Below are 72,089 nucleotides of genomic sequence, written 5' to 3'. Positions count from 1 at the left end.
AGAGATTTGCAGTGGCTTTTTAAATATATTTTTACTCTTCCGTATCTGGAAAAAGAAAAGAAAAAAAAAGAAAAATAAATAGAAAAGTGTCAAACGCTGCCTTTCTCCACTTTGTCCAAGGGGTAGAAAATCTGGGAAAGTAAAACAAGGGTACCAGTTTAGACAGCCTTATTTTCTGCAAGCAGTGAAGTTTGCGCAACTGTTGAAAGTGTACAAGGTGAGGCATGCTAATGCATTCCTCTTACAGGTACAACTGGAAATATCATTCTGTCCTAAACGAATTGAAATCTATTATGATCAGACTAATCCAACTAGAATTCAAACTTAGGAATGAAGAAGATCACATAACAGAGTCCATCATGCATAGATTAAGAGATTTTATTAGGTTTCTTTGCTGTGGGGTTCCCTTATCATCTTTCATCAACAGCTTTTCCAGCACCTTTTTGCTTATGAAGGCAAGAACGTTGTACATGTGGTTTAAAATGAAGAAAATGCTCCAAACACAAAAGAATGCTACATTTTAAAAGCTGTTTGCTCCCACTGAGCTTTCAGTGAAAAACACAGCCTTAAGTATGGAGAGGCACCAAAGATATAACAAAAGACGTATATTTTACAATCTGCTTGACTCCTCTGTCAAATATTTATAATCCCTTGGCCTCATAATTAGGTTATGTTTGACTAATATTATCCTGAATGTACAAACATAACTGTTTTCTATGTAGTTATACTACAAGTGCATCTTCACAATAAACAGATCTCCTTGAGAAAGAAGTATAGACAAGAAAATTTTTTGTTATTTCTGGTGAAAATTGACAGTTTCTAATTAAAGAGGAGGGTCCATCCAATTTGTGTCATAACTATCACTAGAAATCCTCTGGAAAAGCTTCAAACAGGAACATGATTGTTTTACTCTATATTGGCTGTTCCAACTGGCTTTCTGAGTACACTTGGCACCTGCTGTAATTCTGACAATGCTTACACCAGAGGAGTTTTAAAGAACATTTCAAAGCGTCTCTCAACCAAGGACATTGAGCCCAAGGAGAGATGAATGTACCTGTAGGGCTGGGCATGCCTTGGAAGACATTATTGCATCAAAATATCTTTTGGTTCCTTTCAGGAAACCAATTTCTTTTGCACTCAATAATCTTTTTTTTTTTTTTTTAATGGCATTTGGGCAAAGGAGAAAAAGGACTGCCAAAACAAAGATTTTTACTGCTGGACTGCATTGTCTGTGTTGAATGTATACAGCAACTGCACAGATCTACTAGTGAGTTGGTATCTTCTACCACACAGATAGCAGGGGAACCTTTCCTTTCAGGATGGTCCCCCGTAAGTTGCTACTACCAAATCTTGCTCACTGATGCAATTCTAAGACATTAGAATTAGGGTTTCAGAAGAATTAGGGTTTCAGCATTTTATTTGATTTATTTAGACTGAGTTGTCACATTTCCAGCATAATCTACAACAGGCAGTAGTAACAGCCATAACAACAGTAGTACATTTCCATGATGTTTCCCAGCTGAAACATTCAGCCTGATTTACTGTCATTAACAGGATCATAACAATCCCATGACACTTATAATTAGCCACATTTTAAAGAGAAAAGACTGACCCAGAAGGAAGGGTAATTATTTGGGGCAGGTGGACTAAATTACATATTTGAGCAGTATGTATTTCTGAACTTCTTAACGGATTTGCTGAATCACACCAGGGATCTGAAACAGAGCTCGAAATACCACCTAACACATGCTTCTCTTCCTATGCCATCCACATTTACAATAATTTTAACCCCTCCCATCCCAGTTAATGAAGCAAGGCAAAATGCAGTTTTCTCCATTTTCTGGAAGTTCCCTGCCTGTGGAGAACTGAGTCAATGCAGAAAGGCTTTGGATGTCCCAACCGTGGCAGTGTTCAAAGCCAGACTGGCTAAGGCCTTGAGCAACCTGGTCTAGTGGTAAATGCCCCTGTCCACGGCAGGAGAGGTTAGGACTAGATGATCTTTAAGGTTCATTCTAACCCCTTAATTTCCTATGATTCTGTGATAGCTTTTTATTTTCTGTTAGCTACCTCATCAGCTCCAGCAAGAACATAGCAGCATAGATCTTGCTCTGAATTGTTTTTCTGCTTGGTGGAGCAGAAGTTTTGGTTTTCTTGCCAAATTTCCCATTGGATGTAATAGAACTACCTTCAACTACCCTAGCTTGGATAGATTCAGCCTCTTTCTCAATTAAATACAACAGCTCTAGTGTAAATACTAGCATGTATCAACAGAGGTAGTGGAAAGAGGAAAAAGAATGAATATGCAGTGCTCTGTAGATCTAAGACTTTAAGTAGTCCACTTAGCATATATTGATTACCATTATCTGAAATAGCCTTGCCTGGATACATATCTCAGTCCTTCAGTGTCTGTGGGGAACTTATATTGTCAAGGTTGAGTACTGGCCTTCACTTTGATTGCTAATGTGAATGCCAGTGACTTCTACAACTTTTCCATGTTGTGATACCAGCACCCACTGTGAGTCCATTTCTGCTATCAGTTTCTAGTTTATACTGAGGCATTTTTAACTTTTGCCTGCTGGACTATGAAGCTATATATCTATACAGGGTAATATACTGAACTGAAAACACACCGCAGTTCATATTTTTCTTCACACAGAATTAGTGTATGAGCATACCCATACAGCAAGAAAGCTGACTGTAAGATTTGCACAGTAATTATACTCTCTTAATGATGTTTTCGAGTCCAAAGTCTTAGAAGAGCTTTCCATTTTAACAGTTGGCATTTATTCTCTGCCTGTCTAATTCAAACTTTCAAAATCTGCTCCAGATCAAACTTTCAAAATCTGCTCTCTCAACACAGTTGGAGGACACACAGAAACATTTAGACTGTGGTGAGAGTTTAAACTAACTCAGAAGTATCTTTTATGTTTTGACTCCTTCTCCTCACCAAGTATAATTCACATACGTGGTACTGGTTCTATCACTGAAGGGGTATCAGGGGCAGCCAAAGGTGATACAGAGACTCCATTCTCAGAAGACATGAAAAGACACTTTATTATTAGAAATCTACAGTTCTTATAGAAACAATGGTGGACCTAAGACCTGACTGGCCTTTAGGAATCTTCTCTCACACTATTGGTGAACTTTGAATAGCACACTCTGAAGAACCATATTTATAAACAATGGTTACAGAAAGAGATAATAGTTGTTTGAATTCTTCTGTCTAAGTTTCCCACAGCTTCTAAAATTCTGGGAGAACCATGTCTGTCTCTGTTCAGAGGATACATAATTACTACATTGGTTCCACCAACTGGAAGCGGAGAGCTGACCTCTCCCAGCACTGCTTCTGGTAGTGGCCAGCTCTGCTGCTCGAGATAAATGCCCACCTTTTACCTCCTCCTCTTCCTCTCCAGCTGCCAAAACCATAGTACTGCTCAGAGAGGGCTTAGGACACTGTTGAACGCTAGGGTCTTCTACCATTTGTTGTCTAAGAGATGAGAATGACGGGTACTTAAGAGACAAAAGATGTGACCTGGATAGGGGAGGGCAGGGAAGGGATGCAGCTTGCTTCAGTCTTGCTGCAGCTGGGGGAGTGAGTGTGGTGGCAGGGAAGCTCAGCGTTCTTGGGAAGCGCAGAGATGCCAGGAGCCATGGCTGGGGGTGAGGGGCTGGCCTCTTTCTCTTTCTCTCTTTCTCTTTCTCTTTCTCTTTCTCTTTCTCTTTCTCTTTCTCTTTCTCTTTCTCTTTGGATCAGAGGGCTGACGGCTGTGGTTTTGGTGCCGGACTGCTGCTGTCTGAAGGATTTGCTGCCACTGCGGAGTTTTGTCCTTCACTGCTTCTCCTTGCCGTGGGTAAGCCTTTGCTAGCAAGAGTGATCACTGAAGTGAGACCTTTTCACCTGACCTCACTGGGAGGGACCCTCACCATCTGCTTGGGTGTCTCAGGCAAAGCTCGGAACCCGGACCCCCAGCCACCCTCTGGAGGGAGCACTTCTGGGCTGCCTGAGGGAGTCCGGCTGCCGCGGATATTCCCAGGATATCACGCAGGAGATGTGAGAGCTAAAGGAAAACCTGAAACAACACCTTCCCTCCACCTTCTCTCTCGTCCTCGGTTCGCCCTGTACCTGCTGTTTTCTGCCACTAATTCGGGGGGGTTTGCTACAGTTTAACTCGACACCCCTCATCCACCTGGATTCTTGCTGCTCCTGCCATGGCTTCGGCGCTTTTGCTACACTTTGTTTGCCACCTGGGGTGTGGTTGTCTCTCCTGTTACAGCCTGCTGCTCCGAGACTCCTCCTGCAGACCAGCTCACCACCCAAGAGGCACTGAGACCAGCGGCTCCCCGTAAGTTTCGCAAGGGGAGCCCCTTTCCCTTCTCTCTCATCGCCCAAGCCCCCATTGCCACGTGGGGAGGGGCTGAAGTTGCGCCACAGCGCCCCCTGCAGTCGCGGCGGAATTAGCACACCTGCCTTGTCTGGCACTGAGCCGACAGCGCCCCTGCTGGCTGTCACTATAACTACACTACAAAAGGGAAAGGGCCTGCAGCCGAGACAGGCCGCTCCTGGGCTCCTCATTTTCTGTGTGTTGTTGCTGCCGTTGTTGTTTGTTTGTTTGTCTTGTTTTATATACATACATGCACACACACACTCACACACACACACACACATATATATATATATATATAAAAGTAAAGAACTGTTGTTCCTTTTCCTAGATCTTTGCCTTAAAGCACCATAATTTCAAAGTTACAATAATTTGGAGGGAAGGGGTCATATTTTCCATCCCAGGAAGGTTCCTGCCTTCCTTGGCAGACAATAATTTAAAAAAAATATTTTAAACCAAGACAGACACTTCCCAGTGGCATCCAGTGTCAGGCCAGGCTATCAGGACCCCTATCAAGCCCTATGGTATTCAAATTGCTTTTAAAAGAAAAATCACTTTTCTCTCCTAAAAAAAATAAATGCTGAATGCAGACTGCAGGACAGTATGGTGTAGATTAAGGAGTCTTTGGGCAGGGGTTTCGGCACTTTTTTCACCATCTATTTAGCCTGCTTGAATCCCCATGAATGTAAGTGTGAGGTTCTTGCAGGGTCCTTGTTTTCTCTGCTCAAATTCTGAAGGATTATAACCATACTTAATTCTGAAGGAAGCACAGGAGGGCAGCACAATTATCCATGACTATACTATTGAAAATAAAAGGGGAAAAAAGAGAGGTTATCTCATTTTCATTAACCTGAGATTCTCTTGTCACATTGCAATAAACACGTGTAACACAGACTGTCAATGTTACATCCCAACATAGCGGTTAGCAAAAGGGTTGCAGTTGAATGAAAGTTCAATACACAAAGTTCATGTGCTATGACTCTAGCCTAGAAACAGAGTTGCAGAGAGAGGCTAACAAAAAGTAAATGAAATTATTAGTGGTACCAGGAATGTGAAAGGTAACAATTACTCACTGTTTCTCGCAATCCAAGGGAATTACCAAACAAACTTACAAACAGTAAATTTGAGAAGAATAAAAAGATATGATTTATCACATAATGCCTGTGTAAATTTTGAATTGTGTTGCCTCAGTGCCCAGTATACAAAAGTACCAGGGCTCCAAAGATAATTTGACAAAGTAATGAAGTAATAGATTCATCAGAGTGTATCCAAGTCAGAGATTTGACCTCTACCTGGGCCCTCTGGAACAGAAGGGGTAGTGGGAACACATCATTGTAGTGGGATACACCTATTGCTCTAATTTTGGTTTTTGTTCATTAAGGTCTCTTCTATGAAATGTTGTCACGCAGGTGATGGAGAGCTGAAGGGACATCTGGTCTATGAACGCTTGAACAACCAGTGAGGTTGTTCAAGCGTTCATAGCAAAGCTGACATGGTGTTTGAAAGTAGCTTCTATCCCAACTAATTAAAAGCATAGGTTTTTCAAAATGAGATTATTTATTGCAAACCCTGGTGTCTCCAGAACCCAGCTCCATCGAAGCGCTGAGTAAAATGACAAAAAAAATTGCAAATTCTTGTATGGCCTTTGATATCATAAAACAATTACTACTGATGCAGTGGACAATGAGGTGAAATAGTAGTCTGAGTAACTGCATCTCACATAATCTATAATCCAGTCTCTCCCACCACGAATGACAGAAGTATTTGCAGTTGCTGAGACAGATTACCAAATCTGCCACTTTTAATTCCTTTTTAATTCCTTTGTGGACTCACTCAGCATCTTATAGTTTGTGAAGCAGTGAATTTTTTTTTTTGTAAGCTTTTTCCCCCAAACCTGTTATTTTTTTCTTCCTGAGTACTAAAGTGAGTTTAGTCATAATCTGCAGTTTTTCCACCTGAAAAGGACCATTGAAGCTATTTCTAGTGCTCAAAATAAAACAAAGATGTTGAAATCTAAGAACTCAGTTCTCAGACTGGACAATCCTGTCTCCTACTGAAGCCATTTGAAAGCCTTTTCAAAGATAATTATGACCATGAATAAATAAATTCTGTATAGTATGGTATTTTCTTTCTTCAATTGCCTGAGAGATGTATGCGGCCTAAGAAGCAAAGTTCAGAAGATCAATGAAATAAAGAAAAATATGTATCATAAGTTAATTCATCTCTGTTATTGGTATGTCTAATGAATGAGAAATTTTGGAGTGATTATTTTTTCAAAGAAAATAAAATGCTATTTGAAGGTGCTTGCATTCTCTTTAAAGCAAGGGAAAACAAGAATAAATGCTCTTTGGAAAAAGTTTTGAATATTTGTTTAGTAAGTGTATTTAAATAACATCACTCCAATTTAGCACATGACTCAAGTGCATAATATCATTTTTTCTATGATGAGAAATAGCATTAGCATAGAGGGTATCCTGCTTTTGGAGCTTTGGCACATAATTGTGCCTAAATCATTCATGAAGCTAAAAATTTCTAGTTCTTTTCACACTGATGTTGAGTTTTATGTTGGCTTAACAGTTTGCATTCCACTTGACCTAGGATAACATCAGTGATGAAGGAGATCAGTTTTGGTTTAATATATGTTATTTGACTGCCAGCATATTACTGAAATATATCTAAGCAGATAAAAATATAATGAATACACTGGCAAAGGTTTGATTACGCAAAGTAATCACTGAGTTTCCTGAATAAAGCATGTATGAATGGAATTAGATACTTATTAGGTAAAGCCACCTAGAAAATTAGGTGCAAAATCTCATTCTATATTTGATAATCAAACATAATTCAAACTTCTGCATGTGTTTGGGGTAAAAGCTAGATAATTGTTTTCATAAAGACATATTCCATTGTGGATGCAAACAAGAACCCCAGTCCTTTTCAAGGAGCAAGGGGGATGAGTTGTGTGGTGGGTTGACCTTGGCTAGACCCAAGGTACTACTCTATCACTCCTCTCCTAAGCTTGACACGGGGAGAGAACATATAAGGATCATGTTTTGAGATAAGGGCAGAGGGAGATCATTAACCAATTACTGTCTCAGGTAAAACACACTTGACTTGGAAAAATGTATTTAATTTGTTATTAAAATCACAGTAGGCTAATGTGAAGTAAAACCAAATCTTAAAACATCTTTCTCCCACCTCTCCCTCCTTCCTGGGCTTAACTATATTCCTGATTCTCTACCTATTCCTCCATAGGGAACAGAAGGATGGAGAATGGAGGTTAGAATCAATTCTTCAAACATTGTCTCTGCTGCTCTTTCCTCTCATAACTACTGATGGGCTTGTCCTTGGTGGGTGGGTCCATCTTGGAGCTGGCTGGGAGTGGCTCTGTCAGACATGAGGGAAGCTTCTAGCAGAAAGAAGCTAGCAGAAAAGCCAGTCTTCCAACCATGCAAATCATAGAACCTTCCACAGGAATTAGGAGAATCAAAGCCAGCAAGGTTTCCAGCCACAAATGTGAATTAGAATTGTGTAATAAGCACTGGGCATCTTTGGCTGAGTGACAAAACAAAAAAAATTAGGATAATGCCTAGCTCTGGGTCAGACACAAGGAAATGGTGTATTTTTGCATGGCCAAATGTCTGTTGGAGATTGGGGTTTGGGTAGGGTAGTGGGGTGGATAGATAGAAAATAAAAGATCAACCTGAGATTTTCATCTAACTAAAACAATTTTTTTTTTATTTACCATTTACATAATGGTGAAAAAAAAATGTGAAACACCATTTCAAAGCAAAAATTCTCATTTGGATTTTTTCAATATGTCTTCAGTTTTTGTTTATCACTTGTTTTTAATTACACTTAAACTCCTAAAAACTTCAGCCTGACTCAAAAAACCCACTTTTCAACTGATAAAAGTTGTGGACTTTCTTCTATATTTGTTATTGCCTGCAAGTACCAGGTTTTGAAGTTAAGAAAAGGAAAGAAGTGGTTTAGAAGGAGAGAAAATAATGAATAGCCTAGTGATGGATCAATTAATGATTATAAGTAATAAAGGTTAGAATTTTCAGACATGAATATCTGGGTACGTGCATGTTGCTTTTTTGGGATGGGATGCCACACCTTATAAGAGTCATCCTGATTGGTTCCTGTAGCTGGTATGCTCAAATTGGAAGTTAGCTGTTTTGTGAGTTGTTGAAGATGCAATCTAAATGTCACCAATGTCTTTTAAAGAGCCATTTCATATTCTTCCTTCTTCTCATGAGAAGACATGATCTTGTTTCTCTTTCAGGACTAAGTGTTGCATCAGGAAAAAGAAGCCTGATTGTCACTCTACCAAACATAATTCTTGCAGCTGGCAGCAAGGAGGACTTTCCTCTTGCTGAAGTGGAAAATTTCTATGCATCATTGCACAGCCAAATTTTCCTAAATGGGATAAGGACTATAATAGAAGCAAAATCACAGCTGTATTTCCTGACTGGTGCAATAAATTAATTGATGGTACAAAATCAAGGAACAATTTCTGCAATGCACTGTATAAGTTACACATTGCTCCATGTCTCTAGGACCATGAATGTTATCCCTGAGGAACAATGCAACCATGTGTCACCTCTGAGCAGAAATATATCTAAAGGACCAGACTTAATGTGGAAAAATGTTCCCCATACAGGTAACTACTCAAAAAACCCTAGTTAAGTTGCCTCCAGTGACGATTTTTTTTCACCATGCACATAAAGTAGATTCAAAAAGCAATCCAGCATCTTAATGACCATGTATCTAGCCTCCTATGAGTAATAAAAAGCAGGCTAAACAAGAGACACATGAAAGTCTCAAAGGAAAACCAAGTGTCTTCTGTGAGACTTACAAACACACAAAACAAAAATGTTGCAAAATCATCTGCATAATTATAAAAGATACCTTTCTACATATTCTGTGTATTTTCTCACCGAGCAGGCATACCATGGTGATGTACTGTTTGCCCTGTCTAGATACTAACAATGCATTTGGCACTTAGCATCAAAGATCATGTTTATCTGCTATTAAAACAGCATAAAACCTTCTTCAGAATGCATTCTTCTATGCAAATTCCAGCTTGCTTCAGGTGCCACTTGCTAAATTAGGCAAACAGTTTCTTTCAAAAAAGCACAAAGAGGATTTTAAAAAGCACAGAAACTGTCCCACCCCCCCTCAGTTATCCTATACTGCAATACTATGGAACAATTGCTCAGCAGAGACAGATTACAGTGAAATATGTCTTTTGCGAAGGTAGAATTCCTTCATGTTTCAAACAAGTTTTTCCAGAACCTAACAAGTCTGTCTGATTTGTAACTTGGAGCCATAGCTGTTAATGTAATTCAGGTAACAGGCGATAAAAAAAGAAGTGAGAAAGGGAAGGAAATTGTCTTTAAGTAGACTTAGACTACAGTAATTCCAATTTTCCTGTGCTGCTGGATGATGATACATAATATGCAGAGTACTATCAAGCAGCAAGGAAAAATATAATGTCTTTGCCTTACAAACTGAAATGGATTTTTTACTTCTGAAAATAATGGAGAGATCAGTTTATCTTTCAAAGCAGAATTAGAAATGGCACCATTATTTATATGACCTGTAATTTACCTTTTTACCTCTCTCAAGGAGACATAGACATGCTCTTTATTTATATGTTTGAGTAACCTGTTTTAAAACAACATCAGAATCATGAATATTACATAAGCAGGATTTCATTAGACATCTGCTTAGTGCTCATTGCTATGGCGTGGTCTTGGCTAGATTGACACATACAAAAATTGCATCTTGCAGAAGGCTGCAAAGACAGTCAATATTCAATGGTTGAGAAGTTTTGATGAATGAAACTGGGAAGAATCCTGGTAATTCAACTCTCTCTGAATAATTGTAGAGACCTTATCATGGTGTCTTTTCACCACCATTTTCCTATACCAAAGGCATTGTCAGATAACATTCTGTGCCATCTACTCTGCCACTTTATTTTCGGGATAATTGGGACAGAAAGAAATGAAGGCTTTAGCTTAATAATCAGGGAAATTTTAACTTCCTGATCAAGAAATCATTATCAAGAAAAATTAAGACTGAAAGGTAGCTCTACATGTTGGCATGGGCAATGTAAAGAACTCAAAGGAAAAGCTTTTAACTACTTAAAAGCAACATTATATCTTTAAAAAAAATCAAAATAAAGAAAGCTAAAACCTCCATATCTGAAATATAGTCCATATATTAAAAAGTCTACATGTAGTATTATATTACATTATATTATAGTGACTATATTCTATTCTAGTGTGTTGCACTGCATAGAAGAATGCAGTACTGAAGCAGATCTGTCAAAACACCCGTTTTGATTTGACCATGAGGTGGCAGTACGGCTCATCACATGGCCAGAGCACATTAGGCTTTCACGGTATGTACCAGCTGTTGAAGATGCAAACATCCTGTATATTTCCATGCTAAAAATGCGCATTACCACTAGAGTAATAAGTTCCTAGGACAAACGCACAAAAAGGGAACTTTATATTTATGTACAGTTGGTACCTGAGACAGTAATATTTGATTGAATTGACTGTTTTCCCTAAAACAAGAAGTTATACTGAAAATTTTGCATTAACATTGCAGAATCTTTTCCCAGTGAGGAAAAAAAATGAGGATGTGGTAGAAATTACCTGTGAAAGTGTTAATCATAGGATCATACAATCAGAATAGTTTGGTTTGAAAGGGACATTTAAAGGCCATATAGCCCAATACCCCAGTGATGAGCAGGGACATCTACAACTAGATCAGGTTGCTAAGAGCCCTGTTCAACCTGACTCTGTATGTTTCCAGGAATGAGGTTTCTACCACCTCAATGGAGACAATGTTCCAGTAGTAGTAATGCCATGATTACTGTAAAAAATTTCTTGCTTACATCAAGTCTGTGATGGGGAAGAATATTTTTTTCATTTGCTGTTAGTTTTATTAGAAAATAATATTATTTTTAAAAAAGTTTGGAAAGTAAAGAAAAATTATGTCCATGGGCTGCTTATAATTTTCCATTCAAAGACTTGCCAAGCAATGATTTCACATGAGAAAATTCAGTTTTCCAAAATGATTTAACAATGTTCTATCCCACAGGAAACACTTGTGCTGATGATGTTTCTGACAGGTATGTATCTTTATTCGTGAAATGGCATCCCCATATTTATTTTCTTGAAACTGAGAAAAAAGGCAGTAGTGGATAACAAACAGTATCTCCTGCAGGAAAAAAAAAAAAACAAACAAAAAACAACCAACAACAATAATATGAGGGTCAGATTAACATGAGAAGAAGACTAGTCACTAGATTCCCCATGTAGTAGAAGGCCAAACATATTAGAATTATTGTGGCATGTATGTATGTCTATAAGTAGATGTTACAATATTTTCCTTTGTATATAATTTAAAAAGCAACTTGGATACATATCCTACAAAGATTTATACAAAATACTATCTGCAGCTTTCTTTTCTGGGTGCAGGATGCCTGTGCAGTAGGACAGAGTGTTGTCAGTTGGGTTCAGGTTGTCAGCTGAGGCAAAAGGGTAGTGGTGAGAAAACTAAAGCTTTTATTTTAAACATACACAAATGGGCCTCTTTAATACAAATATTCCCCAGCTACACACTGAACAGAGGTTGTAAAACCCAAGAACAGAACAGAGGTTTTGAAACTCAAGAACCCTAGACCCTGAAAATAGTCCAGGCTGAGTTTCACCCAGCAGCAAATTGCATGTGGTAAACACATTACAGCCATAATCTCAATCTTTCTAATTCTTTAATCTTTTTTCCAGCATGTGATGTGTGAAAGACCATGCACTGGCACAAGAGAAAGCATATGTTCAAGTAAACATTTTAGTAGTCTGCCAACAGCTATGTATTATCCATGGATAATGTTCTGTTCTCCATGTATTATCCATGGATAATGTTCCGTTCTCCACACCCCTCACATGGCTGGTAAGGAGATTCGCTCTGGAGTGGGTAATGGATAGAACAGGTTGTGCAGTATTTGGCAAAGTGCCATTCCAGTGTTTTTCTTTCTAAGGTGCATAATTCACAGTATTTTTTCTGATTTTCATCAATTAGATAATTAGCTATAATCTGCCTCTACACTGTCTAAATGACAGAAGCAGTCTGCCTACAAATTGTTTTTGCATGATTAGAATTGCTTATTCACTGTAATCAATTGGTCCCGTGGTACCAGTCTTTTCCCTAAAGAGATTAACTTAGCTATCTTGTACAGGACAATAGATAACGAATATAAATAACACCAAAGATAAGCAACTTGCAAAGACCAAATTCACATCCTCAATCTTCAATCTTAAGTTACTGTGACACATTCATGTCATAGTCCTCAAGCCCAAATAAATACGTGGCCCTAGTCTTTCTAAGACCTTGAGAGTGAAGGCCATCAAATGTAACCTTTTCCTCAAAGTTAGAGAGTCATGGGTCTGCTCTCTTGGCTGAGCTGGTGCTCTTGAGTCCTCCTAAAAAGCCCACGTTTCTGGACCAGCGTTTCTGCATTCACCTGGTCCTGCAAGGAAGCACAACTGCTGCTCAGCCACCACCCATCCGAGTAGGGAGAGCAGTCATTCTGCCCCGTAATCTTTCTGGAGTCTTGATAGTTACATGTGGAACTGCACATACACCTGAAAAGCTGAAGAGTCACGTGGTATTTCAGTATTTAGACTTGGTTTCTGCATGACTGCAGTAAGAGCTGTGATTTGTTGTCGCAGACATTTCTTCACAGAAATCCTTTCTTTCGGATTTCTGTGTCTTCGGGAGGCCAGAGGCCTCTGAAGACAAGGTAAACAATTATTATCAGCTGCTGGGGAATGCAACAGGGGCACCTATTTTGATTGGTGATTGGTTCATGTTTTATGTTTATAATTAAGGGCCAATCACCAGTGCAAGCCAGGGGACTGAGTCCTTGGCCACAGCTTTGTTGTGGATTCTTTTCTATCTCTTCCTAGCTAGCCTAGCTGCTCTGCAAACCTCTCTCTATATTCTATTTAGTATAGTCATAATGTATTATATATCATATATTAATAAATCAAGCCTTCTGATTCAAGAAACAAGATTCACCGTCTCTCTCTCACCAGCTGCGCCCACTCAGGCGCGGTAATAATTGGTACTTGTTCAAGACTTTTTCCTGACAGACATTTAACTCAAGTATATAAGTAACATGACCTCTTTAAAGAACCGATTTTTTAAATAATTATTAGTAAGGGGCCTCTTAAGAAAAAGTACATGATTATGTGTCTGAAATTAATACATGCTTCCGGATGAAATTTTCTATGTGTTTAGTTGAGTTACTATATTTTCTTCCTACTTACCACTTTGCTAGGGCAGTAGGAAATTAAATAATTTTGATTGTTTGACTAGCAACACAAAGCACTGTATTATACTTACTTAGGAAGAGTTACATTTCAGTGAATTTCACTGATACATGCACAAAGAAAATGCTAGAAAAAATTGTTTGCATTTCTTGTGCTACCTAATAATTCAGCAATAGTCTTTGAAGAAATGTGGGTTCAGATACCGTCTCATGGGCCTGTGGTACACAGGTGAGGAAGTGCAAAAGTATAAACACACTGCAGAATTTAGAGATGTTTTTCCAAACTGCTGAGGCTGTGGACTTCTACACTAGGCTCAGACTCCCTTGAAATTATTCCCAGATGCCCATGAAACTATCCTATGGCTTGGGATTGCTACAGTTTAAAAATATTTCAGTAGTCTCCCTTTTCAATAGCATCCTTAATAGAATCTCTTGTGCAGCATTTTTTTTTCGGCCTGCTTTCTTCGTGTCCAATGTTTCCTGTTATTACAGACAGAAGAATATGGCCAGAACAAAGTCAGAAGGATAGAATCTCAAAAATCTGCTTTTCCCATTAAGCAACTCTAATAATCCAGGATTTTTCTTTCAGGCTCGGCACAAAATTTGATGGATAAGGCTTACCAGCAGAAGTTAGTAGTACTAAGCATTATGTGAAAGGAATGATTTTCCCTCATAATGCTTCAATGGCATTTTTCAAATCTAATGACAGTTTCTGGTTTGTTTGTTTAAGTTTGTTTCTGGTTACCACACAATTTTTTTCATTTTAGAATAAACTGGAGATGTTTAGGAAACAACAGATTGCATATAAAAATAGATGTCAAAAATCCAATAAAATGTTGTCCTTACCATCTGTTTTCTTTGATTCATCCCCCACACTACACTTATATTTTCTGTCCAATTTGTTGTCTTCCTTTGATTCACCTAGAAAGAAGCAATAAGAAACATTTAATGCATTTTAATGCATGCAGAGTGCATTTTAATGCTTGTAACTCAATGAAATTGCAACACCAAAGGAGATGTTGTTCCTTAGGAGGAAAGGTCTGAGCTCAAAAAGAACTTAATTAACTCATTTCCATTGAACAAAGCACCGAAAACATGTATCTAACTCCTACAAATAAGCAAGATTTAAAATCCACTTATAAATTTCTTCTAATTATCAAAACCATTTAAAGTTATATGCAAACTCACAATGTCTCTGACTGCATTTTGGCCATTAAAAACTTGATCATAAGCTTCATTTCAGTGTCTGAAACATTCACGCTTTCCAAAGAAATGAGAACCTGCAAGGCTTCATCATAAGTGTCTGTTTTAAAGAACCATCTTAGATACCCTTAAGGTGCCTATGTAATTTTGCCTTATTTTCTCTTACCAGATTCCTTTTATCTATCGATTCATTTGTGTTGGTATCAGGAAACAATCATCCTAGCATTGATCATTGCCTTTAGAGTCTATGTAGCAAACAAAAAATCAAGGCCTTTGGCACAGCAATGGTTCATGCAGAATGAAAATAGCAGCTTAAGATGGGGTGCAATTTATGAAGCTAGGAATGTCAACCAAGAGTGACTCTTTTTTTGGTCCTCTATTAGCCATACAGCAAAGCACATCAGATCTTACCAGACCACCCCTTCACTGAATGAGAATGTTGAATGCTAGATCAAATAAAAACTTAAATGGAAAGCTGTAGGAGAACAGAGATATTTTAGCTGCAGTATCCAAACAGCAAGAATGGTCTTTTTCCTTTTGTGATGCACACCTCAACACAAAAAGCTGTAAAAGTCTCACTTCAGAATTTTTTCATGTGAAGCTGTATTACAGTGATGTTTATTCCATTTGTATTACTATTTTTGGTACTATAACGACTTCCTAGTCTTTAGATCAAGATTAAAGGTATTAAGTGTTAAAGAGGATATTATCTGCCTTCCAAATACTCCTGGGCAGTGGATATTTATTTTTGGAACAGCTCAAAAAAAAGAAAAATTGTAGAGAAATGAGGTCTCCCTCTTCCACAATGTGCCTTAACCATTAGCATATTCATTATTCTTGGATCGTAGTGGATCAATCTCTCTCTCCAATTACGTTTCATCATAGTATAAAAGAGGAATGATTTTCAAACCCTAAAATATTTAACAAGATGGAACTAAAGCATGTTCTGTTCAGTTTTTATTCAAAATTTTTCATGTTTATCTTCCTAAGCTCACTGTGTGGATGAAAAAAAAATGAATGTAAGATGATACAGGACAAGCAGCACCCTCCTCAGCTGCTTAGACTGCCACTGACCTGGGGTCTTCATACAAAGAGGGTATGAGCAGATCCAACCAAGTTTAGGTGTCTGTTTGATTAAGGTGGTCTTAAAAAATAATGGCATAGTATTCAACTGAAACTAATATGCACAAAAGTATTCTTGCATTTCTTCCACCATCATACAGCTGATGGTAATGATAAGCTAACAAACCTTTTTTAACCATTGCATTAAAAAGTTGCTTGACCCTAAGTGTGTGCAGGAAAAAATGCAGGAACATCTACACATGCACTGTTTCAGAGTTTGATCTCTCAGAGAAAGCACAAGGCAGTGTATGACAGAGAGCCTTTAAACTCACTGCATAACACAATTTCTGAACTTTCAGTGAATATTATGAAAAGGGGACTTTTAAGTAATGTAATATCTACCCTGCCAGCAGCAGAGCAGAATAATGATCATAATGATCTTTTTGAAAGAGATTAAAGAGGCAGACAAATAATCAGACAAATATATTAGATGAGATATTAACATGTAGGCATAAAGGAAGCTGTGGTAAATCTAGACATATGAATGTTAAGATTTCATCAGTCCCCAGAGACTCTGCAGTGATTGCTCCTCATAAAGGCCTTATCCCATAAATAAAGGAGAAGGATTTCTTTTCCTGAGGAAGACACTAATTTTCAGAAATCATTATAATTCCTTTCAGAGCACTTTTGACACCTGCAGCAGGGACAGACTGTCGAAAAAAGTACTAGCAAAATCACTAGAGCACACTTAGTTCCCACATTGCTAGAAGCAGGCAAAACGAAAGATTGCAGAAGTAAAGTCTGGTGTAGTCTAACTCGCATTTCATATGTCCCTGACCTTTTTGTCTTCCCAAGGGGCCCATTCATGTTCACACATGTAACACTGTCTGAAGAAACATCCCACACATTAGAGAGAATGACAGCTTTGATCCCACAACAGTTCCATTCCAAAAAAAACCCTAATTAAAAAGGAATTACTGGATCAGCAACCCTAAGAATAATATCAGGAATGTTTTAAACAGAATTTCTGCATCTCCTGCCATCTAAACTCACTGCTTGAGCCTGGACTTTCAAAGCCTAAATGCCCATTCAGTCTTTTTCTAAAAAGAGGCTTCTGAGTGGTTTTACTGCTGCTCTTGGACTGCATGATACTAGCCAAGTTTGTGACAAGACACATGTGGCTGTAATGCTATTTTTTGATTTTGGCTCCAGGGAGCAGGAGCTGTGCAGGAAAGGACAGTGTAATGGCCGAGAGACAAGGGATCTCTTCTGTTGGGTTTAATAAGTTTTTTTTATGTTTAATGGAATTTTCAAACTTTTTTTCCACCTTTTTTTGGGTCCAGAATGGGATTCTTATTTTAACTCAGTTCCACAGCAAGTTAAAAAAACTGGAATAAAATTTCTGTGAAAACAACCCTCAAAAAATAAAGGCTAGTGGTTGTCCTTATAAAAAATAAACTGAACAAAGGAAGGATAGATAAAATAAATCCTAAAAAAAGAGTGGAGAAAAATTCTCTGTTCCAAAACATATTTTGTTCTGAGGTTCAAATCAAAGATGCATTTAATTTGCTTTAAAATGAGTTTAGAAGCCAACTTTGGCTTCTCCTATTAGTTACTCAAGCAATGACAATGTTAATTAAAGCAGGTTATTTGTTTCAGCTTTTCATGCTCTGTATAATAAGAGGATACTTCAGTTCCATGAAAAAACTAATTTTTCCTTTTTCCAAGCAAGGATGGTGAACCCCATCTACAGAAGAACACTACTTGGAATTTAATTTAGTTTCTGATTCCCATATGTAGGTGACTATGCCTATGTTCAGGAAGAGACTCTGGGCCCAGGAGTGCTTTTTCAGGGCATCAGGTTCCCCTATCACTAAAGTGAGTTACTGGTTTTAGGGCTGGATTTAAGTTTTGAAGTAGAGAAATAGAAGAAGAGAACTCACCATTCTGGACATGCTGTTTCTCTTCTCCCACAGTATGATGAAGATCCATTTTCTTATCTGTCCTAGCTGCATTTTTCCCTTGATAGGCTTCGTGCTTGCTCATGCCACTTTGCCAAGTGCCATTTACAGGATTCTTACTGGAATCTGTCCTTTTGCTTTCCCCAGGATTTGGTTCTTTACTCTCTTCTGTCTTTGCTTCTGTGACATCTTCACCTGGCTTCCCATCATGTTCATCTCTTTCCTTTTCATGTGTTCCCTGATAAGCATTTTCCTCTGCTTCTCTCTTAGCCTTTTCTTCTGCATCTTCAGCAAAGAGAGCAGCCAAGCAAGGAAAGAAGTCACAGCTATCAGTCAATTTGACAAGCACAACTCACGTATCTAAATCTACTTCAGCTTTTCACATGCAAATAAATTTACTTAGATAAATACAGGAACTGATCTGACAATGGAAAAAGAACATAAGAGGACATTTAACAAAATATTCTAAAAACAACTGGTTTTCAGGGACAACCCTGGTTGTCCTAAATTTATTTTATGTGTATGTCTTTTTCTTCCCATTTAAAGTTCACCTTGAAAAGGTGAACCCAAAATTCTTGAATGGCAAAAAGAGATACTAGCTACTGAAGGCTGTAGGGATGTCTCACAGATTTCACAGAATATTATGAGTTCGAAGGGATCCATAGAATGCAACTCTTAAGTGAATGAGCCATTCAGAGGTCAAGCTCTGCTCTAAACAACTGAGCTAATCTCAGGGTCTCATGGCATACAGAAGCATTCCTCTCATTTGGAGATCTGAAAAAAAAGCTTTATTCTGCACCTGAACTACAGGACAGAACTTTGTCTCAGGAGAATTGGACCTGCTACAACACCATTGGGTAAGTGTCTCTTGTCAAAAGTAGTGTCAGAAAATACTTTATCTAAATGGTGCTTTGTACACTAGAGTGTTTGTTTTGTCAGTTCTTTTGTTTGATGCTCTTTCATGATGACCATTTAGGCAAAAAAACCCAATCAGTAATGATCTCAATTTTATCAAACAGTATGAGAAATTTTTATAAATATCATAGGTTAAAAACAGCTCACTGAGGCTTCTAGGGACAATGCCATTACCAAACGGAATACCGTATTTTACAAATAATTTATTATACTATTAGCTACAAAAATAGCCCTAATAGGTTCCTTCCTTTCTGACCCCAAATTACTATTTGCTGTCAACAAACAGTAAATATTTCTGTATTCTCTTAATAATAATTTTTTTTATTGGCAAGGCATCTTGACTGCAAGACACCAGTTTGTCAAGAGTCAGCAATTTAAGCCCCTGCTGTGTGGTAGGCCTTGCTGCAAGACAGGCAAGGAGGGTGATGCAGAAAACTTGCTGCAAGTCAATAGAAAATAGCAGCTGAGCAAAGATACTGAGGGCAAGTGGAGTGCAAAACCAGTTAATTAGTCCTTAGCCCATACAAAGATATTCTGGGCTATAACTCTTGTATAGATATACAAGAGTTGTATAACTCTTGTATAACTCTTTCAGGATACAAAAAATATGCATGCTTGTACTGCTAAATGTACCTAGAAACACAGAAATTATGTAAAAGTCCCTCACAAGTCTGTCTTGCACATAGCATCTTTATACTGTTTATGCTTAGTCAAGAAAATATATATGGTACATGGTGAAATTAAATTCTTAAAACTAGTTACCTGTATTGTAACTTCATTCACTCATCACTTTTATATCGCAAGACACTGAACATGTTTCATGCTTTGCTTTTTTGGTTAGCTTTAATTTGGTCCATAGGGAACTGCTAGATATTAAATAAAACAAAAAAAAAACCAAAACCAACCAAACAAAAAACCCACAAAAAACCAAAAACGAGCAAAAAAGTACCCCAAAACACACACCAGGGAAACAAACAAACAAACAAACAAACAAAAGTACCAAAACTAAACCACCAAAAAAAAAATTCCCTGGGAAATAGATTTTAAATTATGCTATTGTTTTCATCTTCATGGAAAGCCCATGAAGAGTTTTTCCTAAATGGCAAGTTTTAATCACAAAGGAAAACTTGTTTTGAATAATACATGATTTCCTGAATCTTAAGACAGGTCTTTCAATTGGAGAGAAAAAAATCTGCTCTGACACTTTGGAGAACTGTGCCAAATCCCTAAATCACAGTCACATATTACATTAAAATCAAACTCCTTCCATTTATATGAAATAGAACAACTCCATTAAATAAGGGATTGAGCAACAACCATTCAGATCAGAGAATAAATTGTATCACAGTTTCATGGAGAAAAGAAAAAACAGTGACCTATTCCTTCTTTTTTTTTGCTCCAAATCTGGTCTAAATCACCTAGGGGCACTAAGATACCTTGCACAATCATTCATACCCTTGAGCTGAGGGAAATTTATACCTAAATAATTCTCAAAAGATGGCTCTCAGTATTTCTGAAAGATCTCAAATAATAGAGATTTGGTAATGTCTAACTTATTAGACATGATAATAATGTCTATAATAACCTGCCACTTGTTTCTCCTCTTAATGGTCCAGGATATTTGAATAAAAAATAATTTCCTTATTTTGCAGCTGCAGTAGTCTTCAAAAAACTGCTTTCAGATATACACCTTCTTAGCAATAAACAAGTTATCATAATTATCATTGCTGTACTCTGCTTTGTCTACAACTGGTTCATATGTTTTTTCAACTGCAGTGGCCAAAACTGGAAACAGGATAACACTGAGGGCCTTCTCACTCCTGAAAAGGTGAGAAGAATGCCAAAGGGGTCCTAGAAGCAAAGTCTTTTGGGGGGAATTTTAGTGTGTGTATGTGGGGAGTGTTGCTTTGATTTGTTGTTTGGTTTTTTTCAGTGATGGTAGGATGTTGGTCAGGATGTTTTTTCAGTTTCATGACAGTATTGAACCCTAGTCAACCTTCAACCAACACAGCCCTCGTAGTCTTCTGAAATATTAGCAGTCCTTCCCAGACCGATGACACCACACACTGTTTCAGCTTGCTGCCTAATTAATTTACCAAATTATCACCAGAAATACGAAACCAGCTGTGAATAGAGAATATTCTGTCCTTCTCCTCTGAACTATCCCCCAACTACCATCCATCTCTAAAAGTACCACCCCTTTGCAACCTGAACAATAAATAAATAAATAAATAAATAAATAAAATTATATATTTTTATATATATATCTTTTAAATTTATCTATATCTATATTTATCTATAAATATAGATAAATCTAGATTTACAAATACCATTCCAACTATTTTTGCACCCACTGAGTCTGATCTGTGACTTTAGGGGAATTCCCTTTAAATTTTTTTCTCTTCCCATTGTTCACATTCTCTTTGTATGTACATTTACACAGCATAAGAAGAATATAAGGCACAGATGAATCCCAATGTTCCTATCTTTCTGGATTCAGAGTGGGTCATTGAACTCAATAGGTGGATTCTTTCCAACTAACAGTTTGAGAATGGTTGGACTGAAGATGAGTTTGAGAAAGAAGAGGTCAACAGAATTTTATTCTTTCACTAAGAACCCTGGCTGATACCTTTGGTGGCTTGTGCTTTCCATTTCTCCCTGTTCTGCTGCACCACCTCAGTCCAGGTGGCTTTAAAACATTTGAAGTCCTCAGTGAGTATGGAGCAGTTGAGTGAGGCACTTCCTTCGGACCCAGTGCTCTTGACACTTGATCTTTTTACTTCAGAGTGACTAATGCTATTCAAACTAGGACACAATATCACAAAACACAGAAGAAATTAGCATCCCATACACTCAAATACAGCTAAGAAAAAATAATGGTTGAAAGTCAGATAACAGAGCTACACTGGAAAAACTAAGCTTGAATCCCTTATCCTTCCTATCTCTCCCACCCCAGGACAACCAATGTTAAAGTACAGAGTACAACCTGAGCCAGTGTTAGAAATAAAGGGCTGCTTTTCCCCGTCTTATTTTTTGTCATTCATTCTCACTAAGTGCTGTAACTACTTTTTTTGTGTATCTCCACTCCCTAAATATTACTGGAGAGTTAGCCAGTTCTAGAAATCAAATATGTCCCAGAAGGAATCTCCTAATTTCACCAATGGCAGGTATTAGGCACAGGTAAATCTCATTTAAGGGCTTGGGGACCTCACCTGAGGCTTAGGCATTCATTTCTGTTACAGATTCTACAGTTGACTTTTGATGCTTTATTGTGAACATTTTAACAAAGACAGCAAGATTACTGACATAGAAAGATATTAGTGTTTGGTCTTTGTTTGCCCAAGAGCAAAGTCAGCTGGGAGAGCAAATCCTGAATTGATAGCCCTACTCTAGGGATCACTAGCCACGTGGCATTTGAATTCCAAGATATGCCTTGTCAATTAAACTACTAAAAGAGTAGTATCTCTAAAACAGCAGTACAGGTTGAATGGTCCAAGACTTCCTACACCTAAACTCCAGGTGAATTGTGGTGATTCTTTGCACATTTGCATAACCCTAAATACTGTCACAAAAGTGTGCTTATTCTTTCCAGCTATCATTTCTGTTTCAATCCCATTCATATTCCTAGGCATGGAGAAACAAGTTCCTCCCAATTACTCTCATTACATTCTCTCTGACAGTGACTGAGAGAGCACTGAGAGTGTATCTGAGTGCATGGCTACAACCATTTGTGCTTCTTGCCTTAGAAGATATGACTCAGGCTGATGCCACCCTCCTCCCTCTTGGACCTCCTCCAGGCTGCACTATCCCTGCATAAAGTTACCTCACGAGGTGAGCTGCAGTGTTGACAATGGGTCCTTAAGCCACAAGAAAGACATACACTGAAGAGGGGGGAAATCAGGGCAGTTGATTGCAATGGCAACTCATAGAGTGAAGGGACAGAGTGCGAGGTTATTCACCTGGAACGCCTAAATCCAGACAGGCCAGAGAGGGAAGATTCATCAATTAGCGGAGTCACAATTTTCTCTGTCATGTCGGTCAGCACAGTAAAGGTGGGTTCCACAATGAAATCAATGAAACCTGAGCAGAAACACAAGCAGAGTCAAGCAGGCAAGAGGAAGATTAATGTGGAATCTCTGCTTCAGTGAATACAGATGACCACACTGTAAATGACAGTAAAAAAATTAAACTTTGAAAGAAGTACGGGCCAATACTAGAAAGGGAAAACTGAATTATACATTAATCCCTGACCCAAGACTCTCAATATAGCATGCAATGAAAGGAATCTTTTTAAACATTGGAAAGAAATTCTGGCAAATCAGAACATAAACTCATCAAGACTTATTTTATAAGAGGAGTAGTGTGATATTGAAGTCAAATTCCTAGTATATTTCAATAAAACTTAAAATTCACCTTCAAAGAAGAACTCTCTCAAAGAAGAAACAGCAATAATACCAATAACCTTGAACCTCCCTTATTTACAGCATCAATATGTTGCTGTGAATTCCCTCTCCTCAGTGCTTGGCCGTTTTTTTCTTGCTGACAATAAAGAGATCTAGATGCTTTTCCCACATTTTTTAATATTAAAAAAAAAAGAGAGAGAAAATAGAGACAAAAAAAATTTCTACTTCAGTATATAGTTTGACAGAAATGAATATGGGCCTGATGTGAACATTGGGAAATGCAGACTGATGAGCTCTGTGGACATAAGGTTACGAGATGAAGGAAAATCTAAATTGTATGATGTCTTGGTTTGAAAGGCCAGGTGTCAGCTAATGAAAGCAGGAGGCTCGCTTGAAATAAAGAATGTAAACTCCCTCTCTCTGAATTATTGCAATTTTGAAACTGGGGGCTCTTAGGCAAAGATATGGGAGTAGGAATAACAGTTCTTTATTAGGCAAAAAATAAAAGTGAAGTAAAAATGCAGTAATACAAAACAACACTGACAGAGTCAGAATATGACCTGACTCACTGTCAGTCAGGGTGGTGGTAGTAGTCTGATTAAATGGTAGCTGCAGTCATCCTGAAGTGATAGATATGGTTCTTTTGAAAGCAGTGATCCTGTAGAAAGGTGTAGTTTTCTTCTGAAGATCCAGTGGTGGTGAAGATGGGCTTGGTCTTCCTCTGGGAATCCAGTGGAAAGGCTGACTCTGGTGTTTCAAATCTCAGATTATATTCAGGTAGGAATGCCTGGCTCCTCCCCCTGGGTGGAGCATTTCACAATGGGATGATGTAATTTTATCAGTCATGCAGTGAGACTCAATGGTCTATTAACAGAAGATATTTTCTGGAGGGAGGATTGGTTGTGGAAGAGATAAGGAAAACTGTCCCACCTGGTTTTAACAGGTGGCCAAATTAACAGAAGATAACTGCTCCACCTCTAACAGATGGCAATAGAATATACACCCCAAACCACATCTTCCATTTCCAACCCAAGATACATGAATAAAATGTGGAAGTGAGTAGCTTACATATTTCCCTAATTCTTTTAGTACTTCATTTATGAAATTACTTAGTGCTGCAGGTAGCCAAGAAAACAACAAAGTCCTTGATCCCTCCTAAGGCACGTTAAAATTCAGGTTACAATTACTACTGTTACAAACCCCCACTATTACAAATTTTAGGTATTTTTAAATTTTTAACAATTAATTTTTCATTAACAATATTTTAATTTTTCTGGGCAAGTAATGATATATTTATATGCTACTGGTGATTCTTGATGATAACATGAACAACAAAAGAAGTGATCATATGGTTCAGGCACCTGAATTCATGCTTCAATCCACATCTTGAGTGCAAAGAAGTTAAGTATCCTGCTAGTTCCATTTCCCTCCCCATCTTTTTGCTGAGTTTTGAAAAGGATGGATTATAAGGTGTATTTTCATGACAATCAAATAAAAAATGTTACTTTTACGTTATAGGCTGTAAATCTGGGGACACATGCAGTCTTATCTGTACATGTGAATCACATGCCTGCATAACACTGTATCAGTCTTATCTAGTAAAATTTAGAAAAAAAGAATTCCCAGGTAGTTAATCAGAAATGCATGCAGTATAAAACTTGAACAGAAAATTTTATGCTAGACCACAATGCTGATAGTCCCTGCAAAATTAATGTAATTTTTTTAAGCAACCAACTTAGAACAGTGTTAAATGTGCCACAGGAATCATAAGGATAATGAGAACTTGATTTACGCATCTGTGGCATTTGTGTGTCTGGCTGTCTATATGTCTCTTCCATTCTCCTTCACTCAAAAACTTATTTACCTCTTAATGACCAAAGAAACCCAAGTCATAGTACCTTGTCATTCTGCTCAGCAAGTAATACCACTGCCATTTGCTCCTCCACCACTAAAAACCCTGAGACATGCAAATCTCTGATACCAGACAGATGAATGCATCACTAACTCCAGCAGCAGGATGGTGGGATCTGTTTCCTGAGATACTGAACAGTTACACATAAACACATTAAACAGTTGTGTTTAAGAATCAAGTTTTCCCTGTGAGAGGTCTTGCATCTCATCAAAAAAGGTGAGCAGAGGTCCCAAAAGGGACCACAGGTAAACAAACTCAAATACATAGGATAACTTTTCTTTGGTAAGTGGCATATTTTTCCTCTATTACCTGTAACATTAATAAGTTATTCAACTATGTTACTTTAAAATAGGGATTATAACAAAATTGGAATCATAATCTGCTATTGTAGAAAAAGAAATTAGGACTTTATTAAGCATTATGTAACTTTTGCCATATTCGCACATGCCTTGCTCCCCTTGTTTCCTCTTCCTCTTTACCTGAAGACACTGAGATTTAAACACAGTAATTTAGTTTGCTATTTAAAACCCTGAATATCAAATCAGCCTGAGTTTTAAAACCTATTAGTGGTAATGACCAGTTTAACATTTTTCTCCTTCAACAGAATGAACATGATAAACACTTCTGTATGCTAGAGACTAAGATGATTTCACCAGTTAATACTGCACGTTAAGAGTGAATTCCAGGCATATGCCTAGTGTTCACTTGCTATACCTGTGAACATCAACATTGAAAAAAATGGATAGAGGACAGTTTCTCTAAAGTTCACCATAAAGCAAAAAATCAGCAGCATGCACTCATTAGCCTTCATCCACTGTTTTCTGAAAGTACATTTTTATTTCTTGATAGTAAAAGGACAAAAAAAATATACTCTTGCATATATCAGCTGCAAAAAGAGGACGGTGACAATAAAGGCTGATCTTCAATTACACTAGTTTCCTAGAGTTTGAGCCAGAGAGGTTTTAGCTCCTGATATGCTTGTTGGAAAATATTAAAGTCTTGGTCCGGTTTACTTTGCATTTTTTTTCTCTCCCCCACTTTGAACAAGCATCTTGACTTCCAAACATAACTCTCCCAGTTTTTGTACTTCACAATGGTACAGAAACATTTGCCATACTCATTCTATTGAATAAGAAAAGGGATGATAAATTGGTGATCATTGTTAACATTAATAGGTTTTCAAAATAAAGTTCAATAATTTATATTCATTGGGTTTTTATTTATCAGCTTAAACTGAACAATTTTTTTCATAACCTGACACAACAGGAGAAACACGTTCTTTCCTTTGAGGAGTTTTTTTTCTGTTGGATTGCTTAATTTTATCAACTGTACTGCTATAACCTGCCATTTGTGTGAGAATCTTTAATTAGTGAAAATGTGTGCCTACTGTTGTTGCATCTACAGTGACCTTACAGCAGCAAACCAGCAACTACAAACAAATTGAGCCACTAGAACACAATTTCTAGGCTGTGTCCTTGATAGAACCAAAAGCACAATTGTATTTCACTAAGAACGAAAGTTTTTAATTTGTGAGAATTGATGGCTTAGTCCTTAGTGCAGATGACAGTCATAGAATCACTAAGGTTGGAAAGAACCTTTAAGATCGTAAAGTCCAACCATATAATAGCACAATTTGGAATTCAGTAAGAACTTACTCCTGCAAAGAAATGTAATTACTATTCCAGGAAACATTTTTTTAAGACTATTAATTGGGTAAATAAATAAATGAAAGGAGATTATTTGTCTGAGAATCTACCCTACAACTTTGAAAGTCTTATCTCAGCAGATAGCCAGAAAATAGGTGGTTGCAATTTAACAAAAGGGACATAAAGAAAGACACTGTCAAAAAGTGCAGCAGACTGAGAAATTAATAATTTTACAATGGTAGAAGGCAAAAATAAAGAGTAGTCTATTAATGTCAATGGATTACTAAACTGCACAAATGAAATAATATATGACTAAATAAGCCTGCCTTTGCCTACTGACAAGTGCCTCTATGGTAAATTGTATTTCTGATGGTATAATATAACAATAATTTTTCAGTGGCTTCACACAAGGGGCATCAGAACAGAAGATTCTTTCCTCTTCTGGTCTTTCTGAGCAAAGGAGCCCGAAAGGAGAGGACCAGGAGAACGGGGTCCCAAGCATACACAACCCTATGTGGAGGGACCCTGGGGAAGGCAAAACTCCTCTTCCCTGTAAGGAGTGAGGAACATGTCTGAAAGTTGATAAAACAGATGTGTAAGAGAAGTATCTACCTGTAACTTCTCTCACAGCAATCAGAGAGGGAGAGTTTTTCTTCTCCCACAGCACAGAAATAAGCCTATGTCCAGGAGTCTTCAACATGAGTTTCATCTGAGACTGTAGCACTTCAAGTTTTGTTGCTGCTTTCCTCCACTGAGCTACTGGCAGAACACACAGTTTCTGGTAGGTTATTGTTCCAGAGGAGTAAATGCTACAAGCCTGGTAACCAGGCCAGGCTTGTATAGGGCTCTTCAGACTCAGATTCTTAGGTGAATTGTCTAAATTTCCAAAGCCAGAAAAATCTGAGATGCTGTCTCTGAGATAATGGCTTGCTTACCAGGAACAATGAGGTAATTTTAAACAGAAATAGCTCTTAGCCAAAGATATGAATTTACAGTTTCCTAGATTCAGGGAAATCTTTGTTTCATTATTTGAGAGAAATTTCTTGCTTTAAATTTTTGTTTGCTTTCTTTAATATGTTTTCTATCTTTCTGGTTTTTTCAGTTCTCTCAATTTTAGTGTCCATGTTATCTTTCCCTTTTCATTCCATTTAGCTACCTATTCTCCAGCTGAGGTTGGAACATATTCATCTATCTTCTTCACTTACTTCAAAGGTATAAAATCCACCCACAAATCCACCTTTTCCATGTTCCCTTCATTGTACGAAGCCCCCTGAATAGTTTTACTAGCGCCTCTTGTTCTTTCACTAAATGTGAGGCTTGTTGCCTCATGCTTCCCCTGCTTTTTCACTCAGTAACTGAAGAAGAGGTAGAGAAAGTGCTGTTAGTGAGTCTGTAAAAAGATCTCTTTTTCTGAATTGCGGGCACAGAAGAAGATTTGCTAGTTGCTTGGATTCAGTGAAAAGTAATGTTTGGTTTAAAGCATCGGGAGGGAAAGCGAGAAAGGAATAAAATATTTTGTCCAGGTCATCAAAGGAGCAGGCATTGCCTTTTCATGTACACCAACGACATTCATTCACATGATATTCTCATGTGTGCCCTGTCTTCACAAATCATGAAATCATGGAGTAAGTGTCATAACCAGGTACTGTAGTTATTTCTGCAAACACATCAGAGGCAATTTGATTACTGTATTGGAACCATCACCATAAATTTAATGGCTCTTCTTTGAATTGTTGATCTGGGGAAAATAATGCCATTGTGCCTTATTTCCTCTCTTTAACAGAAATCCAAATTATATCACTAGGATCTTAGTACTATTGAGAAGATGAAGTTTTTCTTTTAAGATGCTACTTTGCATGCACCAAAAGGGACATACCTATTTGAGACTGAGCAACCATAGTAGATGTCCGATCACATAGAGGAGAGAAGGGCAGCCCTAGTTCTGCTTCCTTGTCACCCTGGAGAAAAAAATTGAGAAGAAATTTTAAAAAGACAAAACACATTGCACTTTTCATATATTATGTCATGACTGTAAAAGCCTCTCATTTTACTTTCTTTAATTAAGTTTGGATTTTGTTTAGATTGGGGTTTTTAAACATAAATTGTGGAGAATTTGAGTCTCGATGGAAAAGTTATAGTCCAAGAAGAACTTAGTGAATTAATATCTTGATTCCAGTGACTTTTCATGAGACCTTTCCCTGCTTGTTTGGTACTTCTATGCACCAACTAAAAACCCCTTGAGCACAAGAATGCTTCTCACTGCAGTTCTCCAGAGATCTCGGTTCTCAGAGCAAATCTTTGATGAGCAAAGATCACTGTCAGGACTGATTTTTCAGGGCTTGCAGTTCTTTGCACATCTTTTAGATAAGACTGGCTGCAGATTAGTAATTTTTTCCAAAGAAAACACTAAGTTTTCTATGAGAAAGTAACGTGCTTGGTTGATGTTGGGACAAGCTGTGGACATTGTCTACCTGGATATCTCCAAGACTTTTTATATGATTTCCAATAGCCTCCTCCTCAAGGCACTGATGCATTATAGTATAGACAAGTGGTCCATGCAGCAGGTGGGGAACTGGCTGACAGGCCCCAGCCTGTCAGAAAGTGGTGGTAAATAGCATCTTTTCAAACTAGCAACCTGTCACAAGTGGGATACTGCAGTATTCAATACTGGACCCAATGCTGTTTAATATCCTTACAAATGATCTGGATGATGGGATCAAGTGTATCCTGGTGTGTCGAAGGAAGGAGACCCAGACATCCGTTGATCATCATAGGCCCAATTTTATTAATCAGTACGGCGGGTTAAATACAGTTAATAATAAGCTTCATACATATTGCAAAAGTTGAGCTCAGGATTGGTCAGCTTACATATCAGCATCTACGCCTACTTCTACATTCCTATGGTTCTACTTTTGATACTTTCTACATATTCTCAGGATATATTCAGGAATATCTCTACTCCCTTTCCTCATGTTGCAGCAAGGTCACTGCTGACCTTTCCTTTTAGCTTGCTGACTGCTGGCTTTTCTCTTTCAGCTTAACCAGCGGCATTATTTCAGCGTGGCCTTTCTCAGCTAACCAATTATTAATAAATCTCTCCACATTTCCCCCGTTTTCTTCTTGCGCAAGGAGATTAGTTTGCCATGTTTTTGCTATTGTACGGCTAACCATGTTTTGAATACAGTTAAAGATACAAGGCAAAATAAGCAAAAACAGTAAGATTACACCCAGCAGGCCTATAGCATAGATCACAAGGTTCCTCAGCCACGGTCCAAGTCCTAAGCCTTTAAGCCATTCGTCAATTCCTAAACCGTCTTCTTCCTTAAGTTTGTGAAGTCCCTGTTGCAATTCTTTTATCTTAGAGTGAATGGACACCGAATGATCAGACAGATTCATGCAACACATTCCCTCAAACTCTTCACATCCATGCCCTTGTGCTAAGAGCAAAAAATCTACAGCAGCTCTATTCTGCAAAACAGCATGGTTAACACTTTGCACATCTGCAGTTAACATGTCTAGAATTTGTGATGTCTTGTTCAACTCATCCCTTGCCCAGCATCCTAATTGTTTTGCTAAATTCATGGCTTTATTGGCAGATCCTCCTGGCAAGATAGTTGAAACCACCACCTGTTTGAATGTGCCCCAAAACCGTGGATCTCCTATCTTGCTGCAGTCTAAGTCATGTATGCTGCGTTTTTTCCTGTTTGAATTTTGACTCAGCTGCATTAGCAAGGACACATTAGGGTGAAACAGTGACAATTTTCCCAAATAACAGGGTCCACCCTGTGGTTTAGCTGGTATGCCATTCCATGCCCTGTCTCCACAAATCAAAAATATTCCTGTGGGTAATTTCATTGGTGCTGTGATATTTGTGCCGTTATATTGATTGTAATGCTGTGGAGAGAATTCACTCACATTCAGGGATGAATCTAGGGTGGCCCATGTTTCTTTAGGTTGGTTTAAATTCTGAGCACCCAAAAGTCTGAAGCTAAACCATCCACCAGCTGTAGTGTTAGATACGCTGGCATTTGTACTTCCAAAAAGATCCAATTCCTCAGGAGGAGAATGCAAAGAGGTGTTAAGTGATTGGATTAGTAAGCATTGACGATAGCCATCACTCTGACCTGCAGTATACCCTTGTTGCACTGGCAATGTGATGTTTGACATGTTAGACATACATAAGGTTTGGTTGTTTATCAAACTGCAAAATTCTCCAGGAGACCACACCGGAAGTCCCACCAGGCATGTTCGAAATGGGTTAGTGACTCCTCCAAGACTAAGACAAAGTGATGATTGGTTAGTTTGATTAGCAAGTGTCACCCATAAATTTTCCCTTGGTTGACTAAAGTGTGTTATTCCTACTGCTTCACTTGCTACAGCATTGAGCAGTATAACAAGAACAAACCTCATTTTTCTTTCTGCTTGCTTTGCTTCTCCCTTTCTTCCTTCTGCTTGCGTTGTTTTTCCTTTCTTCGCTGTCTTTTCCCTGGTTTGTTAGATTGTCTATTGTAAGGCTGAGTTAATTTTTGAATATACTGATCTAATTCTAAATCAGCATCCTTGCTCACAGGTATAGCATGAGATAAGTTTGAAGGCAAATCAGCTTGTCGAAGGAAGGAGACCCAGACATCCGTTGATCATCATAGGCCCAATTTTATTGATCAGTACGGCGGGTTAAATACAGTTAATAATAAGCTTCATACATATTGCAAAAGTTGAGCTCAGGATTGGTCAGCTTACATATCAGCATCTACGCCTACTTCTACATTCCTATGGTTCTACTTTTGATACTTTCTACATATTCTCAGGATATATTCAGGAATATCTCTACTCCCTTTCCTCATGTTGCAGCAAGGTCACTGCTGACCTTTCCTTTTAGCTTGCTGACTGCTGGCTTTTCTCTTTCAGCTTAACCAGCGGCATTATTTCAGCGTGGCCTTTCTCAGCTAACCAATTATTAATAAATCTCTCCACATTTCCCCCGTTTTCTTCTTGCGCAAGGAGATTAGTTTGCCATGTTTTTGCTATTGTACGGCTAACCATGTTTTGAATACAGTTAAAGATACAAGGCAAAATAAGCAAAAACAGTAAGATTACACCCAGCAGGCCTATAGCATAGATCACAAGGTTCCTCAGCCACGGTCCAAGTCCTAAGCCTTTAAGCCATTCGTCAATTCCTAAACCGTCTTCTTCCTTAAGTTTGTGAAGTCCCTGTTGCAATTCTTTTATCTTAGAGTGAATGGACACCGAATGATCAGACAGATTCATGCAACACATTCCCTCAAACTCTTCACATCCATGCCCTTGTGCTAAGAGCAAAAAATCTACAGCAGCTCTATTCTGCAAAACAGCATGGTTAACACTTTGCACATCTGCAGTTAACATGTCTAGAATTTGTGATGTCTTGTTCAACTCATCCCTTGCCCAGCATCCTAATTGTTTTGCTAAATTCATGGCTTTATTGGCAGATCCTCCTGGCAAGATAGTTGAAACCACCACCTGTTTGAATGTGCCCCAAAACCGTGGATCTCCTATCTTGCTGCAGTCTAAGTCATGTATGCTGCGTTTTTTCCTGTTTGAATTTTGACTCAGCTGCATTAGCAAGGACACATTAGGGTGAAACAGTGACAATTTTCCCAAATAACAGGGTCCACCCTGTGGTTTAGCTGGTATGCCATTCCATGCCCTGTCTCCACAAATCAAAAATATTCCTGTGGGTAATTTCATTGGTGCTGTGATATTTGTGCCGTTATATTGATTGTAATGCTGTGGAGAGAATTCACTCACATTCAGGGATGAATCTAGGGTGGCCCATGTTTCTTTAGGTTGGTTTAAATTCTGAGCACCCAAAAGTCTGAAGCTAAACCATCCACCAGCTGTAGTGTTAGATACGCTGGCATTTGTACTTCCAAAAAGATCCAATTCCTCAGGAGGAGAATGCAAAGAGGTGTTAAGTGATTGGATTAGTAAGCATTGACGATAGCCATCACTCTGACCTGCAGTATACCCTTGTTGCACCGGCAATGTGATGTTTGACATGTTAGACATACATAAGGTTTGGTTGTTTATCAAACTGCAAAATTCTCCAGGAGACCACACCGGAAGTCCCACCAGGCATGTTCGAAATGGGTTAGTGACTCCTCCAAGACTAAGACAAAGTGATGATTGGTTAGTTTGATTAGCAAGTGTCACCCATAAATTTTCCCTTGGTTGACTAAAGTGTGTTATTCCTACTGCTTCACTTGCTACAGCATTGAGCAGTATAACAAGAACAAACCTCATTTTTCTTTCTGCTTGCTTTGCTTCTCCCTTTCTTCCTTCTGCTTGCGTTGTTTTTCCTTTCTTCGCTGTCTTTTCCCTGGTTTGTTAGATTGTCTATTGTAAGGCTGAGTTAATTTTTGAATATACTGATCTAATTCTAAATCAGCATCCTTGCTCACAGGTATAGCATGAGATAAGTTTGAAGGCAAATCAGCTTGTCGAAGGAAGGAGACCCAGACATCCGTTGATCATCATAGGCCCAATTTTATTGATCAGTACGGCGGGTTAAATACAGTTAATAATAAGCTTCATACATATTGCAAAAGTTGAGCTCAGGATTGGTCAGCTTACATATCAGCATCTACGCCTACTTCTACATTCCTATGGTTCTACTTTTGATACTTTCTACATATTCTCAGGATATATTCAGGAATATCTCTACTCCCTTTCCTCATGTTGCAGCAAGGTCACTGCTGACCTTTCCTTTTAGCTTGCTGACTGCTGGCTTTTCTCTTTCAGCTTAACCAGCGGCATTATTTCAGCGTGGCCTTTCTCAGCTAACCAATTATTAATAAATCTCTCCACACTGGTGAAGTTTGCTGATTGTACAAACCAAGTGGGAAATGGAGCACTTCTAAAGGGAGAGCCATCCTGCTGCTAGAGCTAGATAGGCTGGAAGAGTGGGCTTACAAGAACCTTATGAAGTTCAACAGGGACAAATGTAAGGTGATACCACTGGGAAAAAATAATCCAGGACCACAACACAGGCTGGGAACAACCCAAATGAGGAGCAGCTCTGTGGAAAAGGACCTGGGGGTCCTGTTGGACTAAAAGCTAATACAAATGTGGTGCTCTGGTGAAGAAAACAACAGAATTTTGGGCTGCATCAACAAGGGCATCACCAGCAGAGATAATGAAATCATTATTCCACTCTACTCAGCACCTGCCAGGTCACAGCTGGAATACAGTGTTCAGTTTTGGTCCTCCCGTGCAAAAAAAAAATAAGTGGATAGGCTGGAGAGGGTCAAGAGAAGGGCTACAGAGATGATGAAGCATCTGTGAAGCCTGTCATGTAAGAAAGGGCTGAGAGAACTGCATCGTTAAGCCTTGAGAAAAGAAAATTTAAAAGAGACCTTATCACCAGGCTCCAGTATTTAAAGGGTGGCTACAGAGAAGATGGGGACCCCCACTTTACAAGGAGGCACATGGAAAGATATGGGGTAATGGATACAAGTTACTCCTGAAGAGATTCTGATTAGACATAGGACAAAAAATTTTCACAATGAGATCAGCCACTGAAATGATCCACCCAGGGGAGTGGTGGATTCCCTAGCATTGGACACTCTGAAGATTCAGCTGTAAAAGGTGCTGGATCATCTAGACTTTTGCTAAGAAAGACTTAGCAAAAGAAAAGCTAAGCTTAGCTTTTTTTTCTTAGCTAAGCTAGACTTTTGCTAAGAAAGGTTGGACCAGACGATCCAAGCTTCCTTCCAATCTGGTATTCTATGATGCTGTGAACATGACATTTCACATTACCTTTAGATTACATTTACATTTTAACTACATAAATCCAAACATGCCTACCAGCCCTCAGAAGTGCAAGTCCTTTTCTAGAATCACAAGATAGTAGAAGATCAAGTGTTATAACCCCATATTTCCCAGTTTTCCAGTTTTTCAAGTCACATGGTCCAAAAGGCCTGTTATTTTAATTCAGTCACTCTGTAACATTGCTTTGTGTTGGGAAGATATGTATAGGATGACACAGCTGCAGTACTCCCTACAGAGCATTCAAATTTAAATAGCCTGTTAAATATACTGTAAAACAATTTACTTAAATTAGCAGGTCGTTATAATTGTGCTGAATTTCTTGCCAGTGTTCTGACCAATGTCAAAGAGAAGCTAAAATATTCAGGAAACATAGGCAGAGAAAGTCTTCTGTGGATATAAGAGCTAAATTCCTATTTTTGTTAATATAACATACATAAAAGGGATGCATATTTTCTGTTAGGATTTTGTGTGGAACAACAAGCAATAGTATCCTTCTATTGCAGAATAATTCTGATTTATGTTAGGAGCCTGATATACAAATATCAGGGTAGAACACAAATTAAACACAGAAATATTTCTAAGTAACATTCCTTTACTGTGTCAGCTGTGTCACTCTCAATGACACATCTCTCAATGCCAGCTCATAATTCTTCTCTTACTCCTTAGACCTTCTAAAAATCACAGTGGCTAATTATCTTGGAAAGAACACCTGCCTGCCTTTGTGACTGCTCAGAAAGACACTTGGTTTCTAAGCTGTTTGAGCAGCTTCCTAATGGCTAGCTAAAATGCATTAGTAGAACTAATTAATTAAGGGTTGCTTTAAGAAATGCTCAAACATGTTGAGTATAAAAAAACCGGTTTTGTACTTAGAATCTTTCATACCTACAGCATGGTCACTTGATGTATCAAGACCTGTGCCATGTCACATCTCAAAATACTGGGAAATAAACAGAGCTGGGGATCTTTTCTAATATAGGTTAAGTCAGGCTTTATGTCTCTGAAGAACACGTAGCATAAGGGAAAGGAAAGGGTCTGCAATAAGTGACCATAAGGAAATACATTTCCAATCCTAGGTCAAGCAGGGTCCTTACAATCATAGTCCCCTTGGCTAGTAGTAGTTCTCAATATCATGGTTTAGGGACAGTATTCTCCAATTTACTGCTCCCACTAAAAACCTCAAAACTCACTACTTGCTCACTACCTATTACCCATTGCACTCCCTCTGGAGTGAAAGGTTGGAAAGGAGAATTGAAGGCATAAAAAACGATACAGACTTAAGAACAATCTCTTGGAAACAGCAATGAGGTAAGAAAACAAACCATAATCGCAACAATATGAATAGCAGAATTGTACAAGAGAACAGCAAGTGATTCACATGCAGATGCTCAGCATGGAGCCCAACCTGACTGCTGCCACACTACCCCAACCCAGAAGAAAGCCTTTCCCCCATCTCAGGAAAATTATGTGAAGTGGTATGGAATAACCTCCAGGTCCTAGCGATGCCTCCTCTGGCTGCTGTAAAAATTACCCTGTCCTGTTTGAACCAGAACAGTACCCACTCCTTATTCTATACCATTTGCATTATGCCAAGACCTTACACTTTCCAACTATATATTTATATCATTTTAGAGAAAATATATATATCTGTATGTGTTTACAAGCACTATTATAATTTTTGTAGTCAATGGCCATCCCTCCAAGATATCTGTTAAGTTGATTTAGTCCATGACTGTGGATTCTATCCATCCTAGACATCTTCAAGGGCAGGAGGGCTGGTGTTCTGTTGGGTGTGTGCAAGATGCATCAGGAGCTCACAACTGGTGTATCTGGAGCAGTCCATATCCACTGTTCATGGTGCTTATGGCATACAGTGGCAGTGTCATTCAGCAGCCAGTATCATACAATTCAACATTACAGACTCTTCTCACCCAGAAATCAAATCCCTTCAAGGTAATGTTTCCCTATCACTCTGCATTACACACCAAGTGCACCCAGATCCTTCAGCAAAACAATCCCACATTTGCTTGAAGCAGGGCTAAGCCAAACTTCTTTCCAAACATATTCCTCATATGCACCACAGTGACTTTGCCCCCTTATATGGTATGTGGAGGTTTTAATTGCACAGGAGGAGCTCAATTAGTGGGGCCTCTAGTATGGACTAACCAGATGCCTCCACAAAATGTAGATCCTAATGCTTGAATATCCCACCACATATTGCTTTCTACATCTTTTTTAACATCCCGTTTTACCATTCAATATTCCCAGAGGCTGGTGCATGATAGTGAATATGATATACCCACTCCATACCATGATTTCTGGCCCAGGTGTCTCTGAGGTGATTTTTAAAATTAGTCCTGTTGTCTGACTCAATTCTTTCTGGGGTGTCATGTTGCCACAGAACTTGTTTTTCAAGGCCCAGGATGGCATTACAGGCAGTGAGCACATCTCCAGTGGTTGTTTCCACTACTGTAAGTACATACTACTTGGTGGGTTTGAGCGAGTGTTTTGTGAACAATCTCCCTGGCCTCCCCATATTTATATTTCAACCATTGTCCCCCATCCCACAGAGGGTTTACGCACTTGGCCTCCTTGACTGCAGTGCGTATTTCTCAGTTGTGGATAACCTGAGAGACAGGATCCATGGTTAAGTCCACCCTCAGTTACAAGCCCATCTCCTCCCTGTTACATCTCTTCCTTGATGACCTGAGGTATCATGGGCCCACCGAGCCAGAAATAATTCACCCTTATTCTGCCAATCCAGATACACCTGAGACACTTTAATCTTGGCAGCTCAATCCACTCATCCATTGTTGCATTGCCCTTCAGTAACCCGATTCTTAGGTGTACTTGCATCTACATGACTTAGTTTTACAAGCCAGGCAGCAGTGTCTTGCCACATTTCAGCAGTCTGGATGGGTTTACTCCACGCAGTCAACCGGTCTTTTTCCATTGGTCTGTGGGCCACCCCCACAGAGCACTTGTTACCATCCACAAATCAGTGTAGAGGTAGAGTGCTGGCCATTTGTCTCATTCAGAAAAATCTAAAGCCAGCTGGACATCTAACAACTGCAGCCTAAATCCACTTTGTCTAATTGCTGCAACTCATCACATAGAACTCCACACAATGGCTTTTGATTTTCAGTATATTCCTACAAAACAGCCATCAGTAAAGAGTGCATATCACTTTTCATTTTCTGGTAGCTGATTATATATGGTGGGAGCTCCTCAGCACATGTCATCTTTTCCTCCTCCAATGATGATGATAGTCTAAAATTTTTGCCTTGAGGCCAATTCGTGATTTGTGGTTTTGCCTTCAGGCCAATATCCCTGGGCAATTAGGGGTTTCTGAGTGATCAGAACAGACCACTTAGCATGCATCTGAATATGTGAAGAGGACTTTCCTTTTCAATATCCAGCCTCAAACAGACTATCAGGGTGCCACAAAGAGCTGTACTTCAGTGACAATCGCTTCTGAAGCAGTTAGAACTCCTTCTTCATAAACTGCCAGTAGCTCTTTTTCAGTTGAGAGGTAACAGGCCTCATATCCTTTGTATTCCAGACTCCAGAATCACAGGGGTTTTCTTCAAGTCTCCCAGGGTACCTTCATCCAGAGATTCAGGAAGGATCATGCTCCCTGGCTGCAGTGTACAGCACACTTTTCACATTTTGTCCTGCCCTAACTGGGCCTATTGCTCCCAAGGAATCTCCTGTTTAATTTGTTACAAATCTTGTTGCTGTTCAGGACCCCACTTAAAATGTTTCTTCTTCTGGGTAATTTGTTAGAGAGGGTTTACAATCTGATTGTAATCTGGAATATGCATCCTTCTAAAACCCACAGTACTGAGGAAAGCTTGTGTTTCCTTCTTGCTGGCTGGTGAGAACATAGCTGCTATGTTTTTGACCATATCCACTGGAATCTGATGATATCTATCTTGCTATTTTACTCCTAAAACTTGATGTTCCTGGGTAGGTCCCTTGACTTTGCTTTATGGCAAAATTGACCTTCAGGAGGATGTGGATTATATTCCTTTTTCCAAAAAAACTCTCTCTGTTGTGTTGCACCATACAATAATGTCATCAACATGTTGCAAGTGTTCTGGAGCCCCACTCTCTTGAAGTTTAGTCTGAATCAGTCCATGGCAAATAGTGGGGCTTCCACTCCTGGGGTCATCAGTTTCAGGTGTAGGGGACACCCCTCCAGGCAAAAGCAAACTGTGGCCTGCATTCTCTTGACAAAGAAATGGAGAAAAACACATTAGTAGTGTACATGATGGCACCATCTTTCTGTCTTGGACTCCAGATCATCCTTAAATTCCAACATATCCAACACAGCATCTCTCAGTGCTGTTGTGACGGTGTTCAGGATACAACAGTCCACTGTCAGTCTCCACTGGACTTACACACTGGCCATATGGGACTGTTAAAGGGTGAGTGAGTCTTACTGACCACTCCCTGGCTCTCCAGTTCATGAATCATCTCATGGATGCGGGTCACAGAGTCCCGGCTGGGGCAGTATTGCTGATGATGCACTGCTGTAGTAGTAACTGGTACCTACTGTTCTTTAACCTTCATCATTCCCACAGCAGAAGGGTCCTTTGAGAGACCAGGCAAGGTGTTCAGCTGTCTAATTTCCTCTGTCTCCACAGAAACTATTCCAGAAGCCTGACAATGCCCTCTTGGGTCCTTGAAATAGGCTCTCCTGAGTGAATTTATGCCAAGGACACTCAGGACCTCTGCGCTAATCAGAATGGGGTATTTCTGCCTTTTGTTTCCAGTACATTCATCTGTTGGGATCCCCCTGTCACCAGAGACACAGAAATAGATTCTCTCTGTAATATATAATGTAAAGTAATTCATGCTTAGGGGGAAAAAGTATAAAAATAAAAATTGTAAAATAAATTTAACATCCAGCGAGCCTCTGACCACGGACAACCTGGAGACAGATTACCACACTGAAGTTACAAAACTCCTGGTGGCAGCAGGAGAAGAATGACTCGTTTACTAATAAAAGAACGTGGCTGGTGTGGAGATGGGCTTCCCTCGGAACCATCAGGGAACACCCAAGGACGATCAGTGTTTGATAGATACCATCAATCAAGATAACCAAAGTCTTCGATAAACATACATCTGAATATACGACTTCCCCTGACATGATCAGTGTCCGCCACTACCCAGGAAACAGCAATTGTCCAACTCTGCACAGTAAAATTTTAGAAACTTCATACATATGCAGGGTAACAAAAGAAATCGGGGCACCTCTGCCTCAGGCATAAAAAACTGTATAAAACAGCCCTGCCGGAGATGGCATTCGTGATCAGAGGGAGATCTGATGCGACAGAAGTCAGATCCAGGTTCACCCAGTGTCGATCCCAGGCTTGACGCTGTCTCTTTGACTGTGGCTTCTGAGGACCGTATTTTCAGTTGCGAAAATAAAATCTTTTGCATTTATTAATTTAGCTTTCTTGTTGATATGTCCCTATAGATCCTGATGGCATCAGGGTACAGGTGTGCTAGTGTCAACTGAAGCTTTATACTCCTGCAGGTCTGATGCACAAAGCCATCAGATCCATACAGTCCAATTGATCAGGTTGTCCCTTTCCTCCTGCTGGAGGCAGAGCCCCTCTAGTTGTAGTCATAGTCATTGTTCGTGTCTTGTAAATGTGAACTGGATGTCCTTTCAAGAGGATCAGAAGAATGGATTCCATTCCATTGTGTCTGACAACTAGCCCACTGGAAACTGGAGCAGCATTTATGCTTGAAGAATTTTCTGTGGTGGTTGTCCTTCCTCTCAATTCACACACTTGTGCTGCTGGGGTAGGGGTGGGTTTTCCATCCCACTTCCTCATGTCTACTCTGGGGTCAAGTAAAACTGCAGGTTATCTCATGGCGTGTGCCTTTTCCAGAGACTGTGGCCCATACTGGAGGTGCATAGGGCATTTCCCCTCTAACATGCTTGAATTTTCAAGTCTGTCCGCAGTTGGGAAGGAAAAAAATTATTTTATATTGCCACGGTAGTGTAGTCACCTGAAGCCCTCTTTATTATCTTTCCTTCATTGATATCAATGCTAATGAGTTTGTTTACAAGAATGGTGTGCTGCATACAAACTTCTGCCACATGGATTGTGTAAGCTGGACCTGATCTGAGTTTGCAAGGGACTGCTTGTTTCTTGAACCCTTATAGGTACCTACAGTGCAGCTAATTCTTTCAGGTACTAGATACATTTCTCCACAGCTTTCCCCCCGCTTGACCACACTACTAGAACATACTTGCAAGAATTAATACCTTTCTTTCACACTTGATGGAGCTGCTCCAGAGACTAAGAGTTTCTGTTCTCTTCCCAAACCCTTTGTCAATGCCCACACCCAGGACAGGGCTCCCAGTGGCATGGCTTCACTACCAGGGTTAGGTACCACAACCTTGTGAACAGACCAAGCAACACTGTGACCACTCCATACATAGTAAACCAAATGCCTAGATCAAATTTGTTTCCAACACTCTGGGACCACATCTGCTGTTATCTCAATTCTTTGAGTCCCACAGTGGGTGCCAAACTAGGCCGTTTTGGTTTACGAATGGTATCCTTAAATTTAGTACTCCCACCAAAAAACTCCAAACCATGACTGCTCACTGCTCACTTACTCCTCTCTTCCCCTTTCCCTTCCCCTTCCCCTGCAGTGGGCTGGAAAGGACAATTGGAGGCACAAAGGTAAAGATTAGCAATTGAAATAACAGTAATCTACTGGAAACAGCAATGAGATAAGAAAGTTCAAGAGAGAGGAAGTGATTCACATGGAAATGCTCACTGAACACCACCCCAACTCATAAAACAGCCCTTCCTTCATCCCTGGAAAATGAAGTGAGATAGAATAACCTCCAGGTCCTAGCCATGCTACTTCCTGTCTACTGCAAAAAGTAACTCTGTCATGGCCAGAACTAGGACAGCAATTTGTGAGATGTGAGTTTTTCTTCTAATATTAAGAAGGGATGTACTCATTGATCTAGTACTCAATAACTTCAATGAACACAAGTCTATGCTTCATGGTAAGCTTAATCGTTTTCCTGAAGAGGAAATTATTACTCCATCTGAATTTGGAATTAGAATATGAGTTTTATATATAGCGTTATCTAAAAAAAAAAAATCTGTCTACTAAATTAGGGTAGAATTTGTTGGCTGAAATTAAAATACTCTTTAAAACATATAAAATAATAGATTGTCTTCATTACATGTGTAAAATAAATCAAAACTTGGAGATTTTGTGGTCTCACATCCTAAAGTGAGGTAATCTTAATTTCCTCATAAGTCTTTGGCAGTCATGTATTTTATCACATCTAGTATAACTTTGAGCTAGAAAAGCATAAATATGCACAGATTTTCCCTAAAATTCATGTTAACCTCATCCTACATGCATGAGCCTCCTGTGTGGCAAGACAGAATGATGAGCTATCTGCTTCCACCCAGTAAAACAACTCTTGGTTTGAAAAACAAACCAAAGGAATAATTTCAAAGCAAATTTTTGCAATATCCTTGTTAAAACAGGGATTACTGCAGTGTCTTTAAAAACAGATACCATTTTTTAAAATTGTCTGAGCTTTTAAAGAATTGTCATATTTTCCCCTTTTGCATTTAGATTTACTGTAGAACATGAAGTTATTGGACTTTGCAGAGAAAATAAGCACTTAAGTGCTAGCACTGCTTAGGTTAGCAACTCACACTGGAGAAAAGTATCCTATACACTCCTTAAGTGCTCTGTTTGCTTTTACTTATTGTTTTTATTTAATTCTTTAAATACTTTTTATTAATCACTTGAGAACCTTATAATCATCACACAGAGCTCAATGATTTGTCTAGATTTGTGGGTCAGTCAACAGGTGATCCACAATGAACTATAATTTTGATCAGTTCACTTCTTTTAAAGTAAGGGCAAAGTAGGCCTTTTTCACATCCATTCCAACAATGAAAGTAGAGTTCTCTAAAGTACACCTACACAAACATGGTTTTATGGTTCTAGAGCTGAGTGACATATATTCCATCTTTTCCTAATTTGAAAGACTTATTAGCTTCCCAAATTAGAATTTTTTCTATGTAGGTAATGTTTAAATCTATAGGGAATGTATCAGACACTAGCTTCCTATCCTATGCCTAAGAGGCATAATAGCCAGTGCTAATTGTGCCAGAGGACAAAGCTCCATACTATTTGGGAGGTTCTTAAAAACATCAGAGAAAAAGAAACATATCCGTGTTAACATTTTCTTACTTCCTTACCCAGTCCTACACACTCCCTCTCAACTGCAGAAAAGAAAAGAACTTCCCTAGCTTTACCTGTCTGAAGAACTCCTCTAGCAGAGACATGGTCCAGCGATGATGGAGATCCCAGGCCTTGGCTGGATGACTGATATCTGCTGTATGTAATAACAGTGATAAGGCTTTCGGCTTGTCAATTCTGAAAACCCAAAGGATCAAAAAAATTAATTGTCTGCTCTTGCAGGGAAGAATGACAAAAATCTTACCTACAGGAAAATAAGGTAATTATAATCTTTGGCCAGGATATTTGTGAAGTGGTTTCTTTGATCATAAAATCAAACAACTGTGAAAGACTGTCTTATTTCTCCAACATATTTGATTCCTGGTTTAAAAGAGATACTAAGAAATGCAAAAAGAAATATTGCTCAGCTTTGCTCAGAAAATTTACAGGGTTGCTTGTAAAGATTTTAAAAATGAGAGCACCCATACCAAGAAAGCATTATTTACTGGGTTCTTGGGCTAGCCTCTTAGGTTATGGTCTTGCAGAGCTGCTGTGCTCCCCATTTAATCAGTGCTGTATTTATTCAGCTTAGAAGAGAAAATAGTCCCTATCATCCCACTCTAATGAACAGTGGGGATGTCTGGGACTCTGACAAATCTAGACAATAACTGATAAATTTTTCTCTGATAGAAGACTAGTATGAGTACAGAAGGGAATCCTGATTTCACAGAAAAAAAAGTGCTGGTGATTTCTGATTATCATAACCTAAGAGGCTAGCCCATGAACCCATTAAATAATGCTTTCTTGGTATGGGTGCTCTCATTTTTAAATTCTGCTTTTTGGCTATCCAAAATAGTTGAAGGAGTTGTAGCTTTTGAGGGGATCAAATGGCCAGCAACACCCCACTCTGATACAGGTATAATTCTGATACAGGTATAATTCTGGTATATCTGTGTCCAGGGTGAATAACTGCCCATCACTCAAGGCAATGTAGAAGGAATTTTTGGGAAAAAGCTGTCGACAAAATACTACAGCTCCCAGTGGCATACTGGGAGAAGAAAAGGCTTTCCCCATAGTGCTCCATCTGTTATTTTCCAGTCCTTCCCTCAGTGGATCTCAAGTTTTCATCTGTTCTCTGTTTATGAAGAAGGTCCCTTTTGGGGGTGGCAGCTGATACCATCTGCATGAGGGCAAAGTGCAAGTTATGTTCTGCAGGTCTTATAACCTAAGTCATACTCAGTTATAGAGGTTACTCTAATGACTCATGTCCTTGATGTTACCCACCAGGGAAATGCCCAATGAGGCTGGTCCCAACAATGGTGACATTTGAAAGCTTTGGGCCACCAGCACAGAATATAGATGTGCATGTAGGCATGTGCCCATCCCTTCATAAGTGAAATAATTCAAGACTCACCAGCAGAAAGAAAATTGCTGTAGATATCAAAGAAAGAGAGGGCCTCTGGAGAGGTGCTTTTGAAGTTTAGCACATTGGCAAAGCACAAGCTGAAATGCAGCCCCCTCACTGGGCTATGTTGTGAAATGACTCACCCTTCTGGTTGCTGCAAAGCATTCTTCATAGCTTTGATTTGCTGGAAGTGACAGGACATATCGGTAGCCAACACCATCTCAATGACTAGAGCTCTAAATTCCCTTTTGGATAGCATCACAGTGAGGGCAGCAAGGAAAGAGAAGCACAAAAACCACCATCAGACACACTCCAGTCTCTTTTGTTATCTGCAAATTATTGGCAGTAATGCTTTTGTATGTAACTCTTCATTCCTTTTCAGGGATGGGGAAGAGGATGAAGGATTTTCTGCACAAACATAGAAATGGGAGGTATGCAAATGAAGCCAGGTGGCTAATCTTTGGTAAGAGAAATATTAGATGTTTTCTGAAGAGCACATTGGTATTAGTATTCCTTTTTCAATTAAGCACAAACTTCCTAAATTGTTTTCTTCTCTAGGGCATTCTTAGAAGGAAGGGAAAAGACTGTTTAAAGCCTCAGAATGAGATACCTTGATTCAGCTGAACAATATGCATGTTTAAGGTTGAGTCATATGGTGGAAACTCACCACATTAAAAAAATTGCCTAGTGTATATGATGCATATATGAAATAAAGACCTTTGAGAACCTGCACTACTTCCCTGCTATTATTAATTCAAAATATTCCTGTATGAGATTTTGTAAAGCAAACTTGCTGTCCTGTTTGTTTTGTTTTTCTGGACTAGAGTTGATTTTCTTCTTAACTGGTAAAATGCTGTGTTTTGGGCTTAATATGTGAATAATATTGATAACACACTTGATGATTTTGTTGTTGATAAGTAGTACTTACTCCAAAACACAGACCTTGGAGTTTCCCATACTCTGACAGTGAGCAGGTGCACAAGAAGCTGGGAGGGAGCATATCCAGGACAGCTGATCCATCTGGCCAAAGACATACTCTATACCATAGAACGTTATCCCCAATATATAAACTGGAGCCAGTGATCATTACTTGGTGACAGACTAGGCATCAGTCAGCAGGAGGCGAGAAATGGTATTGTTCATCACTTGTTTCTCTTGGATGTTATTTCTCTCTCTCTCTCATATTTTCATTACTCTTATCATAATTATCATCATCACCATTAGTAGTAGTATTACAACAGTAGTTTAGGCTCCAGTTGAAATTTCTCTGAAGGTGATATGGATGTTCCTAAACAGTTTAAAATACCAGAATGTTGTGATCTAGCACACAATACAAATTTATTTTCTCTTTCTCTCAATTCAGTCTCTACAGATTACCAGAGGAAGAACAGCTCAAGTTTAGCATACCAGCTCAAGATTTTGAAGATTGAAATGGGTCAGCACTCATTTTAAAAGAAATCACTACTGTCCTTTTTATGAACGTCTCACAAAGTCTATTTTGATGATTCCTCTTTTGCTCATAGTAACTGTGCTCAAATTCCAGCCCCAGGCCACCACAGTGCACAGGCCCAAGACAGCTGTGCTTACCTAATCCCATGGGTGGCACATAATGGATGCTTCACCATCACAGTTCTGCAACACTGATGGTATCAGTTTGCTTTGATCTTCACCCCCTATAACCACCTCCTCCTCCCAACCCATAAGTACAATCAGTTGCATAGTTAACAGCATTTGTTTGATGGCAAAACCCACTTTGAGGACAATGTGGATTATTTTTTCCCCTTTCTCAAAAACTTTCTGTGCCATTTTACCCCAAAGGATCATGTAATCAATGTACTGTACGAATGGAAAAAACAACATATTTTGACTGGTCCAGAGGCTCAATGTATTCTTGGCATAGATTACCTTAGGAGTGGTTATTTCAAAGACCCAAAAGGACTTTGTTGGGCTTTTGGGATAGCTGCTGTGGAGACAGAAGACAGTAAACAATTAAACACCTTACCTAGTCTTTTAAAGGACCCTTCTTCAGTAGGACACCTGAGGGTTGAAGTAGAGCAGGTACCAACTGCTGCCAAACAGTGCACCATTGACAATACCACACTGACTGAGACTGTGATTCCGATCAGTAAGATAATCCATTACTGGAGATCCACGGAGCAGTCAGCAACTAGTCATGGCCTGAATGAAGTCACATCCCCACTGAGTATTGTTGTGTCAGACATGCCAGAACTTCAGTATGAATTGGGATCCAAGGCAAAAAAGTGGTGCCACCATTGACATTGCTAATGCATTTTTCTCCACTCCTTTAGCAGCAGAGTGCAGGCCACAGTTTGCTTTCACTTGGCAGGCATTCCCTTCACCTGGAAACAATGACCCCAGGGGTGAAAGCAGAGTCCCACCATTTGCCATGGAAAAAGGTGAAGAGCCACAACATCTACAGTACACTGATGACATGATCCTTTGGGGTAAAATGGCACAGGAAGTTTTTGAGAAAGGGGAAAAAATAATCCACATTGTCCTCAAAGTCGGTTTTGCCATCAAACAAAGTAAGATCAAGGGACCTGCACAAGAAATTCAGTTGCTAGGAGTGAAGTGCCAAGACAGACATCAACAAATTCCAGAAGAAGTTATTAGCAACATAGCTACTATGTCCCCTCTGACCAGCAAGAAGGAAACACAAGTTTTCCTAGGCAACATGGATTTTGTGGGGATGCAAATCCCAGGGTACAGCCAGACTGTAAGCCCTCTCTACCTTGTGACACAGAAGAAAAATTATTTCATGTGGAACAACAACAGTACTTTGAACAGATTGCCCATGCATTAGCCCTTGGGTCAGTCAGGATGGGACAGAATGAGAAGAACATGCTCTACACTGCAGCCAGGAAGAATGGTCTTTCCTGGAGCCTCTGGCAGAAGGTGCCTGCAGAAACTCAAGGATGACCTTTGGGTTCAGGGATACAAAGGATATGAGGCCAACTACACCCCAACAGGAAAAGTGATCTTAGCAGATTATGAAGAGGTTTGAGCCACCTTAGAAGTGATTTCCACTGAAGCACTGGTCATTCTCACACACTGACTACCAGTGCAGGGCTGGATATTAAAACGGAAAGTCTCTTCCACATATCATGCCACTGATGCTACATGAAGTAAGTGGATGGCTCTCATCACACAGCAAGTTTAGACAGGAAATCCTAATAACTCTGGGTTCTTGGAAATCATACTGAACTGGCCCGAAGGGGAGAATTTTGGAGTATCACTTAAAGAGGAAGATGAGTAGGTGACATATGCTGAGGATACCCCACCCTGTAAGCAGCTATCAGAGAGTAAGAGGCAATACACTCTCTCCACTGATGGTTCTTGCTGTATCACAGGGTCTAATAGGGAATGGAAAGCAGCTGTATGGAGCCCTAAACAGTGAGTTGTGGAAGCTACCAATAGACAAGGTGAATTCAGTCAGGTTGCAGAGCTGAAAGCCATCTAACTGGCTATGGATATCACTGAGTGAGAGAAGTGGCCAAAACTCTATCTTTACACTAACTCATAGCTGGTAGCAAACCTTTATAGAGGTGGCTGAAAAGTTGGATAAAAGCCAATTGGCAGCACAGAGGAAAACCCATCTTGGCTGCTCAACTATGGCAAGACATTGCTGACCAGGTAGAGAAAATGATCATGAAAGTTCGTCATGCAGATACATATGTGCCTAAGAGTCAAACTGATTATGAGATTCACAGCAATTAACAGGTAGAGCAAGCTGCCAAAATTAGTGTCTCAGGCAAATATAGATTGGCAACACAAGTATAAGTTATTTCTAGCTTGGTGGCCCCATAATTCCTCAAGTCATTAGGGAAGAAGAGTTGCAACACACCAATGGGCTTGTGACCAAGGAGTGGATTTGACCACAGACACTATATCCCCAGTAATCCATGATTGTGAGACATGGGCTGCAATCAAACAGGCCAAGCAGGTAAAGTCTCTGTGGTATGGGGGGCATTGGTCGGAATATAGGTATGAGGAGGCCTGGCAGATTGATTACATCACACTGCTACAAACCCACCAAGGCAAATGCTGTGTGCCCACAATGGTAGAAACTACCACTGGATGGCTGGAGATGTTCCCCATTGCTTCGTGTCACTGCCCAGTACACTGTGCTGGGCCTTGAAAAACAGGCCCTATAGCAACATGGCACGCCTGAAAAATTAAGTCAGACAATGGGACTCATTCCAGGAATAGCCTTATAGACAGACACCTGTACCAGCTGCTGGGGAAGTCAAGCAGAGCAATGGACTGTTAAAAACAACACTGAAGGCAATGATTTATGGGGCCTTCAAGCTGTGGCATCTGCATTTAGCAAAGGCTATCTGTCTGGTTAGTTAACACCAGAGGTTCAATTAACTGAACTGGCCCAATTATTACCTCTGTGCACAATAGATGGAGATAATGTCTCATGACGCGTATGAGAGTGATGTCAGGAAAAACAGTCTGGGTTAATCCCACTTCAAGCAAAGGCAAACCCTGTCATGGAGTTGTTTTTACTTGAGGACCTGGTTACATATGGTAGGTAATGCAGTGGGACAGGGAAACATGTCATGTACCTTGAGGGGATTTGACTTTGGATGAGAACAGTCCGTAATGTTGAATTGCATATGTAACATTTGTTGCTGAATGGCAATGCCACTCCATGTTGGAAATAACATGAACAATGAGAATGAACTGCTCCCATTAGATCAGTCATGGACCAAATTAACTCAATCCACATCTTGGGCGAACAATCAGTGACTACTGAAACAATACCTGTATTTGTATGTAGTTGCTTATATGTATATATATATACACATATAGTTAAAATATATTAATTGGGACATGATATAGATGGTATGGAATAAAGAGTGGCTAGTCTTGGGTGGGCGACCCAAAAAATGGGAATTGTATTCTATTATTCCTCTATGTCAGTCCATGCAGTTTGTGTTACTGTCTCATTAAGACCCAGGGATCAGAAGTGGATCCAGAACCAGTGTTTTGGGTCCATGGAGACTGGAGGTGCCAGGGTCCCTTTAAGAGTGGGGGAACGCAGGCAGAGCTCTCTTTCTTGTTTCTCTGTGGGCTGCCAAGAGAGTTTCCTGGGCATACTCTCCGGGCCAGGGCAGAAAGAAGCAGAAGCATTCTTTAGTTTCTCTCTGAACTCTGTGGAAAATTGCCTGGTGCAGGTATCTGAGAAACTGCATTTGTCAATCCTAGGCTGTTTTGGAGGAAATGTCCTAACAACTTTTTTGGTCACAGTTGCCACAAGGAATCCCTGTCCCTGCAGCTGGAATAGGACCTTTTCTTTTTTTTGGGAGCTTTGTTTTTGCTACTGTCATGCAGGACAGTCATGCTTGAAAACTGATCCTCCCCTCTTCCTCCATGAGTTACAGCTTTGCAACTCACCTGCTGCCCCCGATCCAGCTGCCACTGTTGACAGAGCTGCCACCACTAGGAAAAACCCTGTCAGGTGGTATGGAGCAAATGGTTCAGTAAAATTTGACTGGTTTTGAACAAGAATAGCTCCCCAAGTTTTCCAGGATTCCTTTCTTTTATCCTTGTTCCCCCTTTGTTGTTGTTTGGGGCAAGAGGGAGTTTTGTAATCATGGAGGTTCAGTTGTACTGCTGGTTTTTTGGTTTTTTTTCCTTTGCTCTGTCTCTCTATCACATGGTTGGGAGAACAGATCTTCTCCACCATCTTTTCTTTGTTGTCTGGCTGATGTCATCTTCTACAAAAGTCTCCATATTGGGGAGGGGCATCTCTGCCATCTTGTTTTCTTTGTTCTTGTGGGAGTCCATAGGATTCAGAACTTTGTATCTTGTGGTTATTACTGTTATCTTGATTATGGCTGGGTTTATTTTAGAAAAAATTACTTTGATTATGGCTGGGTTTATTTTAGCAAACTTACTTTTCAACTTATATTTTCTTACATTTGTCTCTCTTTGTTGGTGACAGGGGAGGGGTTAAACAGAAAAAGAAGGTAGTTTGTTTCCCAAGCTCCACCCCATGAATTGTCTCTAACCAAGACACTTCTCAGGGAACAGCATCCAGTTCTGGCTTCAGAATTGAAAGCAACACCTGTGTGGCAATCAAGGAACTGCAGAAATGCAGATCATAGCCACACAATGTTGTTCCCAACTGTGAGCAACTCTACAGTTGTTGAAACTGGCCTAAAAGACATACCAAGAGCTGCACTACACATTGTTAGCTTGCACTTCTCTCTTCTATACTTCATCACACAGTACCCACTGGTGGCATCATTTTTTTTCATGTTTCTCACTAAGCTGAGATAATTCAAAGGATAATTCCACTTCTCAAAGAAAACAAAAGCCACAATCTAAAGGCTGATCTCCATCAGTCTTTACAGCAAACGAGCTCAGCTGGCTTACATAGAAACCCACAGACAATGAAGTCTGCTAACAGTGATAAGAATTTATAGAAGTCTAAACCAGGAAAACTTACTGCACAGTTACAATAATTACGTCTCCTGAACTGATCTATGTGGTTAATTTTGTTCAGTCAAAGTCTCAGAACTTTATTATTACAGAAATAATTAGGAAAACACTACATTAGAAGAAATATCATTGGCTAATTCTCACTAAAGGTATAAAACTCAGAATATGCATGTGCCCATCCTGAGTGCATAGGAACAAAATTTTACAAGAAAATGTTACATGATCCTGCTACCACTCACACACTATGACTTATGAAAAAAAGCATATGACTAAAGTCAGTAGAAAAAACATCATAGTTTCTCACCACAATCTTGAAACAAATAAAAGTGATTGACAAAGAGGGTTCAGATTTATTTGAGGGGCAAAATACCAGGCAGCTTTACTGAGAAAGTTAGTATTGAATTCAAAGTTACTTCCTGAAGCTGTACTCCTATACAAAGCTAAACAACTAAACATTTTGCAGATATCTTTTTATTCAGCCTTTATTCAACCTCTTTATTTTAATTATTATTTTTATTTTATACTTGGCAGTAAAGATTTTAATAAACTGTATGGAACTTACTAACAAATATAGTGTCAAAAAAGATATCTGTAACATTATATTGGAAAACATACGTTCAATTTGCAGTTTTTCTTAGCTCACTGTCATCTGGCTTTGTTAGAGTTTTTTCATTTTATAATTTGCACAAATGGGATTCACAAAATGCAGCAACGAATTAATTTTCTAATATTTAATAAGCACCAGAGAAATGTACATATTTCTCTATGGAACACTAGTAAGCATTCAACTCTTTTCTTCTTGACTGTAGCCCAAAAGTTCTCTTCCATTCTCATCTGCTTTCCTTACAAAATCCATGACCATTTATTTTTTCAACTGTGAAATGTGTCTCCAATTTTCTATGTATCTTTCCTGAAAAATATGTTCCCTAATTAGATGACAGAATACAAAAAAGTTATAAAATCCACACAGATACCTAGGATTGCAGACCATCAGATCTTCTTTTCCCAGTAATGTGAAAAAAGGAGTCAGGGCTCAGCTCAGAAAGGTACTCAAGAATTATATTCCAAAAACATCACTTAGGCCTTTTGCAGAGGGAGATTTATCAGTCTACAAATGTGAAGTTTAATTTGGGCATATCATATTAGTTGCCCAAATCATCTTTCAATACTGAGAGTCCTACTTTTAAGTCTTAGAATGGGGAAACTCTGGGCTTCTTGGGTTTTATGTTTCAACAGGCTTTGCTGAAGTCAGTTGATGTTTACAGCACTTCCCAAATGTTTGCCTATGGGATTTTGTAGTGGCAGTCAAAGGAAAAGCACGTAGAAATCACAATGTTTTGGAATTACAGCACTTCCACACAATGTCCTTTATTTTTCAGCACTGCTGTTTGATTACCAGCTAGAAAATCATACTTGAGAGAGAACAAATAAGCAACCCAAAGCATTGAATATTTTTTTGCTCAGGCAGTCAAAATATTTTTAAAGGGATAGGTTAATTTTTAGAACTTTGGTTCTAAGTACATTTTATCAGCAGAACACACACATTGGCACTACAGAATCAATGAGAAATATCTGAAACTGGCTTTGATTCAATCAGAAACTTTAAACAGTTCAAAATCAGCTCAAAATCAGGCTAAAGTCTTTTCCTAAAGTCAGTATCTATGCAATGAAGCATAATCAATTAGCTGCTCCACTCCAAAACATGAGTTTTCCTTGTAGATGGTGGCTCTAAGACTGATGTTTCTAGTAACTTAGTTCCTTATGTTTCGTCACTAACATTAAATGAAGCAGTAATTTTCTGCCAATATTTGCCAAAACATTTCCATATGTACATAAAATAGATTTTTGACATTGCAGTGGATATATTTTCTTTCTGTTTCTTCTTGCTGCTCATCATGACACTATTCTATATATGGAGGGTAGAATTTTCAGGGCACTCCTCCACAACATTGACTGAAATCAGCACTACAAATTCCGGGTGTTTGACTATAGGATCAAATCACTGTCGACAAGTTGAAATAAATAGGAAACTCAGGTGAAACACATTAGCAAGCAGAGCCTTCACTGACCATCTTGGTAGAAGTCAGCCCCAGAGGCAGGCTTATTTCCCCACATTTATATTAAAATTAGATTAAACAACTACACAGCACTATGCTATATTTAAGAATATGTAGAAGGCACTGTGTGTCACATAGGATTTCATAAGCTGCTTCCACTCCCATGAAAAAGACCATGGGGCTGGATCCTTCCTGTCTAGCACACTAGGCTGTTTTTAAATTATCACCCCTTCAAATTAATGAAAAACAGAAAACTCACTTTGAACTATTAGAAAGTTAATAATGGGCTATTAGAAAGTTAATCATGGGCTCATTTTGGCACATAAATCATATATTTCATGAGGCTTATTTTAAATTACAGCTTCCTAAATCTTCTAAGCATATGTAGTAGATCTATGCTCCCTGGACTGGATTATGTTTTGCTTTCAGTTCCATTTATAATTTCCAGACAGGAAGTGTTAAATTAGATAAAGGTTATATTTATGCTTTAGGACAAAGAAAAAGCTAGGTCTACACTCAATTACATGTATACAAAGAGTGTCTCTGTGATACTTAATAATTATATGGGAGTCAACCCATGTATCCTATAACCCATTCTCACAAAGCCTAGTCTTACTATCAGAAGTGAAAATTGAAAGCAGGAATAAACAAAACAAACACCTTTTAAAGTTCTTTGTCTTGTAGTATAGAAAGACTAATATGCAATATACAATAATGCATATTTTTATTCAAACAAGGTAATACCAGTCTATGATGGTGCTCCAATATTCCTAGGCAGCCACCATGCTAATTTTTACCTCCAATCATCCTTTGAGAGATTAGATAAAATATTCATCTCTTCATCATCTTGCAAAAGACGATACGCCGCACTAACATGGTGATTTTCAAGCACAGACCGGTCATTATATAGAATGGCTGAGTCTGACCTAGCATTTAAAAGAAAACATGGGAAAGGTTGTTTTTTCCCTGGGTCAAGAGACTCAGAAGTTTTCCTTTGATCAGCTACAGCAATTAAGTCAATAGAATAGATATGAGCATTTTAAAAGTTCTTGTAATACTATGTTAATTGCTGTTACTCAGTAAAAGAAATCTAAAGAACACTGAAAAATCTATTTCACCAGATGAGACTCACCTAACTGCCTTCTTACATACTTGAAAACAAGTACTGAATGCTGTGAGAGATATATAAACTTAGAGTAGAACCATGTGGCTTTTTCCTAACTCTTATGGATGTCTCTATGATATTAAAATCTGACTGTACCCAAGTAAGCAATTGCAAGATGTGACCCAATACAGTTTCCAGAACAGCAAACTGGCTGTAAGCAAGATATAACTCAACTGATTTCTGACATCTGTATGCTAGACTATGCTGTCTGGAAAGGCAATTGCCAGTGGGACAGAGTAGGATCAAAGGTACCTCATGCCTGATGTTAAGCCCCAGAGCAGAGATCTGTGATTGATGAATGGGTAAACTTGTCTGAAGACAAAGAAGTTAACAGCAACAGAAGGTGATAAGTTTTGTTATAGTTGTCACTCATATCTGCTTCAAAGAGAGCAGTGTATATTTTTATTCCCTGACATTTCACACCATCTGATGTTTAATGTTAGAAAAATTAAATTACAACTGTCCTTCCTTGAATATTTTTACAAATATTTGGAAAGTACAGCAGATCCCTAATTCCTGTATGCATAAAGTTGTATGAAGAGTAGTGTGGCTTCATCCAGAATAGAGACAGAGACTTCTTTCTACATTCCCAGTCTTTAGTGTGCATATGTGTGCTTTATCCTGGAAACTATTATTGATGCACAGCATGATTCAGCTAACACACTACAGACATCTATTTTTATTACAAACATGTAATCTAATTCAATTACAATGCATTTTAAAAATGCCCAAGCGTGCAGTGTCAGTCGAGGACATTTAGACATTTTGGCATTTCTACCAGTACACTCCTAATGTCAAAATTATACACAGACATTGGATGTCCAATCATCATTGAAACTAGAGACTTCATAATCTTGCACACTTTTGAATTTTGCTGCTGTCTTCATCTTATATTCCTCTCTGCCATCAACGCAGAAGCTTTATAAAATACATAGCTCCCTCTAGGTTGTGATCAGTTAATTATGCTCCAGCAATTTATGATACTTTAAAAAAGTATTTCCCTGATTAAGTAGTGATAAGCATATACCCTTGCTGCAGGTGTGGCTTTCCACTGAAGTGAAAATAGTATGTGTAGTGTTCATATTCACTGATGAATGCAACAAACATGACTGAATGCCTGACTTATGCCAATATTGTCTAAATCCTCAAATTCAACAAGGAGAAAAAACTAAAATTACAGTAGCTTCTTCAATACTTTGTCAAAATACATCACTCTATACAGCCTTATGTCTTTGAAAACTTTACATGGAAATATTTTTGGAACTTTCTTTTTCCTGGTTATTAATATGAAACAGCGCTCTGGAATGAAGAATACATTCATTCCATTGTGAATGTTTGAACAAGAGAAAATCAAATGTAACCTGAAAAAGTTAACTTTCCTCCTGCAACACTTGAAAGCAGAAGTTCCTGCACTTTTCCAAGGTGGCTGTGCTGTTATTCTCCAAAGATTTCTTCCTCTAATTCCTGACCCTTCATCATGATTTACAGTGGCCTCACCTTGTCTGGATGTGAAAATTGTTGGTGGTTCCAGTGTGTTCATAATCATGTATGGCAGCTGCAAAAATCATAGCGAAGATCTCCAGCTCGGTCAGCCAGTGCTGAAAAGAGATTACAGTGCAATCAGGTAAGGTGTCATTTTCTCAGGCTTTTGTCTTCTAAAATAAGTTATTTATCCTCTGTTGAAAGTCAGTGTTGCATGTCATTACCTTTCCCCTGAAGACTGACAGCTGTTTTAAAGAAAACTTCTCTGGCTGATACGTAAAAGCCAAACCAGTGTTCGTCCTGGGCTTTCATCTAAGTAAATTGAACTACAGCAAATAAGGTCTAAGGCAAAGAAAGGGGAACTGTGCCCTTCTGAAAGAGCCATGTTTCAAGGAGAGAAATGAGGAAAACTCAAGAAAGTCACGGTTCATCAAGGGGAACTTGATGATATATGTGCAGGTAAACACATACCACCACGGTATGTATTTTCAGTTTAGTTTAATTGAGGAGCAGAGACTCAGATACAGAAGAATGTCACTATTTTCCAGAAAACAAAAGTATTTGTCAATCACTGAATCATGAGGAGAACAAGGAAGATAACTACAAAAGATGTACCTCTTGTTATTTATTTATCATTTTTAAAACACTTGAGAAAGCTCTGAAGTTTGTGGAATTTTTCCTAATTCCCTAGACAATGCTTAAGTCACTTTTGCCTTAGATTTATAAATTATTCAGATGCTTTTAATAATTTGTATCTCAGGCAAATAATTTCATTGTCTGGTTTTCCACAGAAAAGGTGGAAAAGGAGTCAAAGGTTTTAGATACTGTAGATGCTGTAAATATTTGTATGAAATGCTTAAATGTATTGCATTTAGTAAACCCTTTACCACAGTGACTGCCAAATACTTCTGTAACACCTCATTGTCAACCTGCAAATGTTTTGACAGGCATTCAAATACAAACTGCCTTTTAATTCAAGGCCCAGCAAAGGCACTAAGGCATCCAAAATCTATTCTAGATATCTTCTAGAGCTCAGGGGCCACCGCTAGTATGTTAAGCATGTGCAGGGAAGCACAGGTAACAACGGGACTGCACACAGCAACCTGTCTAGCTCTTTATCTGTGTTTCACAGTCATCTCTGCATAACCAGTGAAGAATGGAGCAAGTCTCAGTATTGAAGATCCCCTTACATTAAAGATGTAGATGTTTTTGAAAAGACACTTTGCACAATGCTACTGACCATAATCAAGATAGTTCTTGGGTTTGGGTTGTTTCTTTTTGTTTGGTGGGTTTTGATTTGGTTTTTTTTTGGTTTTTTTTTTGTTTGTTTGTTTGGTTAGTTTGTTTGGTTTGTTTGTTTGTTTGTTATTTGTTTGTTTAGGGTTTTTTTAATAGCAAGGGAGACAGCATGGTGAGGAGTGCAAGAAATTATCAGAAACAGAAATGTCACTGTTTTCTCATATCTACACATAACTGATCCAGGATATGACTGGAGAGCACTGATGGTGGAGAAGTCTGTTCAATTTTCTTTCCAGGTGTGACATGTGAACAAGGAATGATTGCCAAATGATTAAGAACATTAATTCAACTTTCAAGCAACAATTCCCGGCAACTGTGAATGGAACTAAGATTTCCAGGCTACATGTCTAGATCTGGACTTTCATTGCCCACAAGGGTCTGCCATTTCCCAAAAGGAGAGACTGCAAATGATAGAAAAAAATCAGGGCACACATGCTCAGAAACAGCCAGAGCAAGTCTGTATTATGGTTGCAGGACTCATTCGAGACACATTCAGCTAGTCCAACACATTCACTGCAGACCACCTCGACAGCATCTGATGATTCCCACACTAACAAGATCTCATGACCCAAGTCTTACAGCATCACTAATAGGTTTGAGGTTTCCTACCTTGTCTCTTAAGGCACATACAGGGAAAGTGCTGACTTGCATACCTTACCAAAGCATCTCTTGTTAAACAATTTTGGGTAAGGAAGGTTTTCAAATATGGTGTAGTAAATCTTATTAGCATTATCTTTTATTAGCAGTATTAGGTATCATAACAGCATTCCAGGAAGATCACCCAGAATAAAACTGGAATTACAGATTGTAATTTTTGGTATTAAATAAAGCAGTGTATGTAGAACAAAGTCAAAATAGGCTTGTGAGTAAAACAAGGGAAGTAGCTGGAAACTCTTAGTCCCTTTTCTCCTGCCACAACCTTGCAAGACAAAGCAAACAAGACAGCAAAGATCCTGAAGAGAAAGGATGTCATCTCCATCAAAGTGCTGGCTTTACAATTCACTGCTTTGTAGTAGATTTCATCATGGAAACAGAAAGCTAATTTTTAAAGAACAAAGCCATCAAGACCAGCAGGACTGTATCACAAAAGATGAAAAGAGCAAGGAAATGTAAAAGGTTTTGATTTCTAAAGGGCTAATAAAACCAATCCAGAATAAAACCTTATCAAAATTTCTGTGATGGTAGTAGGTCAGAAATTGTGAAGGGTAAAAAGCATGAAATACCAAGTATTTGCTTGCAGAATGAAAACAAAGGGCAAGGAAGCATAATTGACTTTCAAAAATATGCAATAAATGTGAAGCATTAGCTCCTAGGGTGGCTCATTTGCATGTAAACAAAAGGATCGATGAATATAGAAAGAAGAAGGAAAAAAGAAGAAGAAAGAGTAGTGTATCCAAATCTCACAAAAAAAAGAATGCATTTCCAAGAAATTGTTACAATCTATGTAATTAACTAGTTTCCTTCCCAAGAGTTTATTAACTTCTATTCAAAAGCAGGTATTTTCAAAGCTTATGATGATCTGCTTATTATCAAAACAGGCTAGTGGAGAAGATTATCTCACTTCCCTTTAGCACTAAAATATGTGACAGAAGTCCTGCGCTTTCACAGTTTTTCAAGTCTGCTGCAGGAAATAGTCTCCTGTAATTCTTGTCAGTATCAGAGAAAGAAATCTTAAGCTTTACAATTTTCCCACCATTGTGTAGGTTAAAAAAGAAATTGTGGTATTTCCAAACAGTAATAAAGATTAATCAGAGAACAACACCAAAGAAAGTAATAATCAGAGCTGAACAACAGAGTTTAATAAAGGAAGGAATGAAATAAGCAAAAAGTGTGTCAGCTCTTGGAAGCTGTCCCTGCAAATCATGCTTGTATGCCAATCCGCTATGAGATAATAGCATGGGGTGACTTTATGATGCTGAATTGTATCCCCATTTGTCTGTCTCGCCCAGAAATAAGTTTTGCACCTTTAAGACTGGTTCTGAGAGCAAAGGGGAGGAGGGAGAGAAGAAGTGCACACTTTGTTTTCAAACAATGCAGTCGCTCCTCCACATTCCTGCTCCTGGACTTGTGTTGTCTGTGGACAGACAGACAGCGGGACAGAGCTCTCCTTTGTTTTCAGTTAGTTTTTAGCTGGCTGAGGCAGAGAAGTTCCCTGGACTGTGGGACTGTGGTTTGTTTGTTTGTGTGTGGGGTTTTTTGTTTTCTGGTTTTTTTTTTTTTTTTTTTTTCTTTTTTTTTTTTTTTTTTCTTTTTTTTTTTTTTTTTTTCTTTTCTTGGGACTGTATAAATCTGCTCTGGACTGAACGCCCAGAAGAGCACTGGCAGCTCACACCTGTGGCCCACTGGGCCAGACTTGTGCCGTGGCATTTCCAGCACAGGAGAGACTGACAAGAGACTGAGTAAGCTGAGCTACAACCCATGAAGGGGACTTTCTGAGTTTATTATCTCTTCGGAGTGGTAAGAGGTTTTGTTGTTTAATATTGTTCATTTTTTGTGCTGGTGAATGCTTTGCCTGTTAAAGAAACATTTTTTTCCACTTTTCTCCAAGGGAATCTTTTCCCAGACTGGCTGGGAAAGGGGCCACTTCTTTTTTGCTAGAAGAAACTCCTTTGGAGGTTTTCTCCCAAATTTGCCCTAAAGCAGGACAGATAAACATCAGATTAATTCCAAATTCTCTTTCAACATTTTGTCTATGAGAGAGCCAAAATCTTTGTAGTTCATACAGTAAAGTATAACAAACTAACTTAAAAGCATCATCCTGAGGGAAAAAAATAACAGGAAAGCTGATGAAATTTTGTGAAAGGAGAGGGAAAGAAGATTTAATTGAAAATAAATTTTTTAAAAAATGAGAGATGAAACAAAACTCTTCAGAGAGTTCATAAATAACAGAGAGCATGACAAAGGCAAATGAACCATGTGAAGACAAAACAGAAACATGTTTCTTACTTTTAAGACTAGCACAAATTTTAACTATATGGACTATTTAAATATGAAAAAAGCAATTTTCCACATTACAATTAACTAGAAAGATTAGCAAGAAAAATGAGGGGTTTTTTTCCTATTTTTGTATATAACTTTTTAAATGTGATCTTCATCCCATTGGTGAAGAATTAAACCAATGGCCCTAACATACTTCTGAAACCAAAATCTTGTATTCCAACATGTCCAAGTTACTTACATAAATATTGTAGAAGTGATGAACTAAAGAACTATACATGCTACAGTAATGATAAGATAGTTATGTGAGCAAATCCTGGAAAGAGGAAAATTTATCTTATGTTTCTTTATTGTGTGTGAGCACATTATGCACGTAAGAGGCCAGCCCTGCTGTCAGCAGGACATTAGGACTGATAACTTCTCATTTTCAAACTACGTTAATCTATGCACTTTCAGATTGGTTGTATAGTTTAAGGAAGGTGAGGCGAAAACAAAGAAGAAAGAAAAAACCCTAAAATCTAAGTTTAAAAAAGCATTTAAACAAGAGAAGCAAAGCTGAAATATCACAGTGCTGTGAGTTTGTGGAGTGGTTTCCTATTGTGCTATATTTGATCCTAAACCAAATTACAGATATGATGTGGGTGTGGGAATGATTAGTACTTGGGAATATTCCTGGAAAGCAGAAGACACTCCTCTGGACCACAACTCTATCATACTGGTTTGCATGGACCACTGTTTATGTAGCTAATTGCAGTAATGGGCTCAGTTCAGGCACTGGCTGCAGTGCAAGAATATACACACTAGCTTGCAAGCACACGTTACAGGGCTTGCAAGGGTCTTTCATGGGTGAAGAGAGAGATGAGAATCTTGACTCCATGATCAGAAGGCTGGATTTATTAATTTATGATATATAATACATTAAGACTATGCTAATAGGAATAGAGAGCAAAGTTCAGAAGCTTGCTATGCTAAGAATAGAATAGGAATGAATTGACAAAGTTCTGTGTCCAGGCAGAAAGCAAGAACAACTCTCCTGTGAGTGGTCAGCAAATCCAAACACTCACAGAAGACCAATCACAGGTACACCTGTTGCATTCTACAGCAGCAGATAACCATTGTTTACATTTTGTTGCTGAGGCCACAGCTTCTCAGAAAGGGGAAAAATCCTAAAGAAAGTATTTTTATGAAAAGATGTCTGTAACACACACACTCCAGTTCCTATTTTCTAGATGGAAGTCTGGGATGTGTACATTCTCTTACCGCTGCACATATTTATGCATATTGCACAGATTCACTTCTGTAAAGGGTAATAAAAATGTTTTTATAAATACATCAATGGCAAAAGGAGGGGGGCAAGGAAAACTTCTGTTCTTTATTGGACATGGTGGGGAATACAGTTACCAAAGGTGAGGAAAGCTGAGGTACTTAAAACCTTCTTTACATTAGTCTTCATCAATAAGACAGGTCATCCTCAGGACAACCAGCCTCCTGAGCTAGTAGACAGGGACACAGAGAAGAGCAGATCCCCTGAAATCCACAAGGAAGCTGTTTGTGATCTGATGAGCCACCTCCATGTTCAGAAGTCCATGTGACCAGGTGGGATCCATCCTGAGTGATGAGGGAGCTGGCAGAAGAGCTCACCAAGCTGCACTCCATCAGTTATCATCAGTCCTGGCTAACCAGGGAGGTCCCAGATGAGTGGAAGCTGGCCAGTGTGATGCCTATTCATAAGAAAGGCCAAAAGGAGGATCCAGGGAACTGCAGGCCTGTCAGCCTGACCTCAGTGCCCAGCAACATTATGCACCAGTTCATCTTGAGTGTGACCACATGGCACTTACAGGATGGCTTAGGGATTCAGACCCAGCCAGCACGGATTTAGGAGGGGCCAGCCATGACTGACCAACCTGATCTCCTTTTATCACCAGGTGACCCACCTGGTGGATGTGGGAAAGGCTGTGGATGTTGTCTACCTGGACTTCAGCAAAGTGTTTGACACCATCTCCCACAGAATCTCCCACCCTGGAAAAGCTGACAGCCCATGGCTTGGACAGGTGCACTCTTTGCTGGGTTAAGAACTGGCTGAATGGCCGGGCCAGAGAGTGGTGATGAATGGTGCTGTCCCCAGTTGGTGGCCCGTCACCAGCGGTGTCCCCCAGGGATCTGTGCTGGACCCAGTCCTGTTTAAGATCCTTATTGATGATCTGGATGAAGGGATCGAGTCTACCATTAGCAAATTTGCAGATGACACCAAATTGGTTGTGAATATCAATCTGCTGGAGAGTAGGAGAGCTCTGCAGATCAACATGCACGGGCTGGATTGATGGGATGAATCCAACAATATAAAGTTTAACAAGCCCAAATGTCAGATCTTGCACTTTGGTCACAACCACCCCCTGCAGAACTACAGGCTGGGAACAGTGTGACTGGACAGTGGCCAGGCAGAAAGGGACCTTGGGGGTACTGATTGGCAGCAGCCTGAACATGAGCCAGCAGTGTGCCCACATGGCCAAGAGGGCCGGTGGCATCCTGCCCTGGATCAGGAATAGTGTGTCCAGCAGGATGAGGGAAGGGATTCTTTCTCTGTACCGAGGACTGCTGAGGCCACACCTTGAGTACTGTGTCCAGTTCTGGGCCTCTCAATTTAGGAAGGATGTTGAGATGCTGGAGCATGTCCAGAGAAATGTAACAAGGCTGGTGAAGGGTCAGGAGCACAAGTCCTGTGAGGGGCAGTTGAGGGAGCTGGGATTGTTTAGCCTGGAGGAAAGGAGGCTCAGGGGAGCCCTTTTGACTCTACACCTCCCTCAAAGGACGTAGTAGGCAGATGGGGGTCAGTCCTTCTCCGAGGCAACAGGTGACAGGACAAGAGGACACAGCCTTAAGATGCACCTGGGGAAGTTCAGCTTGAGCATTAGGAAGTTCTTCACAGAAGGAACGATTGGGGATTACAATGGTCTCTCTAGACCTTATCACTCTCTACAACTCTCTCAAAGGCAGCAGGCAGGTGGCAGTTGATGTCTTCTCTGAGGCAACTAGCTCCAGGACAAGAGCAGTTTAAGCTGCACCAGTGGAGGTGTAGGCTGGACATTAGGAAAAAGTTCTCCACAGAAAGAGTGATTGGGGTTTAAATGGGCTGCCAAAGGAGGTGTTGGAGTCACCATTCCTGAAGGTGGTTAAGAAAAGACTGGAAGTAGCACCTAGTGCCATGGTCCTGTTGATAAGGTAGTGCTAGGTCATGGGTTGGACTCGATGATCTCAAAGGTCTTTTCCAATCTGGTTTGTTCTATGATTTCAGATCATCTTTTCCTCTGAAACAGAGGTTGGTTCAGTTTGGTTTTTGGGGGGTTCTTTTAAGTTTGGTTTTTATTTCTTTTTAGTCTGCTGCATTCTCTCAGAGGAAAAAAGTCCACATTTCTCCATCGCTTACTCATGTATTTTCATGTCCTTCTGTTTGTCTGTTTTTTAATACTTTCCTTGCTTTATTGAACTCAGAGGCAGCATAGGAAACCCCATTCAGCACTGGTGCATCACAGGCTAGAACGAAATACTAGTTGTTCACTCACATCTGAGTTGTTGCTAAATGACTAACAGATCAAGAAGCAGCAAGATGGAAAAAAAGGTAGTTCTGAACATGCATAGGATGGAGATCAGCTATATTTGGGCAACTGTTGTAATCCAGTAGTCTTTTGGAGCATGAAAACTGCCCTTCTTCCATTGTTTTGGGGTGAAAAAGCAAATCCATTTCCTCTAGAATACAATTCTAGAGGAATACCACTAGAATACAATTCACATTACTCGACATTGCACCTGTTCCTACTGACTACAGCTTGCAGTGCATTTTCAGTAGCTAATGTCCTAAAAGCAACAGTGACCAATTTAGTATCTCACAGGCGGTTTTGAGTAGGTAACTGTATTAGCTGCAATTATGACCTAAGTGCTTTCTACTTCAGGCACAATTAGAAGCAAGTGACACAACTTCCATCAGGATCAGCCTGTCTGAATCACCTCTTGAGACAGATAGCACCTAAGTCCTTCCAAATCTGCATTTGATAAATAGCAGCATTTACTGCTCTAATTACTGTGTGACTGCAATTCACAAGTGTAATCTACATTCAACACAGGAAACTTGTGATGTTAACAGGAGGCTGTGGATTGTGTGACTCCTCAAGGAAGAACATCCAGTTCTGGCTTCAGAATTGAAAGCAACATCTTTGCGGCAATCAAAGAACTGCAGAAATACAGATCATATGCACAAAACAGTTCCCAAGTGTGAGCAACTCTACAGTGGTTGAAACTAGCCTAAAAGACATAGCAAGTGCTGCACTATGCCTTGTTAGCTTATACCTCTCTCTCTTATACTCCATCACCAAGTAGACACTGGTGGCAGTTTTTTGGGTTTGTTATTGAGCTGCACAGAAAAATGTATCATCAGCAAACAAATATCACCACAAGCATTGCTTACAGACAATTTTTATAGTGATTTTTATAGTTGATCAAAGGTGCTCATTGCATGAGAAAGTGTTAGAATTTGGTTAGACTGAGGCACTTGGTTTTTCCTTACCCTTTTTTTCAACAGTTCCAGACACAGAGTTTGTAACAACTGGGGAGTGTTCAAGAAGGCCTGAGCTGCAGTAAGAGCCTCAACATCTGCTGACCTGGGTTCATGTGTCTGCTCTGCAATACAAAGACTCCATGACCCTGGAACTGCACACTGCTTAGTGAAAGGACCTCAGAGAAATGAAGTGCAATAGAACAGAATTACATGTATTCAAGTACCAGCCACAAACAGAACAATCACTTAAGGGCCCTGGTATAACAGGAGATAACTGGTAAGCATTTAACAGATTAACCTCCCTTTCACTGTCACTTTGGCCTCTACACTTCTGCCAGTGCAAGAGCAAGGGCAAATTAGGTGCATGGAAATAAGTGAGGCAAATAATGTGGGGAAAAGATCTGCTCCACATAATCAGACTAAAGGTAATTTCATTCTTTTTTTCTGGCTGCAGCAGTAGCCAGGAGAAAGAATAGAATGAATACATAAGTATCCTTTGAGCTTTCCCTGCTATTTATTCTCCCCCCAACCATGTGGGCCAGCAACTTTCTGAGCCTCCAGCTAAATCCAAACTGCAATGGAATCACTTCACTCTGGAATCCATCTTCCTTCAATTTCTCTAGTCCATCCTCAAATGTATTTCTCTTGTTTGTCTTGAGAGCCACTGTGGGAACTAAGGTTTTTTATATGCCCTTGTTCATTCCTGTCATTGTTGTCAGACTTCAGCTGTCTGTAGGTTTCTGTGCAAGCCAATCCAGATATTTTTGCTGTAGAGAAGTGGATTGAGGTCAGCATTTCCAGCATTTCCAGATCCCAGCACTTGTTATGCTCAGATAAGCGGAATGAATTATCACTTGGATGTACTGTGTCCCTACCTTAAGTTAAGAAGAAAGCTTAGACTATACAACTCTTCATATTAGGTGAAATGAATTCCAGTAAATGTGCATTGGCAAATTCACACAGAGGATCTGTGGCAGAATGAAAAACCAAGCTTGGGTTTCTCATTCATCCTGTCATTCATCCTAACATAACTGTTAAAAGAGTAATCAACAACTTCATTTACCCTCTGTTCCTAAATAATCCAAAGTCTTTACCTTTATTAGTCCAGCCATATTGAATTAAGTGTGTCTACAGTATAGACAGCTTCCACTGTGCATTATCTCAATTAATAATCAGAAACTTTTGTAAACTCACTATATATTCAGGATGCCAAGTCTTTTACTTACCACAGTGCCTGTCTTGAAAAGGAGGTAATGGACTGTCTGTGAGACATCTGCAGCATGCATTAGGTTGTGATAAGGATTTTTGTGTTTACTGTAGCCAGCCTCCAGAGCTTCCACAAAAGACACCAAGGCAGATATGGGAATCTAAGTAAAGCAGCACAGAAACAAAGGAAGGGGAAAATAAAAACAACAAAAAAGCATCACCAAACGAACAAACAAAACCCCACAAAAACTCCCAGCTTTAATGGCTAGCATTCAGACAGGAGTATTTTGATAATAGGTTCTCCAAGAGCCATATGTACTTCACAAACAAACAAAGCACTAGAACATTTTAAATAGTCATTCAAGAGAGAGAGAGTGAATTCAGGTTACTACTTCAAATTGGTTTTCCCATCCATAATTACATTACATGTTACTCCTTCTCACAAATAAATACACAAAATATATCTACTATGAAATGTTGTCTGGAGAACAGAGTATGAAAAGTGACAGCAACCACTGGATTGATTGCCATGGAGAAATATTTCCCAATAGATTGCAAGCAACTGCCTGTTTCCTTCACAATCAACTGGAATATATCTCTGCTTTACTATTCACATTTAAAATTTTCTAATGAAACACACGATATAGCAAATCCTAGATAGTCTAAGAGGACTATAATTTATCAGACCTCTGGGTTTTCACAGCAAAATCTAGCCTGCCCATCAAATGGGATTGCCATGTTTTTCTGCCTTCAAGAGTAACTGCAATTACCTGACAAAATGCAATTAAGGGGATTTTTAGAAAGGAGACTGTGCAGGTGGTAACGTGTTACTGGCAACATGGGTTCTCCAGTTTCCTCTGCTCAGACAGCAAATATATTAAATGCTAAGGTTTCCATATAAAAGATCACTGCTCTTCTCCTCTTAGGTACATTTAAGCTAAGGATGCAGTTCTAAGCAGGCATCTTGATGTTTCATCAGGCATAGGCAGTTCCTGAAAAATCTAGGCATCTGTAAACTCCTTCCAGTCAAAGTGAGTTGGGAACCCCTCGAAAATGGAAATGTCAACAGTGGAAGGGATGACAGAGTATCTGCATGGGGACAGCAGTCAAGAACTGGATGGCAATATTTCCTCTTCAAAGCTGGAGGAAACCTCTGTAACAATTACAAAATTATAGAATAGTTTGGGCTGGAAGGGACTTTGAAAAGTCACCTAGTCAACCTGCTCTGCAATGAACAGGGACATGTTCCCTTATATCTAGTTTAAATCTATCCACTTGTAGTTTACAATCATTAGCCCTTGTCCTATTGCAACAGGCCCTGCTATAAAGTTTTCTTCCATTTTTCTTATACGTCCCCTACAAGTATCAGAAGGCTGCAATAAACAATCCACAGAACCTTCTCTTCTCCAGGCTTAAAAACATTGACTCTGTTGGCCGCTCCTCACAGGAAAGTGCTCCAGCCCTCTGACAATTTCTGTGGCCCTCCTCTACAATGGCTCCAACAGTCCATATCTTTCCTGTGCTGAGAACTCCAGACCTGGATGATCTGGATGCAGTACTCCAAATGGGGTCTTATGAGAGTAGAGCTTGGAGTAGAATCACCTACTTTAACCTGCTGGCCAATCTAATTGGAATGAATTTGAATTTTCTTTCATACTCTCCTGTTCTCTATTGTGCCTATGAAGCTCAGGAAAGTGACACCATCATTCTCAGAGGACCAAATGCAGTATTTCCGATGGATTTAATTTAGAACCCCACCTAGTTCGTGGAATGTCATTGCCATTGACAGTACTATTTAAATCACATCTGTTTTTGCTTATTAGGGAAAGTGCAATGTTCACAAATTCTTCAAAGATCACTAAAATTGCATTTTTAATTGAAAAAAGCAGGATGAGAGGGAAGTTGAAAAAATAGCCATCTTCTAACTACTGACCTTGAAACGATTGATCAGATCATAGCGTGTGAGAAGTTCATAGAAAATGAATTTCAGTGCATGATCCCCACTGGCATCATTTAGTGCAAATACATCAAAGGACCATTTGTCTACATTCTGCAAGAGGAGGTAGAAAATGCAGTTAATATGGTTATCGTTTTTACAATATCATTCCATTTCTTCACTTTCTCCCACAATTTGAGAATTCCAGCGGTGATGTAGAGGTATAATTTATTTTTCAATATATTCTTCATAATCCATTTAACCAATGAATATGTATCAGTATACGTATTAGTGCGGTGTGATTTATGTTTAAGAAGCTTCCATTAAGAACACATATGCTGTTTGTTTATTCTAAACACAGCAATTCTCTACACTGGAATTTAATCACCAAAAGATGAATCCTAAAAGGTAAAAGTCCTTATTTGTTTTAGTACCTGACACATTGAGATGGTCCTATTTGGGCTGATGTGATACACTAAGTGCTAACAATTATATAAAATTTTAACCTTTATAACAGAAGAATAAATATCTAATTCCATTTGGGAAAGTTACAGTCAGCTGTAAATTACCTACTAGTGTTTCAGGCTGGTCAGTCAAGAGATCAAGGAGGGCAAGTTCACTTCTCAGCTATTACGTTTAAACTTTAAGGTCTAATCTTCTTGCAGAAGTTTGAGTGTGAATCTCAAATGTTAGGGAAGGCTGTGGGAGGTGACAGCATTCATTATCTATCAAGAGATGAAGAGAAACTCTACTTCTTTCTAAATGCTCAGTTTCCTAGCTTTCTGTCTCTTCTTAACCTTTGGGGACTTAATATATAGGTCAACAAGCAAATTCAGGGATAGATGTTATTCTGCTCAACCTTACTGGAAGGCACAACATTTTTGTAGCCACAGCTAAGCAGAAGTCTATACTGCAGACATTGTAAGTGACTACAGGTTCTGTGTTCATTACCTGTATATTTGCTAGCGTAGAAAATATTCCTGTCATGGCATGGTCATCAAAAAGGCTGAAAAATTCAATTCTAAACCATGTAACTCCTTCAGCAGTAATTAATGTTAGACAGTATTATTTTTATGCTTTGTACAGACCCCCCTTCAACACCTTTTTATTGGGATTACCTTTAGCACTGCAATTACAGCTGGTGGGTAGCTCAAGCCGACCATATTTGAAGTACGCCTGTACATTCTACCAAGATTAAATAGATAAAGCAACACATAAATATAATTAAATTAAACAAAACAAACAATCAACAAAACTCATAAAACAACTGACAAAGAGACCTTGTTTACAGGAGACCTTGTTTAGCATAGAAAACCCTAACTGGAATATGGACCTTTTTTCCTTCCATTTTGTTCCTAACTTGCCCAATATTCTCAATACTATTCTTATTGTATAGCTTAATTTGAGATTGTACACTCCCCAGTATCTCACTTGGTTACTGAGCTGAACATTACAAAGAATTTGCCAGTACCAAGTCTTCATCAGATGGAAAGGCTACACTCAAATTAACAAAGTGCTCCCCATTTTCCATTGCACTAACTGTACTGACCTTTCCGTTCCCTTAGTCCTTGCTGGCCCACATGCAAGCTAATTCTGAGTGTACTTCAGAAATCATTTGTATGAAATTAATCAACTTCAGTGTGATTCAGCTGTTATTTTTGTCTGCATGTTTTCAAGACTAGTATAAAACCTTTTCAGTGTTTGCCATGTGTCTGTGTTTCAGGGAGTGAGAGAAAAAGAACAAGGCAATAATCAACATCTGTAACCATATTAAACAAAGTATGTAATGTACCAGATTTTAAACTTGATTATAAAGTATATTTTAAACAGATTATAAAGTAGGTACAAGTATTTCAAATTGTTTTCAGGACACACTGTGCTTAACAGGATTTGGGAAATGTAGAAACTCTGTCATAGCTAGGTCTTTCCACAAGTCACCTTTTTTTTGCCCTAAAGCACTGTAGGACTAAAAGGAGATGATGGAAAATTCTCATCTCTGAATGATCCTGTGCAAAGTCTTCCTTCACTGCCATTTTTCTTTGTCATATTCTGCACTCAGACCTGAAAAAAGTCATTCACCTTTGGAGACTTATATTCGCCCATTCCCAATCTCTTATCCCTTCCTTTCTCTAGTCTGAAGCTCCATAGCATTCTCTTAAGAGACAATTGAGGCAGAGCCCCTTTCCCTTAGCTCAGGAGAGTCACAACTCTCTTCCAGTGCCTTATTATATCTGAACACTTCCTTCTTTGGATCACAGTGATCCAGGTCAGCTGGAAAAGAGCCCACTGAGCCAGCTTTCTGCATTTACTTCCTTGTTGAGCAAATGCCCCACAGAATGAGGGTTAATTCACAAGTAGCCTGTCAAACCTGTCCCAAGGAGAAATTAGAGGTTTAGTCTTATTACAGTTTGCTGCTGCTCTTAACACATGTACGGTAACTTTAGTGCACAGACAAAAATATTGGCTATAGTCATGACAAAGGAGGCTTCTGTGAGTCTGTGTGGATTGTGGTCCACTGTCTGATATGCATAACCTCCTGCACAGAGGGCTGTTGGGCTGTCACTGTGATTGTGATCAACAGTGAAAGGTGTTCTGCTCTTCCACTCCTGACTTGAATTTTGCTGTTACAAAATTACACCAGAGATATGAGAGCTGCTATCTTTCAGGGTGTCCAAAGAATGCTGACAGTTTCACACATGCCAGCCCTCCTCCTGGCTTAAACAAAGGTCAGTGAAGAGTGGTTACTTGACAAGAAAAGGTAAGATTAAGAGTCCAAATTGAAATGAATAAATGTTTTAAAGGGTTAAAAAAGTAAAATCAGTTTTAGCAACAGGTTGTGATGTACATCACGAGAGGGAAGGCTTAGAGAACTCAGAGGCTTTTTTGAAATCCTCTCTAAGGTCCAGAATTTTCACATCAGTTTTATCTATCGTTAGCTCCAGTAATAATATGGTAAAGGACTTTGTTCTGTATCTTAGAACTTCTTCATAAGAAATACTAGACCACAGAAGTAAATGGAAGCAAGGGAGAGTTTGATCTGTCCAAATTTTAAATGCTGTCACTCCTGATCTAGGACTATGCAGAAGTGTATATTGTCCATCAAAATTATACCGTGTGCTAATACATCCGTACTATAGTAAGAACAGAGGACTAGGTACTGTTTCAGTTTGCAGTCGTTTACTAAATCACATGGTTTTAGGTGTTTCCCAGATCTATGTAGAAACATTAACAGAAGCACATTAAAGTGTCCTTCATTCAGCAGTCTTCTGCAAGTCCTCTGGCCTAAGGTACTCCTCTCCACCTCCTGTCATGGTGCCATGACAACTATAGGTGAAACTGCAGTACTTGGGTAGATAGTAGAATAAAGTAATTACATAACACTTCACCTTTCCACAAATATCCCAGCTTGCACTGCATGGACGATACTCCTGAACCGCGGTTTTTCCTCAGTCCTTTTAAGCATCATGCCCATTTGCCGTGTGAAGGTGGAAGCCAACCAGTCACGGACCTCTGAGGGCACAGAGTCAGAACGGAGATCACTAAGTTCATCTTCTGTGTCCAGTAAACGCCTAGAAGCATGAGGAAACAGAAGGGTAAACAGAGTTCTTTAGAGAGCACTACAACGTTACTAAAAAAGAAACTCATCTATATTCTAATTAAAGCAGCTGTTAAAAGTCTTTGATTCATCAGCCCTAACAAAACACACTAGTACAACTCTTCAACTGTTTGTTTATTCTCTTATATACTTACATTTCAGATTGTGGAACTCGCTACTTGGCTGAGAAACAAGGCGTATCAGCCTTCTGAAGCAAAACTACGTGATCCTCTAATATCTTTACATCTTCAGCTCATCATATTTCTGAGCTTTCTGCCTTTCAAAGGTAATTTATGGTCATTTCTGAGAATTTCTAGCATCTGAGTTAGTAACATACAGTCCTCTCCTCTCCCATTCTGGTCATCTGTGTTGACTCTAGAAGTGCATTAATCACTGGGTAAATGGCATGAAACCAAGAGGGGGAAACTCCTCTGCAATGTTTTGCCAGTCTACCTCTGTTCATGAGTAATTTTTTTTTTAATTTCAAAGACATCATACAAGTGAAAAATTTAACATTGTTCAGAAGAAATAGTTGAGTCTACTCAGGCTGCAATAACTATGAAAGCATTTCTCTAAGAAAAAGGGTATTACAGTTATGTCTGGTTTTGATCTCCTTCCCTTTTCCAGGAAACTAAAGAACTTTATAAATGAAGGACTGAAGATCTCTTCTAAGCAGAATACAATATTCTAATTATTAAAACCATATTGTCTACAAGTAATAAATCTTGGCTCAACCAACTTTCACAACTGGCGTGTAAATTACAATTGCTGCTAGATATGAGTGCTGATGCTTGTAGTTAGCTCACCTAGTTTCATCAATGTATACTGACTCAAGAACAGTCGCTGCATATTCCAAATTCTTCTTTAGATCTACAACTGAAGCTTCCCCTCTCTCCAATTGCTTTACCAAAGACCGTAATCTAAAGAAAGGAAAACAAAAATCTGATTAGTATAAAACAATATAGCTTTAAAGTGAGTGTCAGTTCCCAGGATGAGACCTTGCATACACCCTGACAGGTGAGAACTTTTGGAAGTCTACAAGATTTTGAAGTTTTCTTTCATGTTGATACAGGAAGTCAACAAAAATTACTTTTT

General features: G+C 39.1%; 1 protein-coding gene across 1 annotated transcript; it reads right to left on the bottom strand.

The window, feature by feature from the left end:
• Positions 1-11,593: 11,593 nt before the first annotated feature.
• PDE1C (phosphodiesterase 1C) lies at positions 11,594-70,968 on the bottom strand. The gene is made up of 15 exons (XM_058805035.1): positions 70,786-70,968; positions 68,518-68,584; positions 67,397-67,513; positions 65,484-65,624; positions 55,488-55,588; positions 53,623-53,751; positions 44,438-44,539; positions 42,967-43,087; positions 28,713-28,794; positions 22,835-22,955; positions 21,505-21,680; positions 17,943-18,239; positions 14,581-14,655; positions 12,925-13,053; positions 11,594-11,621 (listed from the first exon to the last, which is right to left on the bottom strand). The coding sequence occupies exons 1-14, from the start codon at positions 70,869-70,871 to the stop codon at positions 13,022-13,024; spliced, it is 1,647 nt and encodes a 548-aa protein (XP_058661018.1). The 5' UTR covers positions 70,872-70,968; the 3' UTR covers positions 11,594-11,621; positions 12,925-13,021.
• Between the last annotated feature and the right edge of the window lie 1,121 nt (positions 70,969-72,089).

Source organism: Ammospiza caudacuta, chromosome 1 (genome assembly GCF_027887145.1).
Source record: "Ammospiza caudacuta isolate bAmmCau1 chromosome 1, bAmmCau1.pri, whole genome shotgun sequence".
In the NCBI taxonomy this organism is placed as follows: domain Eukaryota; kingdom Metazoa; phylum Chordata; class Aves; order Passeriformes; family Passerellidae; genus Ammospiza; species Ammospiza caudacuta.
The sequence above is the reverse complement of the archived record's forward strand: the minus strand, read 5'-3'. Positions and strand labels throughout refer to the sequence as shown.

Coding starts and splice junctions, on each gene's coding strand:
- PDE1C (XM_058805035.1), bottom strand. CDS start 70,871: ATGGGCATGATGCTTAAAAGGACTGAGGAAAAACCGCGGTTCAGGAGT. Junction 21,681..22,834: donor TCTGGATTTAGGCGTTCCAG/GTGAATAACCTC, acceptor ATTGTGTCCTAG/TTTGAATAGCATTAGTCACT. Junction 14,656..17,942: donor GAAACAGCATGTCCAGAATG/GTGAGTTCTCTT, acceptor GCTTCTTTCTAG/GTGAATCAAAGGAAGACAAC.